This window comes from Triturus cristatus, chromosome 3_2 (assembly GCF_964204655.1).
Source record: "Triturus cristatus chromosome 3_2, aTriCri1.1, whole genome shotgun sequence".
Taxonomy (NCBI): Eukaryota; Metazoa; Chordata; class Amphibia; order Caudata; family Salamandridae; genus Triturus; species Triturus cristatus.
The window spans coordinates 707,579,676-707,651,764 of NC_140584.1; positions in this window are offsets into that span (position 1 = coordinate 707,579,676).

Here is a 72,089-nt window from a genome sequence, read left to right on the forward strand (position 1 = left end):
AAACAAATTACAGTTTGTGTTTTGTACATATGTAAAATTATTTTTGCAGTCTGAAATGGCTTGATACACCCTTTCTGATCGCAAAAATGCTTTGTACATGTGGCCCATAGTTCCTGGCTTCAGGAACAGACAATTGGAGAAGTCATTGGCCATGGGTGCATTTGGGAAACCCACAGTGGCATAATTTTTCCTTCATTGCATTCACTGTAGGCAAGTGCGTACAGAATACTTTTAGAGGGTCATCTTAATTGAGCAGTTCACTCGTGACCTGGCTCAGAATATTTTGAATAGGCGACCTTTCTCATTCCAGGCCGGTAAGAGCCAATAGCATAAAAATGCAAATATAGCAGCAGTGAGACAAGTCTTTGGCTCAAGTGGATCTTCAATTTGATGACTGGTGTATGGTGTCCATGTTGAATAGATGGGCTGTAAGGACTTTAGACTCTGACATGTTAAAGCAAATGAACATTGTTCTAGGAATCCTAAGTCTCCTCCTTGTCTCCTCTGCTCTACAGAAACGCACCTGCCAGGGACATCTGCTGCATTATGGTGTGGTCAAAAATTCATTTCTGTGAGTCATTGGATGAAAAGGGCTGGCAGACCCTGTTATGATGTCGAGTGAACACAGTTTTAGGTTTCAAGCCAATGTCGGTATTCAGTGTCAGGAAACTTCCGTTAAGTTCAAAGTCTATTTTGGCTTTGAAGCCAAGATCTATGTTGGTCTCCGCTCCCAAAATACATGTAGTATGCTCACCGGCTTGAATGGTGATTGAACAAACAGCAGGAAGCTGAGTTCAGCACACGCACTATTGCGATAAAAATGGGCACGGCTCTCTGTACTTGTCCACGCAAATGTGCCTTGGACGGGGAAATGTAAAAATAAATTACTCACAGTTGAGTTGAAGTTCAGGCGAAAGATATTTGATGCTTAGAACACTCACAGCAGGTTGTCGGGCCTAAAACATGTCCTAGAGGGCAAGATGGCAGCTGAGTGAGATCCTCCGATACTCACCCTCGCGGTGCTCCCTTTGATTCTGATGACTCCCCGAGAGCGAAGCTTCCTTTATTTTCCTGACGGTACTGGAGATGAGTGAGGGAAGCTTGGGTTGGCCCTTGTTGAATGGATGGTGAAGTGGCTGTCTTCGTTTGGTGTCTCAACGATCCCCGGCTAGAATTCTGAAAGACGCGGACCGGGTTAGACGCTGGGAATCCCTCGCACGGCTCCTGCTGACAGCGGCTGCCAGCTGTGGGATCTCTGAGGTAGGAGCGGTGCAGCTAGGCAACACAGACACCAGAGAGCTCGGCGTACAACCTCCAGGTCAGATGGCGGCTCGCGGTGCTCACAGCAAGACGTGATCTACGGCACAGGCAGTCTCCAGGTCAGCCCAAACAGAATCAAACAAGAAGACAGAAATGGACAAGAAAAAGAATGAGTTTGCCACCGGTAAGAGCGGGAAGCAAGAAATGAATAAACACTCCCTGATCAAAAGTGGTTTAACGGGGGATTCGAGTAAAAAACAGTTAGCTATCACAAGCCTGTTTTCAAATAAAGGCACATCTGAGTCTATAAAGGGTCAAATCCAAAAGATATAACCAGTGTAACTGAAACTCTAACCATAATTTCTGCTTCTGCCAATGTTGAAACGCTTGGTATAGACCCCTTAGGCTCCAACACTACTGTAGACATTATGACGGAGTCGAGCGATGGGCGGCTATCATGGGGGTCTAGTGGTGAGACAACTGTTGTGGATACGCCAGAAGTATACATAGATGAACGCTCAGGAGGATCAGAAACTCTAACCAAAGGCCTCACTCCAGAGATAGTTATTCAAAGTAAGACTCCGAGCGGAATCTTAGAATCCTCCATCTGTCTAAAAATAACTAACAATCAATACATAATTCTTTTTTTTTTTAAACTCTTTATTTAGTCTTTATTCAACAAGAAACAGTAAAATCACACACTTGGCCATATGCAGAATAGACTTAGTATCATCATTATCCTTGACATCTTACACTGGGTACTATTACACAGTCATATTAGCCCGTCCCCACGGTGGGCCCCCAGGGCGGCAGCCAATTTATTTGAAAGTCCCATCCGGCTAACCAAGCCCCCTCGATGATCCCATTCAGTAGTTGGAGGGTCTCCGGCCATGGTCAGCTGCACAATTCTCCAAAGTCCATTAGTGATTGAAGTCATCCCCCCTCCGTGCCCCCCCCAGAACCCCCAAACGAGGGAAGCCGCGACCCGCCCCTCCCCAAGAGTGACAGCACTGCAGTGCTATGTTAGTGCAAAGGAATGGGTCAGAAAGGGGACGCTATCAAGACATAATTATTCCGCCACAATCTATCGCAGAAGGAAAGTACATATCAGGGGAGAATTACCAGGAAACAGGTTCTCTTTCCCCAGACCCTTTAGAAATCTTTTACTCGCTAAATGAAGACCCTGCGGATTCAGATAATGCAGCCTCAAGCTCTATCAGTGATGGGGAACGGGATGACGACACTTCTACAAGCCATTGCAGTCAGCAAGAGGAAAAAAGGCTACCCAGGAAAACCAAGAGACTCTCAGATGGGAAAAAAGGCAATCGGAGACGGAAAGCAACAGAGGAGGAGGGAGACCTAGGTTGGGATTACTCAGATACGCAGGCACTGCTTTGTAGTGGTATGACATCACCGGAGAAACAACCAACGAGTGTGTCCGGACAGAAAGACCTGGGTATACATGGAGAGCCTGGAGAACCGTCCTTCTCCCTATTACTACAGTCCCTCAAGGCATTTCAAGATGAAGCCAAGCTTGAGAACCGGCAAGAACGACTGGCCTCTAAATAAATACAAGGCTCCATCAGGAAAGTCGGGAAAACATGCACAGAGATTGTGGAAAGATTAAGTCTACCGGAGAATCGGACTGAGTTGTTGGAAACTACGGTTGAAAACTTGAAAAAAACAACAATGTCTCAAGAGAGTACCCTAAACGATGTAATGTGGAAACTGGAGGAGGCAGAAAATCGGCAACGCAATAACAATTTGAGGCTTCTTGGAATACCAGAGAACAGTGAGGGAGGGACAAGGAAATTCAGCGGGTGCATAGATTCCCTCTAAATATATCCAAAAAGCGCCCAAATGACCAGCAATACCCTAGAGCGATTCTAATTTTTTTTGGGAACTTTCTTTTGCGGCAATCAGTGTTTGAAATAGCAAGACCGGACAAGAAAAAGGAACTGGGAGAAATTCTCGTACTTCGTCCGCCCAGATTTTGCTCATGCCACAGTAGAGAGGAGGTGGCGGCTCAGACAGATGATCGCGCCTTTTCAGAAAATGGGGGCTATTGTCTTTTTGCAAAATCCCGCGAAACTCAAACTTAATTTTCAAGGGCAGTACTTTTATTTCACTTTTGAAATTCAGGCGCAGAAAATGCTAGAGGAAATCACAACTGGCCAAAAAGATGCTAGTGAGAGTAAGCATTAGGGAATAGGATATGAAATAATGCTGGTATCCTCTATCTATATCATAGTCTGTAATCACTGTCAATTTTCACCACGTTATCTGGCGTTTCGGCCCTTTTAGTATGGTTAGCGGTGTTCTGCATTAGGCAGTAATGCTCACTACTCTTCTAGAACTGCTTTTTTTGGGGGGGGGGACAAAAAACAAAAAAAGAGGGTGGAGGACTCAATTACTCAGAGCTATGGTATAAGTACAGAGAGCACGGCGGGGGTGGGGTGAGGCTGAAACAGACGCCGTCAAAACAGGCTCAGAACTGAGCCTGATTGCCTATAAATCGTTGGGGGGTGGGGGTGGAGGGGAGGGCAAGCTCAGAAATGGATCATGTTTAAATTCTGAAGTTAAAGTAGAAATTGATATTAGCGAGAGAGAGTACAGGAGAAGAATTAATACAGAGAAGATAAGTAAATCCTTAGCAGGGAATGCCAAACTTCAATATGGATAAGGTAAAAATCTTGACCGTCAATATCTGTGGTCTTAATGATGAAAAGAAAAGACAAAGAGTAGCTATTGGGTTACAATCAACAGGGGCAAATATTTTTTGTATCCAAGAAACACATATTGAGGGGTCTCAGATACATTTGCTCAATAAACTAGGTTTTAAACTGATCATTGCTACAACACAAGGGGTTAGGACAAAGGGTGTGGCTATCTTAGGGAAATCGCCATCGGCCGGGAGGCAATTTACTCGCTCAGCAGCTGATAAATATGGACGATGGGCATTACAGAGTGTTTTTTGAACAGCAGGGCTAAAATAATTATTTGCTCAATATATAGCAGCATTAGTGATGACCCCAAACTCTTGGATCAAATATCTAATGAGCTCGTCCATTGGTCACTCCCTGTCATAATCTGTGGGGATTTTAATCTAAATTTACCTAGCGATTGGTCAGATGCTCCTTGCTTTAAGTATAAAGGGAGGAAGCCTAGAGTCTTCCAAGCTTTCAAAAACCTATGTTTAACCCATGGTCTCATTGACATTTGGCAAGCAAAACATCCAGATGATCCTGGTTTTACTCACTATTCCTAACCTCATGCAGGTCATGCAAGGCTGGATTACTTCCTGGTCTCTAACACCATAGCCTCTAGCTGTACTATCGAAAAATTACCAAGGGTATTATCCGACCATAATCCTCTTCTTTTAACTATGGAAATCGAGTCAACGAAACGCAATGCTAAAATATGGACGTTTGAAAGGGCATTATTAACAAACGAGAAGTATTGAGAGTAAGCCTGGGCAAAGCACTACGCTACGCTCGCGTAGTTTGCGAAGTCTGCGCTACTTCGCACTACGCGAATTGCACGTAGCACAGTGCAAACATGCGTAGCATAGCGTTGCGTAGTGCAGCGGTCATTTTTGCTTGCTCGCGGTCCTCAACATCAAGTTGTCGACCGCGAGCAAGCAAAATGACATCCCGGCGAGCCTTTTTCCTTGTTCGCGATCAGCAACATCAGGTTGCCGATCTCGAGCGTGGAAAATAAACATCCTGGCGAGATTCTCAACGCGGCGAGGTCAGGTTTCTCATTGCGAGTGGTCGCGTATGCTCGCGACCGCTCGCGATGAGAAACTACCAGTCTGCGTTGAGAAAGCTTTCGCTCGAGTAAATATCTACTCGAGTGGCAGAAAACTACAGCTCGCACTGTGCAAGATGCCGTTTTCAATTATTGCACAGTGCCGGATGCTTGTCCGCACTGTGCAATCATTGAAAATGGCATCTTGCACAGTGCGAACAGGGTACTACGCAGTTTGCGAAGTGCTACGCGTAGCTCGCGTAGTGCGAAGTGCACTTTGCGTAGCTTCGCGTAGTGCTACTTCGCGAACTACGCCCAGGGTTAATTGCGAGTCTATGCGACAATGGATTCCTAGATTCTTAGAAGAGAATTTAGGAAGTGATCCAATCGAGATTGTTTGGGATGCCCTAAAGGCTGGGATCAGAGGTGAATGCTAACAAAAAAATGAAACAAGAGATGGCATTTCTTCAGAATGATATTGCGATTGCAGAAGGAGGGTTAATAAAAACTATTCAGGAGGGAAGGGAAGCTGAAAAAGAGCTTATACAGATTGCAATTGCTAAAAATTGTGTCATTGAGGTATTAACAACAAGAGCTATCGAGCTAGCCGCAATATATAAGGAAAATGTCTACGAACTAAGTGAACAGGTTGGACATCAGTTCGCTGTACGAACCGGAGAGCAAAGCACTGCTAACCTTATTAAGGCTATTCGAGACCCAGAAGCCGGGCTAATGACAGACCCTGATACAATTAGGACTGCGTTTCAAAAATATTACCAGGTTTTATACAGAGAAACTGATACACATCACGATATACAACAGGAAGCAATTAATGAATATATAAGGCAAGACGATTATATGAGGCTAGAGAGTAGTGACACCGAAAGCATGGATGATAACCCGCAATGGGAGGAAATTCTTCTTCCATTGAACAGCCTTGCCACAGGTAAAGCGGTGGGCATGGACGGGATCCCCAGTGAATTTTATGGTAAATTGTCTCCTCAAATGAAAAATATATTGTCAGAGTTGGTGGCCATATATTTCAAGGGGGACGACCTCCAGGGTCTTGGTCTATGGCTAAAATTGTGGTCTTTTTAAAAAAGCATAAGGATGCTACAGAGCTAGGGTCTTACCGTCCCATAACGTTAATAACTAGTGATTCCAAAATTTATGCTAAGCTATTGGCCACATGATTAGTAGGGGTGGGCGGAATTTGCGTAATCGCGTTACGCAAATCTCCGCGAAATGGTAAAAAATCTCCGCGAACATGCAGAAATTCCGCAAACACGCGGAATTGCATGTTCGCGATGCTTTTTTCCTGTTCATTGTTGCTGTTTGCGTGCTCGTGGAATAATATCTCGCGAACACGCATTTTGAGAACGCGAACAAGAAAAAATTTCGCGAAGTGGCGGAAAGCAGAATTTTGGGCGATTTCGCGTTCTCCGCGGAACGCGAAATTACCGAAATTCCGCAAATTCCGCAAGCAGAACGGAATTTACCGCCCAGGCCTAATGATTAGCCCCTAACGTACATAAGATTGTGTCTGTAAGACAGCATGGGTTCATCCCTGTTAGGGGTACTACCGATCATATACAGAGAGTAATATCATTGTTTGATTGGTGTGAGGTTTCAGGAGACCCTATGGCACTGATATTACTAGATGCCGAAAAGGCTTTCGATAGGGTCTCCTGGCAATATCTCTGGACAGTCATGGCAAGAAGTGGTAGAGGGGAACCCTTCATCAAAGCAGTACAGATGTTGTATAAAGAGTCATCTGCTGTTGGTATGGTGAATCGGCCAATATCAGAATCGGTGTCCATTACCAGAGGGACAAGGCAGGGGTGTCCATGCTTGCCTCTCTTATTCGCTATATATATTGACCCATTTATACGGAGATTAGAGAACATTGCTATGATTCCACCTGTTTGGGTAAGAGACCAGGCTACAAAAACACTAGCATATGCGGACGATATTGCGGTGGTTACTAGCGACCCAGTGAATTCTATCAGGGTAATCGAAGAAGAAGCTAAGATCTTTTGTGAGGTATCTGGCTACAAATTAAATCAAGCCAAAACTCAGATCATCCCCAACAGTAAAATAGGGTTGATTGATACACGGGTGACTGAGAAAGCTATATATCTTGGCGTGAGTATAACCGCCAAAATAGAGAATTTAGTTGATGATAATATTGCCCCATTAATGCAACGTACAAAAAAGGATATGATTCATGGCAACAATCTGCACTTATCTATTGGAGGTCGATGTAATTTGTTTAAAATGCTGTTTTTGCCTAGATTTTTATATTTTTTTAGATCAATCAGTTTAGAATTCTCTCCGCAAATTTTCAAGAATATGGATAATATGTTTAGTAGGTTTCTATGGGGATATAGGAAATCACATTGGGCGTTACGAACTATTACCTTACCTAAAGATAGAGGGGGATTGGCATTGCCTGATTTTATGTTATACTATTGGGCTACTACCTTAAAATTTTGTGTTAGTTTAATATTTTCTACAAACAAGAACAATGAAGGGGATATTCCAACACCACAAGAGCTTTTATTAGGAAATGAGTCTAGAGGCTGCTTATGGCGTCATATGAATGATGGTTACTTCAAAAAAGTAAGATTCAAGTCGACATTTGGAATTTATAAGACTTGGAATTTGGTGCGGAAATTAGTTGGTATCGGACGATTATCTTATTACACCCCCATTCTTAAAAACAATAGTCTTCCTGGGATCTTTAATGACACATGTATGGAAAGGTGGGCAATGAAAGGAATTACACAACTTGGCTGTTTTTATACGATATTAGTAATTAAATCTATTGGGGAATTACAGATCAAATTCAATCTAGATCATCGGGACTTTTTCAAATTTCTGCAAATTCGAGATTTTCTTTTGAAGAGAGGGGTGGATGGATTAAAATTCCAAACGGTTCAATTGATGGAGAACTTGTTGAACAAGTCAAATGTTAAAATTGGAGAAATTTATGAATTATTGAATTCTTGCTGCCCAGATGATCTGGATAAATATGTAATCAAATGGCAGGATAAACTTGGGGTTTCGGCTGAAATTGTTCTACAATCATATATATTATATCGGTCTACTTTTATGTCTACCTAGTTGCAGGCTCAATACTATAAAACCTTTTTCTTTTTATATTATATTCCCTATAAAATTGCTAAATGGGGGTCAGGGAAAGGAACTACATGCCCTAGGTGTGCTTTACCCGAAGCTGACAGCATACATATCTTTGCTTCTTGTACGGTATTAACGAACGTAGGGAATGATATTTCAGCCTTTCTGTCGGAAGTGTTTGATACAAGAATAGAAATTTCTACTAAGGAGATTATGTTAGGTATAGCAAATGTTGAATGACCTAAATATATGCAAGGGCTAATATTCGTTGCAATGGCTGTCTTTAGAATGTGTATTGCTTCAGCATGGCTAGATACCAATGCACCGGTGTTTCAAAAATGGAGATCCCGACTACTAGCTACTTGCAGTTTAGAAGTAGCCATATATAAAAAAAAGGGCCATGTCAAGCGTAAAAAAGGGCTGGCAGTCTGAGATCCTCTTTTCCAGTGGCTACAAAGATAGCTAGGATATATATAAGCTATACAGGTTTAAATCTTTGTTTTTTCAAACTCATATTTTGATATGTTGTCTATTAACCGTAAAATATTTTCTTCTGTGATATCTAAGATACAATATCTGAAGAAAATTGCCTTATACATTTTTTTTTTTTTAAATCAACACTCACAGCAGGAAACAGGAAATGCAGGAAACTAAGATGGCCATGAATAGGCAGAGCAGTATCATATCTTCTGTCGCCACTGTTATGATGTCAAGTGAACACAGTTATAGGTTTCAAGAAGTAGGTTTATTTGTAAGGATACAGAGAGCCGTCCCAGCTGGTACAAGGCACAAGCAGCAACTGCCACTGACAGAACATTCAGGGCAGGATGTCTGCATACACTCCAGATGACATCCTAGAACCTTCACAAGCCTTTGCCAGCATCACATTACCACAGACCCCTCATTACTGTATGCTGTCATTTCAATTGATCACCTCTGTTCTTTTTCTGAAGAACTTCCCTAATAATTGGCTCATCACTTCTGTCCCAAAATTAATTACCTCAATAGAGGTTGTGGCACTACTAGCGATGGTAGCAATAATGGTGGCAGTGGGGTTAGTGGCAGCTGTGTTAGAGAACAGCTGGAATTTGGGCAGCTGTGGTATTGGCAAGTATGTTAATTGGAGTGGACATAATGACAGATATGATGGTGTTAGTTGTCGTGGCAGCCGTGGTTATAATAACAGCTACATTTGCAGCAGTTGCTGATGGTTAAGTTTAACAGCATTCAAGACAATTATTTTACTTACCTTCTGCTGGTCTTTGGCAAGGGACTTGCAATGGCTGCTTCATCTCTGCCTCTGATTCTGTGCTGCACTCACAGTAGAATTTTCTATGATTTGGCAAGCCCTTCACGTTGGTTGTAAAGTGATTGACAGTGCATGGATGTATGTGTGATCATTGAAGGGCTGCCTTGTCAAACAGAGTACTGCGCATCAGTGCTTTAATCACACAAATAGTGCATGTGTCGTGAGGATCATGTCTTCCAGTGCAGAGGCCCAGCGCAGAGGCCCCTTTTTCATTTCAATTTGAGCACGTGTTATTGAACATCTAACATGTGATAAAATGCTATTTCATTAAATGCACATTTCTGTCATGTGCCTTTATTCTGTAAATGTACAATGATTAGCAAGGTCAATCAAAAAACACATTTAGTGTTAATTTAGTGACTATTTAATTTAGAAATGTTAAAAGGAATGTCATAAATCTTATGACTATTTCACTCCAAAATTGTATTACTTTATGTTTTTTAATCACTTGCTTTTAGGATTTTTTATTTTAGTTTTAAGTTCTTGAACACGTAAATACAGACTCCATTTTGTGCATATTGAGACTCTATTTTGTCATTGGCCCGTCCATTAAATAATGGTCTTAATCTTCCTAGGTCTAAAACATGGTGCCCTTCATCATCCTGATGAACTGTAAATATGTCACACTCTAGTGACCTCTAAATATGTTATACCCTTCTGCTGATGTCATAGAGCCATATAACCTCCCCCCCACTGTGACATCAGTCTGGGACAAGTGGCCTTTTCAAGGTCATATAAGAACCATAACCCAAACAATGTAGTCTACATTTACATATTTTACCTTTTTAAAAGATTCACTGATGTGTATGATTATTTCAGAATATTACTAAGGTAATGTAGAACTTCAATCTTAGATAAGACATAGTATAAAACGGTTGGCACTTCATTTGTTGGGAGAGAACCTTCACCCAAGTCACAGATGTAGATCACAGATCCGGATGTGCACAGCACCAAATTCCATCTCGACCGAAGAAGCCTTCTGCAAGAGTCTCTGAGGCTCTGCAAAGCATTCCATTCAGCCTTCACACCTAGTGCCAGGATTGTGTTCTTGCACAGATGCAATCTCCTGGCTTTTGGCCTTGTCCTTGAGATAGCTGACAAGCTATTCCAAACAGATAACAAACCCTGTTGTCCAGTTATGTGCACCCCGTCCAAAACTCTGGCTGATTATTTTTTCATCTGCTTGAATGAGAATGCCACTTAGAGATAGCACAGAGATGGTGTTTTTTTCTTTTAATTATTTTTTTTTATTGATGCAATTAGATGTTACATAATACATTAGTCAAAAACAAATATTATCAACAATTTAAACAGATGCTAAATCTTCAAGAGGCACCAAGGCCCGGTAAGAACATATCAGAACATGGGACGGGGAGGCATTATTTACATACATTCAAAAAATACAATACAAAGTACATCAAACTCTTGAACTTCCAACAATCCAGTCAGAGATTGGAGACCATATCTTTTTACCCATGTCCTGTTTTTTCCTCCCTTTCTGAGCATATAAAGAAATTTCAATATTATATATAGCCAATAATCTAGATAACCATAGCTGGAAAGAAGGGGCATTTACATCTTTCCACCCTGAGGTGATTAATATCCGAAGTACTGCTACAGTTAAAAAGACCAAAGCTTCCTCAGATTTCCCAAGTTTTAACCTATTATCTAGACCCAATATCATCAACGAGGAAGACCATTCAACCCTTCGACCAAGCACCTCCACCCAAAATTTCGCTATCTCTCCCTGGATAGCTAATAACGAGCTACAGTTATAAAACATATGCGTCAGGTCTGCTTGAGCCAAATTGCATCTGGGGCACCTGTCATCACCTTTAACCCCCCACCTAAAAAGCTTTGCTGGAGTAAAATATAAATCAAACAGGGTTTTGTAGTGCTGGGCCCTCAAATTCGTAGAACGAAAGATGTTTTTATTTAAATAGAGTGCCTTATCGAGATCCACATCGGGGTTATCCAATTTCCGTACAAGAGTATTCTCCATTTTCTCAATATCGCTCTGTAAAGCATCCAGCAACGACAAGTAAACATTTTTAATTCTTATACCCCCTGTTACCAACATATCAATCAGAGGAACTTTAAACCCTGTTGGCCATCTGATTCTTAAAGCTTTAATGACACTGGCCAGCTGAACATAGGAGAGCCAGTGACTTGAAGGGATGGCAGCTCTACTCTGAAGTGCTTCAAAGCCGATCAACCCATCAGCCCCCACTATATCGCCTAATGTGCTAATTCCATGCTCCTGCCAGATCCGGATGTTCCTCTCAAAACCTCTACCCCGGAATAAGCTCGAATTACTAAGATGCAAATACGCATGAATTTTGGGAATTTTACAAAAACAAGATATAGCTCTCCAGAGTCCCCATACTCCTTCCAGTATCTTAAAACGTGGTCTTTTATAATACCTCCGTTCAACCTCACACATCAGGAGACCATATGCCTTGCTTCCAACTAATAGCTCATATATAGATGGTGGGGTCTGTAGATCATCTTGCCCAGAATCATTAGGCTGAGTAGGTTGAAAAAGAATATACATTTCTGCCAGCAGACAGGACCAGTGATACAATCTTAAATTAGGTAAGGTGAGCCCCCCCCTATCCCATGGGAGTGACAAAAGATTGGTGGAGCGTCTAAGTTTCCCATATTGCCAAACAAATCTAATAAATATTGACTCTAACCACTTAATAGTTTTTTTCCTCTACTAACAAAGGTATCGCTCGAAAAAGATATAAGATTTTTGGTAACATTGTCATCTTGAGAACATTGACCCTGCCTATCAATGAGAGATGTAAAACATCAATTCTTTTGAGATCCGCTTCTATCATTTTCCCAAGTGGGATAAAATTCTCAGCTGTGATCTTATTAACCGCGGCATTAATTCTAACTCCCAGATAAATTGCTGAATCCACATATCTAGAGTCGGCTTTAACTATATTTGCTGTACAGATAATTTGGGTTTTAGATTCGTTTAACAGATACCCCGACCTCATGCCAAATATGTAAGCCATCTGAACCAAAACCCCAAGTGTCTGTTGTGGGTTTGTTGTAATCACAGCCAGATCGTCGGCATATGCCATAATTTTATTTTCAAATCCATTATGTATCACTGGTTCTATCCGGGGGCTAGCTAAGATCTTCCGTATAAGAGGGTCAATATACAGAGCAAAGAGGATAGGGGAACAAGGACATCCTTGGCGCGTACCTCTCGTTATATAGATTTTCTCAGAACACTCACCCATGACCACAACCCGGGCAACTGGATCGCTATACATTGCCCGCAGAGCTGTAATACAATTCGTACCAAAGCCTCTACCAATTAAAATCCGCCATAAATAATTCCAACAGACACGGTCAAAGGCTTTCTCTGCATCGAGCAGGATCATGGCCATCTCTCCTCCCTCTGCAGACTGAATGTCAAATAAGGTTATTGCCCTCCTAATATGATCTGTGGTACCTCGCCCAGGTACAAATCCATGCTGCCAAGGGGAGACGAGATCACCAATGACCCTGCCCAGTCTTTTAGCCCAGATTTTAGAATATAACTTCGTGTCTGAGTTAATTAACGAAATTGGGCGATAGGAGCCCGGTTTATCCTTTGGCTTCCCTTTCTTATGGAACACCACTATGTTCGTTTCTTTCCATGATTCCGGAGCCACTCCTGTACCCATTACCCCATTGAAAAGATCACTGAGAAGCGTGGTAATCTCTGCCTCAAAGCACCGATAGACTTCTAAAGGTATTCCATCAGGGCCTGCTGCCTTGCCAACAGCTGACTCTTGCAGGGCTTCCGCTATATCCCCCCCGGAAATCTCCCTCTCTATCTCTACTATTGCGGCATCCCCTAAACGAGGGCCATTATCAGCAATCTCCTCTGTCCCAGGTTCATTTAATATTGTTTCTGTGTATAATTTTTGATAAAAATTCTTAAAAACCTGGAGAATATCTGGAGGGTCTGAATATTCTATACCATTTTCTTCCATCTGAGATATAATATTTTTAGACTTGCCCTGCCTTATTTGTAAGGCTAATATTCTGCCTGCCTGTTCCCCTGTTTCATACCGTTTAGCCCTAGACGATAGATACTCCAACATTGCTCTCTGAGTAATCTCCTTCTGTAGTTCGGCTCTGGCTACCAATAGTAGCCTATAGCTCTCATTACTAGCCCTGTTTTGAGCGATATCAAAGGTATGTTGTTCCTCTGCAGCTGATAAATCCTCCAGGCATTTTTCAACCTTTCTCCTGTCCTCTTTTCTCAACCTTGCTGCACAGCTTATTGTTTCCCCTCTAAAAGCGGCCTTAAACGCCTCCCAAACTCCATTTCGTGATGCACTATATCTATTGGCATCAAAAAAGTCAACCAACCATTTCCTAATATGACCAACATAGCGGGTATCCAATAACAGCTTCCTTTCAAACGTCCAACGTGTCCGAGTTTTAGGTACTCCTACCATTTGAAATGACAATACCAAAGGATTATGATCCGACAGGAATTTGGGAAGTTTAGAGATTTCTACCTTGTTGATTTCTGAGGAGGATGTAAAGAAATAATCCAATTTCGAATATTTTCGAAAAGGATTCGAAAAATAAGTGAAGCCAGATTTAGCAGGTTCTTTCACACCCCACACATCAATCATCCCATGTGAATCCATAAGAGCTTTAATAGCCCTGAAAACTCTAGGTTTCCGTCCAGTATACGTTATGTTATTGACCCAGTCAGCCGAGATATTCATATCCCCACACATAATTATAGGGGGTATCCAGTTTACCAACTCTACTTCTAGGAAATCAAAAATCTCCGGGTCGTCACAGTTTGAACCATAGACAACACACAATGTCAAGCCTATTACCATCTCCACCAAAAGCCATCTCCCACTACTGTCAGTTTTAATACGTCTAACACCCCCCATGGAGGTCCTGGCTAAAACAGCGACCCCTCTGATTGTTGATGTTTGGGTAGTACAAGCTAATAGCTCAAAGCCATTGATGTGCATTAGGCTTCTCCGACCCCAAGGGAGGTGAGTTTCTTGTAAGCACAAAATATCGAAATTATTAAGCCTCACAAACAATGCAAGTTTGTTACGCTTCCTCCAATCATTCATCCCCCCAATATTAACCGAACATATTTTAATACCTGACATCCCTAAAATATATACATATAACAAAAACCATCTGATCCTTTAGCGATTTAGCACTGTATTTAATCACTCTTACTTGTCCACAAAAATAACAAACTTCTATACACATCATATTGCATCTATATTTTCTATTTTCTGTTAACCCACCACCCTTGCCCTCCCTACCCCCCCTCCCCCTGAGCCACCCCCCTTCTAGTGAAGCGCTCAGACCTAGTCTGTGCTTGGATGGTGCGCGTGATTTGCAGTGACGGCTAGCTGTTGAGACCAAGAATTTAAACAGCAAAACAGCAAAAGAAATTGCTCTTAGTTCCCATCAAGACCCCGCTATTATTGTAACCTTCATAATAGCCGTGGGAGAACCCCCATCATCTTATTTTGAACAAGTCGAATAATAGAAGACAATCCGGATAATGATCCCTCCCCCGGCCTACTTAACATACTATTCCATTTTGTCAAGAGAGACCAGGTATTCTTTTGCCTTAATTTCTGAGGAGAAAAAGATCGTCTTCCCTGCATTAATTATTTTCAGCTGTGCCGGGTTTTTCAGATAGGCTTGTAACTTTCTATCCTGGAATAGGCTTATCATCCCTCTAAGTCTCCACCTGCGCTCTACTGTCGCATGGCAGAAATCGGGACGGACAAAGAAAGAGACCCCTTCACCACTTCTTTTGGAGTCTGGTCTGGCTTTTTCTGCGATGGCTTGCCTCAAAATAAAGTTACCAAAGAAAACCAGCACAGCTCTCGGCTTATCCCCTTCCTTGGGCTTTTTACGAACAGTAAAGGGAGTACGGTGTACCCGTTGGATTTCGCTCGCCCAATTCCATTCCGAAAGCTCTGGGAATGCTTGCGCAAAAAGTTTGACCATATATGCCTTAATATCCTGACCCTCAACTCCTTCCGGTATCCCCAAAACTCTCAGATTATTCCGTCGTAGCCTGTTCTCCATCTCCTCCATTTTCCACTGCATGTCAACCACTTGTGCAGATTGGGTCTTTACTTGGTTGATCGCCTCTGCTGACTCTGCCTCCGTTGACACAATTCTCTGCTCCAGGTTAGATACTCGATCCCCTATGGATCTAGCCGGTGGAGCAAGATGGCGACGTAATCATAGCCGTTCCGCGAGATGCAGTGACGGCTCGCTGATCTTCAATTCAATCGGGGGGAAAATTACGGACCCGCTGTCCCGTCTTGTCTAGCGCTAATCATCTCCTGACAAGGCGCTTGGGGATGCCGAGAGTCACGTTTTCTTTGTACCTGGTATTCTGCTGCGCTGGAAGAAGGATCGTTCAAGTGCCGGTGTCTGCAGTAGCGGTAGCGGCGGGAGCAGCGGTAGCGGCAGCGGCTCTCACACCCGGACGAGTAAGGGGGCGGAGCTTGCCTTCTGGTTGGCGTCCTAGGCGGAGTTCTGCGGAGGTTCACATCGAGTCGGAGGGTGCCTGCGGTGTAGTCCTGGCACCCTCGAAGTGGCTTCACAGGAGGAGAAGTGTAATGGCACCAAAGGCAGCAGCAGGTGGGAAAAAGGCCATACAAAGGGAAAAAAAAGTACAAGAAGGAGGAAATGTGGCAGGGAATGAGGAAGGGAGTGGAAAAGACGGCCGAGCAGGCGCATTAAAAAGCAGTCAACAAACCCTTGGGAGAACCAGACAAGCTACATCCTCTACAGCCTCAATAGCCGACATCTTTTCAAGAACTGGTAAGGAGCAGGGGGGACCAAAGCCCAAAGGTACGGCAGACAGTAGGGATAGTGCTCCCTCGGAGATTATTGACATTGTCAATCTAAATGATTTAAAGGATAGATCCATCATTCGCGAGCAGGCATCATCTTTGGAACCTTGTCAGCACACTGTGGGGGAACTTAGCGAGGGCGTGTTTATTGGAGATGAGATGAATAAAGATCTCAGGTTGCAAGAGGCTGCAAGCGATAATAGGGGCATTCCTGAGCAAGATCCTAAAAAATCCGAAGGGGAGCTGTGTCCGCAAGAGGCCGGGCAGCAATCTTTGTTGAGTGCGGCGGCTGACTTGGTTGTTGGCCCGGATGGCCCGGATATCGGCCTTGGTACTGGCCTTGGCACTGGCCTTGGCACTGGGGCTCATCAAGATGAAGGAGAGAAGGGTAGAGATAAAGATTCTAGTGAATGCTTTTTCTCTGTTTCAGAGGGGGCAGAGTGGTCCGACGACGATGATGATGTCGAATGCAGCTCTTTTTTGGACTCAGGAAGTGAATTAGAGCTAGACCCACCTGTAATTACATCTAGGCCCCCAGTGGGTCCTCCTGGGAAAAAGCAACCCCTAGCTCATGTTGGCCCTCAAGGTGAGCTTAGCTGGGATCACTCCTCTACTTTGGCATTACAGGGCTCCCCCAATCCGGACACTGCTCATATGACTATGTTGGAAGCCATTCATAAAGAGATAATCTCACATCGTGAGGAGACCCGTCAGGACAACCGTAAGGCCCAAGCCGCTATGAGGAAAATCCAGGGGGTTGTTAGGAAACTGCACAGAGATGGTGTTAAGTGCTATAAATTGTGATGTAGCAATTGTTCCCTGTTTTCCCTCCTAATTGAAAAGCTTAATTGCTTTTTATCTTTTGTGATGTTGCCTATACTATGTGTAACACATCCTAGCATTTTATAATAACTAATTTAAAATAAACACGTTGAAATACATTTTCAGTTTCTAGGGATCTTGAGAATGTAAATCATAAATGAATGATTGTTTGGATAACCTAAAAACATTGACACCACTTCAGTAATGCATTGTGTGGGGTCTGCAGGGCTACAATAACCTGTCTTTCACATTTAGCGCTGGTGCACTCAACTAAGTTCACTTGTGTCACCTGTGGGTGTGAAAACAAACCTTGTGGAGCTGAACGAAAGACTAAGCATTTTAATCCAACTGGGACCATGGTGAGAGGGCTGTAAGATGCGGGCAGCATTGACAGAACTGGAAACCTATTTATGAAAGGTTAAATCCCTTCTGCTTAGTAGTTAAACTGTGATTTGCCATGCTGAGCACTGGGAGGGAGTGCCACACAACGTCATGGTGATTGTATGGTTTTACCTGACAAAATTCTACAAAGGAACTATTTATTTGCTTAGCCTTTTTTAACGTTATTCATGAACTTGGAATATACAGTAAATTGGGGTCACTTTTTGTCATACCCTTAAAAAGAATGCCTCTAAATCAACATCAGTATTATTTCCTGAGCAAATGCTCAGTCTACTGGCTAAATATAAACCGTGCAAATATTTTTTTTAAATAATTTATCTTATATTTGTTTTATATATTGTGTCTGACATTTCATTATGTAGCGATTATAAGGAAGACAGGATAAAAAACGTAAACCTTTATTATATTTTTGTTTCAACAATACATCCATTCAGCATATATGAATAAAAGGATGTTAGCTCCAACTAGATTTCTTAAGGTAGTTATTAAATACATATAGTTGACATCCAGAAGGCCTTTAGACATTCAATTCAAGCAATCCATATTCATACACACACACGGCCACCACATTCATATTCCAATTCACTGTCCGGAGACTGAGAACGTAGGCATCCCTCTGCATAAAAACAGGCTAGTCTGCTTTTAGTTCTACTTAAGAGGATCTCTGGATCAATAACTGAAGAAAAACAGTCTCTACTAGCTGTCTCTTTTTGGCAAGGCAGGCACCACTTGTAAATGGCAGTCACACTTTGATTGTTTGGTTAATGGTTGTCTATCGGTTGGTACGCATAGCCAAGGACCCCAGTCTGCTTGTGAATGAGGTTAATTTTTACAAACGTTCATTCAGGCTTGCAGTTTCTGTCTGAATTACTGCAGAGTAGTTGAAGTGGGGTGTTTCTGGGTAAGGTGTGGGAGGAAGAAGGAGGATTATGTGAGACTGGGCTCTGATAGTTTGATGGGGTGCATGTGGGACAGGTAAAATAACCTTGCTCTCCTTGTTTTTGAAGCAGAAAGGGGGAAATAATGTAGTAACGCAGGCTTGCTGCTCACATATTTGGAACTGCTGCTGTTGCATACAACAAAAGCCCCTCTTACTGCTCATTAATAATTGTGGCTAAGCTTCTTTTTTCAAGAATCAGGTGCAGAACTGTTAGGCAGAGTAGTCATCCAAGCCTGACAAGGATACACACAGTGGTGCATCACAGCTCTCAAAATTCACAACAGTATACTCAAATCCGTATTATTTCACTATTAAGATAATGACTACATAACTCTGGTTGTTGTCTATACGAGTGGCAAGTGCTATATATTTTATTTTATCTTGTAAATGCCTACCACATGATGCTGTATGGTGAAAAAGAGCAGGTGTTTCAAGGCTAAATTGACTTGAGAAATTGCTAACGGTTACAAAATGTAATCAGTGCCTCCTATAAAATAAGCTGTTAAGTAGGATTAAGGAACTCCTACTGCACAGGAAATCGGTGAAATATGGAAAATATTTCAAGGTGCTAAGCCTGAAAATGATAGTCTCAAATTACTCGGCTGAACTCTATCACTGATCATTATGTACCCTTAATTAAACAAAAGGTACACAAAGCCTGAAATTCCAAACAATATCCACTATGTGTATGTATTTTTGTGGGTGTCAATGTACGTGAGTTTATCTGTGTGACTGTGCGTGTCTTTGTACGTGTGTCTGTGATACTGACAGAGCCTACCAGAGCACATTTTACTCAGTTATATACTTACACAATGCATGCTAATATAGTGATGACTGATGTCATGGGAACATAGAAGGCTATGACTTCAATAGAATGCTACTCTCTTGGCCCTCTCCTTGCAGTTGACTTGGTGCCCCTGCTGTACTGGATGTGTTTTACTCGTGGCAATAAGCATCCAGCTAATAATCTTTATTGTGTTTGCAATATTATTTTATAATTGGTGACAATCTGGGATCAAGACTCCTGTCCTGCTTAAGCTCTTTGGTTCTGTGAGTATTTACTTGTGGAAGCGTGTTTTGTTTCAATGACTAAAACACTTTATTTTATTTATCATATATCAGGGGGCAGAGGTTGGTACTTTTTTCTCTCTCCATATCTCATAGAGAATCCAGAATTGATTTGCTTCACTCTTTCCATCCCTCAGCATTATGTGGACAAAATGCCTGTTTAAGTCTTTGGACTCTGTTATCACGCACTGCCTAACTGCCGGTGTGAGCGTGCTCTGTCCCACTCACAACTGGATGCAGTTTATTTTATTAATTACTGCATGCAATGATTGATCCGTTATTTAAAGCCAATATTTACAACTTTGAAGTTTGAATGGATTTTAATTTAACAATAACATAGCAATTGACACGCTTTCTCAAAATTGAAACTAACAACCTATAATATTTTGTGCAAATTTTCAATGATGTGCACACTTTAGAAGTACCCTGTCTATTAAACTTAGTGTATGTTTCCAGCAAGTGCACAGTTTGGTTGTATGACGTTACAACAATGCCATTACCCTGCATGCCGTTGCAACTCAAATCTTCACCCCGACTTGCAATTGGGGGTGCGCTGGAAGTTGGAATAGTTTAATTTACTATTTCAACTCCAGTGTGTGCAACAGTAGGGAAGCTGTTGGAGTTAAATCCAACACCTTCTACCCCCTGCTACACACCTTTCGTGTCTCAACAGTATGCGGGGTAATAGCATGCATTGTAACGCTTGCGGTGTAATGGCTGTTCCCTGCACAGTTTAAAAGTATACTATTACTCATGGGTGATTACAGTAACATGAAGATTTACGTAGTAAAATCAGTTTGCATTTTTAGAATACATGCAAAATGTAAAATCTTATGAGTGATTTACACGCTTTTATTTTGCAACAGTGATTTGCATGCTTGATGTATCTGCAGAGCATGAGTATTCCATTACAACAATCTACACTTGGTAGTTATCCAGTTCTACTTTCGCACAGCATAATCTGTTGTTATCAACATGCAAAACGTAACACCACCAGCACATTTTCTCCAAGAACCTGGTGATCCACCACTGAAACAGAAGCTATGGCTTAAATATTTCAAGGCTTATTTGGGTGCTATTGATACCCAAAGGTCCAGACCAGAAAGGAAGAAAAGCTTAATGTATTACTCTTTAGGAGTAAAGAGTCATAACATTTTTTAACATTTACCAGAATTTGTGCCTCCTGAAGGTGAGGTTCCAAATGAGTTTGAATTTGCTGTTACTCAGTTGAACAAATAAATTAAAAAATGAACAATGTGGTTGTACATAGATTCAAATTTTGAACCAGAACACAAAAACCTAGTGAAAGTATTGACACATATATCACAACCTTCAATATGTTAGCAGCTAAATGTGAATTTGAGAATTGTATGTCACAATTAATTAGGGGCCAATTGCAAAGATGAGGTGACGAATAAATCTATCAAGAATGCCAGCATTGAGGATCAAAAGGGGGTGCACCATATTTCATTTGACAGAACTCACAATGTAGAAAGATGCAAGACCTTGTTTGTTACAGATGTGGTACGCCTTCTCATGTCTCTTCTTTTAAAAATTGTCCAGCTTTAGGACAACAATGTAGGTATTGTGGTATTGTGGGACATTTCTTTAGAGGATTTAAAGGAGGGAAATTAAGTAGTGTATGCTGTGTAGTTACTGGTAAATATGATAGTGAGGAGGTCAACAGTCAGCAGAATACTGAACTTATCTTGGTAGTGGAAGGTGAAAATGTGAAAAAGTATGAAATATACCTGACCTTGATGTTGCCGTCTTCATTGAAAAAAAGTAAATTAAATTGTTAGTAGAAACTAGAGTATTTATCACAATTGTAGCTCAGGAAAAATGCAATTTGTTATGGAATGATACATCTTTGTTACCACTCGATGTTCTAACTGTTGCTTTGGAAGGTAGCAAAATAGATTTGCTAGGTTATTTCTGAGCTAATACTGAAGTCTTAGGTGAAAGTATTAAAGAAAAAGTATTTGTGGCAAAGAAAGGCATTAATGTGCTGGGCTGGTTGCACCAAGCAGAATGTAACATGACAATATGAGCTGGACATAACAGATCTATTGTTATTGAGAACCACAGGATAGAACATGTTATAGATGAGTTTCCATAGGACGAGAAATTTAGTTAGATGTTTCAAAACAAGTTTTGGAAATTTACAGATTTCATACACACCATAATGGTTAAATACTAACAGAAATAGGACTATCCACCACACTGTAAGAAAAGAAAAAAAAACGCAAAGAGACACAGGACTGTGCCTCACAACGCTTCTCCGAAAGGAAGAAAGGACCATTCTAACACAGCACATACAGAGAGGAACATAGGACTTCACCCCAAAGCTGTCCCATTCACAGAAAGAGTGATAGGACTAATCACTTCACTTTATAAAAAATAAAAAATAAAATGGAAAGAGACAGAGGACTGTGCCTCACAACGCTTCTCCGAAAGGAAGAAAGGACCATTCTAACACAGCACATACAGAGCAGGACATAGGACTTTGCCCCAAATCTGTCCCACTCACTGAAAGAGTGATAGAACTACATCGCAGAGCTCAAGATATCCTCTGCAAATCAGGCAGCCAGCTTGGACTGGCCTCAGTGTCCACAGGAATGGGTTACTCCCGAGCCGATATTGAAATAAAAACAAAAAAAACAACAACAAAAAACTATCCAGTCCTACACCGTCATTGCACCTACACTGTCCTGGCTGGTCAGTCTCTCTCCCTACCACAGCACTTTATATAATCGCATCCTTGCTTACACAGGATTGTCCCCTTTACTGGCCAATAGGCACAATCACCCCTAACTCCTCCCACCTGTTCCCCCCTCCCGTTACCTCTCTCCCTACCATAGCACCAAGCATATTGCACCCCTCATTACACAGGACCGGCCTCTTTACCGGCCACTATTCATGACCGCTCACAACCCCTCCCTCCTCACACCTGACATCACCCCTCTAGCATTAGCTCACTCCTCCTACCTGTCTACTCCTTCATATAAGCATCAATTTTCACGATGGAGTGTTCAGGTCAACATACATATACCATTAAGTACCCCCCTAACCTCTCAAATTAAGCAGCCAAACGTTTTAAACATTCTCGTCTATAAACACACCCCAAGGCCCCAATATCAGACCCCTACTTCTCTACAAACAAGGGCTCTATAAACAATTACATCATTTTTTACACAAAGAGAAGAGCCCAATGGAGGAAAGCTTTTTTCGCCCTCTTCCTAGTTTCCTCATCAAGGAAAATAGCACTTGGTCTCAAGATCTCTATGATCCCCTCATTACTCTACACAGCCAGTGCAACTATCACAATTTATCATAATGGGATCTTACTCAACAACATCTTTCCTCTCATCAAGGATAAACTCCTTAGACTCTATCCACCCTCCACAGGAGCCCCTAATTCCATAACGCCCCCCATGTCCACCCCTGAATCCCCCTCAAAGCATTCACCTCGCACAAGCCAATCTTTTCACACTCCCATCCCAGCGCCGGTACACATTCTAGGTTTGGAGAACCCCCCCAACTCCAACATCACCCATCCCACACCTACTATCCAATCAAGTAACATCTCCAACAATAGTCCCCTGAACACCAGGAACACCCCATACCTCTAACCTCGACACACACACACCCGTTACATACTTCTCCGCCTTTAGGTATTTCTCCCCCCTCTGGATAGCCGTATTGGTAGACGCCACTACACATACTCAGAACATTCTTACCCTCCAAGCCCCATCCAAAACCCACCGACCCCTCCTATCCCCAGACCAAACAATTAGAACATCTCCCACACCAGACCCTAGACTTGATGCAATCTTACGTTCACTACAACAGGTCAAGGACGACCTCCAAACGCTACGAGTCCTGATCGTGCGGCAACCCAAGATCAGACGACATGCTGAAGATGCGAATGGGCAGCCTCACAGCAATAGCCCCGCATATCAGTACCTGTTGCAATTACGATCCCCTAGTCATCCACCCTCAAGATGGAGATCTGTTCCTTACCTCAACACCACAACCCGTCCAGTCTGTAGGAAGAACACTCTTTCCTCCAAGGATATACACTCCCTTCTCCTTTCCTACAATCCCTCTTATCCCAGCCAGAACAAAGAGTTCTCCAATAATCTGAATAAACTCTCCTCAATTAAAACCATCCACTCCAATACACACAGAGCCACTAATCACAAAACTAGAGGTATAACCCCAGAGAATCTTATGCAAGTTCCGTTAACACAGGATCCTACAACCACCTCCAAGCCGCGTCTCAAATGTATACTACTAAATTGTAGATCAGCTTCAAAACACACAGCTGACATAGCTGATCTAATACTTACTCACGAACCTGCCCTCCTAATCCTAACCAAAACATGGTTAAATGAGTCGTCCACACCTATCGGCCACATACTGGTTCCCCCCAATCATGATATCACCAGACTGGACAGACCCGATAGACTAGGAGGTGGTATTGCCTGCATTAACCGGAACAGTCTTTCTGTGAACCGCTCACTTTCACCGGTTCTATCCTCATATGAATACCTCTGTTTAGATATCACAAGTAACAACAAACCAATCTGTTTACTGCACACATTCTACCACCCACCAGGTGATATCCTCACCTTCATTGAACAATTCATGGATATCGGGACTTCAATTACTGGTCAACAAAATAACCAAATATTCCTTCGGAGATCCTAATCTCCATTGGAACGACCTTAACGACCCGGCGGTAAATAGCCTCAAATCATTCCTCTCGGATCTTGACCGTATCCAAATCTGCAATAGCCCTACACATGACAAAGGCTCAATTCTTTATCTGGTTATTGCCAATCCAGAGGTCATTCAGCTTAACACTATGCTCCCATGTGAGTGGTCTGATCATCATTCCATAACTTTCTTCATCAAGGAATCAGTTAAACTACGTTCAGCACAAGCTACGAGACCTAAAATATGGACGAGGAACCTAAAAAATTCCATCACAGACCTACCCACATCCGCTAATGTCAACCTCCTGCTCCCCCCGGTGTTGTGTTTCGATTTAGATGCCCGTACATAGGTTTCCCTGAATCATGTCCTTATAAAGGCACATTTCACATTGCCCTTATTTAGGCATAGAATCACAGTCCTTATTTAGGCATTAGCCATGCTATCCAAATACAGGCATGGTGACCTACATCTGTCCATCCCACGTCACAACGAGTTCTTAGAAACCAGACCCTTAAGCCCTCGGGACTTTCCCTAGCTAGGATTATTGATTTCTCCAAGAACTCATCTATTATGCATGAACTACTATTCCTTAGGGGTTCATTCATGACGTCTTAATCTGCCCGACTTTACGTCAATACTGGCATTCCTAAGCACCTTCCAGGTATAAATACATCTTCCCTTACCATGGCACGCATGGCTCGGCTCGACTAGCCTACACAGCTCGAAACAGCTCGCCACAGCAAGTTCGGAAGAATTTGAGTTCCCGTCTGATGCACTGACCAGACGCTGTCATCCCTGCTCGCAGAGAATCCAGCTTCCAGTGCTCTGACTCCCTTTGCGGGGTGTTGGAGTTTGAGATTCGGAAAGAGATTCCCACCTCTCTCATTCTAAGGTATGGAGCTGACTAGAACCTAGAGGGACTCTTGGAATATACATATAAACTTAGTATATACCATACTATAGAAAACAGCACCTACTTCTTACCTTGTATTACACTTAGGTTAGGTAAACTGAAGTAGAACTATTTAGAAGCATCAGACGAGTATTCACTTTTTAGCCTGTTTTATTTGTGTATGTATATATGACTATATTTCACAGCTAAAGACAAGGCTATTACAGTATTATTTCTTCTTACTGCTTACGCTGTGCATATTATATCTTTCATACTGGCTAATGATTGTACCAGCTCATATCTCTTACACGAGAAACAAGACTGTTCAATAAATTCTTGTATTGAAACGCCTGTCTATCTATTTCTGTGTAACTCTGGAGAAACTAAGCATGCACGATTGACTGAGTGAAACTGTTATCTATTGTTTCCACGATTCTGAGACATGTTCCGATTCTAAGGGAAACAAATTTGTCATGTTTATGCGGTTGTCAGAAACTACTCCCTTCTTGTTTATTCAAGAAGTTTCTAGTGACCTCTGAATTAGCTGGCACACAAAGTACTTAAAGTTTAATGTGTACTCGATAGAGGCATACTGACCTTAGTCCTATGCAAAAATTATAGTGTATATTATTCCAATACGCAGAGCCTATAAGGGAAATAAGAACTACACTACACCGGAAGACCTATCTGATGTTCATGCTATGACAAACCACTACTTTAATTCTATGACGACGATACTAGACATAACTGCTCCTTTAGAACTGAAGAGGCTTTCCACAAAAGACTCTAAACCCTGGTATGACAGTAGACTCAATGAGGACAGGCGAGCCCTAAGACTAGTTGAATGGCGATGGAGGTCATCACCATCCCCTGAACACCTCAAACTGCTTCGAGTCACCAGAAACTCCTACTATGGAAACATCCGACATTCAGAAGCAAACTTCTTCAAAAATCAATTGGACCAAGCCGAGAGTGGACCCAAAAAACTATTTGAACTAGTCAAAACCCAATCTATGGGCTTATCTTCCCCCCCCCCCAAACCGGTCAATGCACACCACCCAGCTGCGAAGAATTTGCCTCATTCTTTACGATGGAGACAGAACACTTGAAAATGGACCTACTTAATGCCTTAGCAGCTCAGACTGACACTCAAAAGGACACGTCATTTCCCACTCTAGCAACCCCAATCACTTGCACATCTAAGCTCGCCCCCAAAAAGTACGCCACATGGTCCTCCTTCACAAAGTACAGTGAAGAAGCAATTCTAAATGCGCTCATGTCCTTGAACCCCTCCAACCACTTCTCTGACCCTCTTCCCCCAAACTACCTAAAAGACTTCATACCGCTACTTCTGCCACTTTGGTCAAAGATTATCAATGCCTCTCTACTCAAAAGAATCATTCCTGAAATTCTCACATCTGGGCAAGTATCCCCCATCTTAAAAAAGCAACGGCGGACCCCACGGACCTAAATAATTACCACCCAATTTCCAACATCCCAACTCCGGCTAAACTCCTAGAAAAATGTGTACTGATCCAGCTGGACAACCACATTGCCAATTTCAACCTGCTCAATAATTACCAATCGGGCTTCCATGCAGGCCACAGCACATAGTTGATGACGCACTAAAAATCCTAGACCAGAACGAAGCCTACCTGCTAATCCTGCTTGATTTATCCTCGGCCTTTGACACTGTCAAACATGAGAATCTCCTAGACCTCTTGAAATATAGAATGGGCCTTTCAGGGTCAGTGCTAAATTGGTTCACCTCTTTCCTCCATAATAGATCCCAAAGTTTCACGGTCAACCATTCCTTGTCCATGGCCGTCCCAGTCACATTAGGAGTACCGCAGGGCTCTTCCCTGTCAGCTACACAGTTCAATCTATTCATGGAGCCACTCACTGATATCCTCAGCTCATCAAATATGCACTATCACATGTACGCCAATGACACACAACTATACTTAAAGATAAACTCTCTGGAAGACTTCAAATCTCTCAATCTAACGATACAAAAAACTCAGTCTTGGCTGACAGAAAGCCACCTCAAGCTAAACACCCTCAAGACTGAATTCCTACTAATCGCTCCACCTAACCAATCACCCATCATACAAGAATGACTTAAACAACTAACAGCACTCAACTGCCAACCTCCTATAATTGATTCAGCAAAATTGCTGGGAGTAACTCTGTACAAAAATCAAAACATGCAGAAACACATCAGTGCCGCAGCAAAAGGAGCAAACTTTCAGATGAACACCTTGAGAAAATTAAAACCCTTCTTTCCAGCAAATGACTTCAAACTGGCAGTCCAAGCACTAGTAATCCCTAGACTAGAATATGGTAGTGCAACTCTCTGTGGTCTCCCCAGATCCACAACTGCCCCTCTAAGAGTATCAATCAACTCGGCGGCCAGGCTCATCACAGGTTTCAAAATAAATTGCCACATTTCCCCCGACTTCAAAGCTCTCAACTGGCTACCTTTCGAAGCAAGAATTCAACTAAAAATCGCCTGCATGATCCACAAAGCCCTATATCACAACACCCCGAGGTACTTGGCCCAGTAACTGGTGCTCTCATGTGGCTACAGATCCTCCAGGAGCACCAGCAACCTTCTTCTGAAGCCACAAAGATTTGCCAAAAAGAAAACATATAACCGTGCCTTCTCTGGAATTTCTCTAAGGATTTGGAATGCACTACCCCTAGAAACCAGACTAAATCCCCCTACTGCTTCTTTCAAGAGAGAAGTTAAATCTCTTCTCATGACGAAATTAACATGATCACTTTATCTAACTCTCAGAACTACCAGCTGTATTGCAGGACATTATTTTGAAATACATTGTTTATTCTGTCCAACTACCTTACTTGTAAAACGCTCTGATACCCGCAAGGGTCATGTTCGCGCTATATAAAACCTTCAAATAATAATAAATAATAATAACAAAGCCATTTGGGTTGACACATGTCCTTTATAGAGAATTGAATACTTAATAAAAAGATTGGTCAGTTGTATTGATTCACAAAGTTAGATTTAAGAGCAGCTTACCATCAGGATGAGCTTGATGTACAATCTCACTATTTGACTGCTTTTGCGACTCTGAATAGTGTCTTTCAATTTTTCTGCATGCCGTTTGCCCTAGCATCTGCAATGGCTATGTTCCAAAGATTAATGTCAGATACGTATTATTGAATGTCTCAAGTAGTGGTGCTTCAAGACGACATGTTCATTTTCACCAAAAGTGAATGCAAACTTGACAAGATTTTGATTGAAGTGTATTTTATATTAGAGAGAAGAAGAGTAACTCACAGGGAAAAGAATTGTGTTTTTAGGAAAAGGGAGATTGAATATCTGGCTCACATTTTGTCATAAAAGAGATTGAACCCCAAACCTAGTTTAGTTAAAAGCATAGTGAATGTTCCAGCACCAAAGAACAAGGAGCAATTGCATTCTTTTCTAGGTCTTTGAAAATTTTGCACAAAGTTTATGAAAAGCCATGCTAATATGATGACTGACTGTTTCAGAATGCTTTTAAAGAAAGGCATGAAATTCAATTGGTCCCATGAATGTGAAAATATGTTTCAAAAGATCAAACAAGAAATAACACAAGCTCCTGCTTTGCAATCCTTTTTGGAAGGAAAAAACTGTTGTTACTGTCGCTGCATGTGAATATGGGTTAGGGACTCTGCTTTCTCACTGTGACAACTATTCTAAGAGTACTGTTGGTTTTTCTTCCAGAACATTATGTCAAATTGAACAAAAATGTTATGTAACAGAAAAAGGACTTCTTGTAAGTGTGTGGAGGATCAAGAACATTATTGCTTGTGGGTAAGATCTTTCACTTTAAAAACAGATCATCGTTTTCAACTGGTGAGAAAATCAAGCATTCTACAGCATGTATTGACAGGCTTTCAGCTACGTTGTTGGAATTCACATTTAACATTGAATATATTCCTGGTGGGAAGAACTGTAGGCTGAGTGTCTGTCAAGGTTACCCATGGAGGACACTGAGGAGCAAAACTGGCAAGCAGAAATAATAGAATGTTTTATAGCATATATTAGAGACGTTAGTATATGTGGGGCAGAAGACGAAGGGTCAGATGAAGCATGCAAGGATGAAACGTTGAGCAAGGTCATGGATTTAGGCAACTTTGGATGACCTAAAGAAAAAGAAAACTTTGAAAGCTAATTTTCAGATGTTTTGGAAAACAGCTAAAGATTTGTTCATTAAGGGTAAATTGGTACTCCCTGAGTGTTTTAGTGACAAAATTATCCAATCTTCTCACTCAGGAAATTCAGGTTCAACCATTGTGAAAAGGAAAATACCACATTATTTTGGTCGCTACAAATGGATGTTATGTGAATTTGTAGAGTGCGACTAATAACCCATGAGGAATTGATAATTTTGTCAAATTGTGTGGTAAATGCAACAGAAATGATAAAATACTCATCACTGAGGGTACTTTAGATTCAGTTACTCCTTGTCCTGGAAGGGCATGGCAAAGATTAGGGTTTGATGTTTAGGACCTTATCATATTTTGTAATCTCAATGAGGTAGTTTATTGTTTGATGGACCATTTCTCCAGATGGGTTGAAGTATATCCAATCAGTATTTCTACATCTAACATATTAGAACTTTCCTGTACCATGCACAAATTAATTCAAAAGTAGAACATTTCAACAAAGTCTTGGCAGAGTGTATTCAATCTTCCTATAGAGATATAATGGATACGTATAAAGCTAGCCAAGACCTTGTTTCATCTTATTGTTCTACACTACACATTGCTATAGAAAAAACTCCCTTTGAGTTAATGAGAGGGAGAAAAGCTTCCACAGAACTGTGCCCATTTTGGATGGTACAGTTAAATTCCAAAGACAAGACAATGTTTGATTTATGGGAAAAAGCTGTAAATAGGTGTAATGAAATGAGTGCTAAAAGAACGCAAACTGGAAGGAGTACAAACCAGTGCTGAGTAAAAGTCGGTGATTGAGTACAAATAAAAATCATATTCTTGTGAAAAAGGGATTATCAAAATTCAAAGAACCTCTTCAGGTGTGTGAGGTATGAAGAAATTATATGAAACTGTCACAAGGAAGTTGGTGGAGCATAACTCGAGTGGCTCTTGATCCCAATCTGAAGTCCAAAATGTTGATGAAGTGCAAACAAATATCTAAGAAGAGCAATGAAGACTGTACTATTGAGAATTGTAAATAGTAATGCTTGTGGGAAAGGCTTTCATGCCACATGTAAACCAATGATGTTTTGAGATTGTGTTCCTTCATTAGTTTATTTTCTTTCCTCTTCTCCTTCCTCTGTAATTTCCTTGGAAAAAGTAGGAACATGGGTGTTATGAGAAAGGAAAATTATTTTTGTTAAGGGGGAAGAGATGTAGTGTTGACTGATGTCATGGGAACATGGAATGTCATGCCTTCAATAGAATGCTATGATATCATGACTCTCCTGGATCTCTCCTCAGCAGTTTACTCTGTGCCACTGCTATACTGGATGCATTTTGGGTGGCAATAAACATGCAGCTATTAATCTTAATTGTGTGTGAAATATTATTTCATACCAGATGTACTGATGGAGTTACAAATAAGTGTGCCCTCCCAATACCATTCTAAGCAGCCACCTGGATCATGTGAAAGAAAAGGATAAAAAGTGTGGCCTAGATATTGAGGAGCCCATCCTCAGTGAATAGTTAGCACAATCAAAAAGTGATGTAGTTTTTGCAGTCAAGGGGAGTTGCTAAACTCATCATCACCACCAGGTTTCATGGTGAAAAAGTGCCACAAGAGGAGTCACTAAACCTGCTCATTGAAATAGTCCCAAAGCAGTGCGGTTCCATCCTGGACCATATCCAATGATTCAAGTATTGATAGGTGCTGTAGTAGACCTCAGATGCTGCTCAAGCACCAAGCACCAGGGAGGCAGCATTACTGTCTTTAGCTGTACACAACACCTTCCATGTTCTTCGAGATTTGGTGTAACGTTCGATGATGGTGACAAGAGATGGGCTTCTTTGGTGAAAAAATGACTCATTTGCCTCTCCCCTAACCTATGTAAATTCAGACATACAATGGAAAATGTTTGTCAATAACAATAAATTATACAAAATAGCTGTCTGGGTTGATCTAACATGCCAGTGGCACTGCAATAAAGCAATGCCTAAAGGGAGTTGAACCATAGACCACTTTATATATGTTGTTTTGAGGGCTGATGACACATTTGAATGATTCTCCAGCAGAGCAGTGTCTGAGAGAGACTGCCATAAAGCTCTTCTATGTATTATTGCATGTGTTTTCATATCTTTATGTATCTAGTAGTCATCTAAAGCGTCTTCTATGCAAGACATAAAATACTCATTCTATGCAAAACATAAAAAAGCATGTTAGTTTTGACTCTCTAATAGGATAAAACAGCACTACATAATTCTTTAAAATATACAGAGAATTAACTAAAACATAACCACCATGTGCTATTATCTTCAATCTTAATAACTGGAATTCAAGCCTTCTTCTGAGACAAACCTAGGATCATCAAGCTTAATACGGATCCATCATAATTGCTCCAATTTTCCCAAGTCAAAAATTGACCACAAGCACTTTAATTACTGCACTACTACAACTATACTTAGTCACAATTTTCAACAGAATCCTCACAGTCACTCTATTTGTGATGAAGTTCACCTGCTGTTGAAAAAAGTCATATCCAGCCAATATCCAGCCTACACATTCTACCAATTATGAGAATACAGGTTAGGCTACAACTTTAAAATGAAATTGTAAGACATTGAAGTATTAAGTGAAAGGGGTGAGAACCCACCTTCCCTAATATTCACAGTTATTGTCAGGGTGAACTACCAAAGTCACGAAATAATCCTGTGCTTATACCTCTGGTAGCTTGGTACAAATGAGTCAGGATTAACTTAGAGGCAATGTGTAAAGTATTCATGCAGTACTCAACCAGTAATAAAGTGACTACACCACACAAGAAAAATCCCAAACCAATTTAGAAAAATAGAGAATCTTTTCATGAGTAAAATTACATCAAAACAACCAAAATCCAATCAGTTAAAATAAGAGATATGAGTTTTTAAAGTTTTAAGCAAAAATGGCGCCAAAAGCACAAAGCTCCATAAACAGATATGTAGTTGCTCTAGACGGGGTAATAGTATACCTTTAATGCTGACGTTCGGATTAAGGGAACGGGTTCATCCTGGTTAAAAGTGATCTTCAGGCTTGGAAAGTATTATAGAGGTCAAAAGTCTTCAGTAGGGCAAGGCAGAAGCCTGGATCTGATAAGAGGCTTAACGAAACCGGGATCTGTGGCGCAAGGACTTGGAATTGATCAAAGGTTGCTTGGCTTTGGACCCCATAACACTGTTGCCAAGGGTTGTTTGCATTGATCGGATGCAACTCAGCACCGAGTCCGGCAAAGAAGCTGATCAAGTGCAGCCCAGCATTCACTCCAGTAAGGCATTTGATCAGGTGCTGTTGGCATTGATCCTCTGTATCAAGTCCAGTGAAATTTTCAGTTAGGAAGGGAAGAGTACACCTTGACCACAGCCTAGAGTCCAGGAGTTCGAAGACATTATTTAGGGGTCAGGACTCACTCCCGCAGAGGGAACCAGGTCAAATCCAGTTGAGACAGTAATATATGTTGTGTTTGACTCAAAAACATATGTGGGTAATGTGGTATGCCCCTTTTTTGTTACATATTGCAAGCCATACAGAAAACATACACTCACCATTGAATGCACACCCACAATAACACACCGAAGCAACACCACAGCAATATTTTTATTAAGTGTCAATACAGGTGTGATAATTTTACCTTGATAAGTTGTAAAATGAACACTACTGCATTACACATAGGAAGACATAATATAGAAGAACAATGCAAAAATTCATGAGGCTACAGCAATTTTGAACACATGATTCATAGTAAGACAATTGTAAAAGTTGCTTACCTTAGATCCCGGCGACAACTAAGTCATTTGGCGTTGTGGTGGAGTCGGAGCAGCAAAGAAGGGACATGGATGATGAGGTTTAAGATGGAAATGAAAGTGGAAAACAGTAAAAGAGATAGGTTCTTACCACATTTCATTAGATTCCGCCAACTCAAAGTAGGAGGTATGCCCATCACAGTTGCCTCGATGTAGAGCCAAACCCTGATTAGCTTGACAGTCATCTTGGCTACACTCCTGCTGTCGGCTGCTTCTGCCTCTGGGCTGTCGATGCCAGTGAGAATTCCTGGCGGAGACAGAGGAACCCTGGTGGTCTTTTGTCCCTGGGCCCACCAACATCCAAATAGAGCAGGCAAACTGCCAAGTAGGCAGGCAAGGAATCCATTGAAAAAGTGACAGCTGGACCATTACTGCCAAGATCAAAATCAGGCCCTAATTCCATTTCCAAAGGTAAGCTAACAATTCTCAAATTCACATGGATCCAAACAGTGGCCTAGGCATTCAGGCTAAGATCACTGAATCCAAAAAACCAAAACAGTTCAAAGCAAGGGGGTCCTAGGGAATTTTTACAGACCACAGCAAGATTTATTCCCCGTACAATATGTCAAAAAACAGTACGAAATCTTGGGGTCTATGTACAAAACGTTACGATGGTGTGACAAAGCACTACTAAGGCTTGATAAACCTACCAGCACCAAACCAATGGCTATACCTCACAGCAAAAAAAACGTGGGCATATCCCTTTAAAGGACGAAATCCCTCACTCACCAGAGGTGACATGCTTCATCATTTGGGATTCTCCTTCCAAAGGAAACACCTAGTTCCTTTGGGGGCTACAACTTCCTCTCTACGAGGGAGGAGCTCAGGGATGTTTTCAAATGTAGGTGGAGTTTACTAAGTCCACAAGTGATGAGTAACAATAATGTGAGTGAGGGCGCAGCATAAAGTATAAATGAATGTGAAGAAAGTGCGATTAAAACTGGCTAGGGGGCGTAAGTAATATATTTTATTCTAATACACTCTCTGCCAGAGTTAAAAAACAGTGCACCAGCAGTATAGATTTAAACCGCTTGGGTAGAGTGAAAAGTAATGGTCAACATGTTTCAGCCTATAGCCCAATCGTGGGCATAGCTTTCGTCAGGACCTCTAATGGTGCTGCTGCGTGAATATGTGCGTGATGTGAATACAAAAAGGATACATCAACAGGATCTTGAATCAGTCCATCTGTTCTTCTAGGGAACATTACCTAAAGAAGAAATTAACAAAACACAGCATAGTATATAATTCATCTGTGATTTTATTATGTAATGCCAGAGGTACCGTGCTGTAGATATAGATCAAAGTACAAGGCTTACCCACAGTCGGCTGGGTAAGAAACCCACCTCAAGCTGGCGACAGCTCAGGAGGGGGGCACCGCTCTAGAAAAAAACAATGTACAAACCATTACTGGGTCAACCTATACATAGGTCCCATAGATGTTTTTTAACATCACTGAATGCCTTGACTTTACTTTTCATTACATGAAAAAGAAATGTCTGTGTCTCAATGACTCAAAAATAAAGATCCTATTTGTGGGAGGCAATAAACAACAAAGGCTTCTCTTTGAATGGTTCAGAAACGTTAGCACTGCCTCAGACCATGCATAAAATACTGGAAACCTGGGAGTCATCTTTAACACAGATGTTCTTTTCATCACTAGTAAATGCAGTAGTAAACCGGTGACCCTATAAGTCTCTTTTTTCCGAACATATATTCTCATTACCGATATCCAATCACAATCTAGAGTTTGCAAGATCTTCAGTAAGGAGTCATCTAAATGACTGCAACATTATTTACATGGGGTTCCATGGACAGCTCAAAAATGGACTTCAAATGGCACCAGGTAGCACAACTATGCCTCTACTTGCGTAAAAAAAACCATGGGGAATATTTTCAAAGAAATGGTGTGGCGGTGTAAGCAATTTAGCAGCCCTGCGCTGCATCATTTAAAAACATAGGGATGTGTTGTATTTTCAAGAAATCGTCGCACCCCTTTGTTTTCCCTTGGGCTGGCGTTAAAAAAACTGCCCAGCGCCAACACAGACACATTGCACCATGGTCTGTGTTTCAGAAATGTGAGGAGCCAGGACCTGTTTTCAGTGTCCCCCCATTTGTTGCCCCATTTGAGACCCCTGGGTGATGGTTTTCTGACTCTAAGAGTTCCCTGGGCTCTGCTAGGCAGGCCCAATGGCAGTGTTATGTTTAAACACATACATGTATAGGTACACTATGTATTCGGGTACACTTACAATTGGCATGCCCTAACCTATAAGTCTCTTGTAGATAATAGGGTAGGGAGATCGAAACGACCTAAAAGACCTTAGTATATAATTGGGCATGGACGTTTAGAGGCAAGCAGCCTTTCTTTGCACTTCCATGCGCGCACTGCTGAGTGCCTGATATAATTTTAAAAGCAGCCCTGCCATGTAGCACTGTTTTTAAAAAGTAAATTTACTGAACACTCAGCTTTGGTTCTATGGGACTTTAAAAGCATTAATCTACATTATTGTTACATACTATTTGGCCCAAGGTCTCCCCTACATGTCCCTGGGATGGGGATTCATGTAACTATGAGCAGGGTTCTTTTAAAATATGTTTTATAAACCCTGGTGAGGCAAATCTGCCCATTGTAGAAATTCCAACCATAGGCTAAAATTTAAATATGTTATGCTCTGCATGTTTATTGCTAAGAAGATAATAAAATATTATTCAAAGACTTAGAAGAATGGTATGGATGAATGTAACATATTGCCATTGTTAAATTTATCATAACTTGTACAGAAAAGTATTTATAAGACTTGCTTTTCTGTAAGCCAAAATTCAACCTTTTCTGCAGCCTTCTCTGAGTGGTCAGCTCTAACAGGATTAGCCAGGCTGTTTTGATAAGGTGATATGTGACTTTGATGATCAGAGATTATCTGATGGAGGTGGTTCTGCAGCTGTAAATGAATTCCTGAGCAGGGGGATGGGCCTTAAAGCATGAGCTTCAAACAAGAGCAGGACAGGCTAGAATGCTATCCAGGCTCACCCTCCTGAGCTTATGGAAATGAACCACACAGTGAATTTGTTTAACTAGCTCTTACTGCTCTGCTGAAATTTCAGCCATTATGAATTCTGTAGGAATAGTGCTTTCTAGAACAGGAAGATGCCACACTTTGGAGAAAATGGTCATGCTCCTTGGAGACACCCTGCATCCAATTGGTATGGGGTGCCCCCCTCTTGATGCCCAGAAGCTGAGAATAAATATGAGGTGCATAGCCTCTCAGTTCAGCTGCCTGAAACTACAAGGAAAAGAAGGACTGCCCTGATGGAATCTGAATTTTCACCCAAAGGCCTGCACTTTGAATGACTGCTCCTGCTGCACAATTTGGTACTTCAGCCCTGGGGACAATGCCTTGCTTCAATAAGGCTTAGTGAGTGGACTCCCTGAAGCTACAGGTTTACAGATCCCACCTGTAACATCTCCAACAAGAGTCCCAATCCTGGAGTGTGTCCAGTGGACTCTTAAGTGTTTGGCCAGCTGCATTGTGGAAAATGTGGTCCCAACCTTTCAGAGACCATCCAGGAGATTCCAGACATTTAGAATTGTGTTTTGGACACTTTAAACCTACAAGGAAACTGTCAGGATGGAGAAGCTTGGAGAATTTGAGGAGCAAGCTTCATAGAAACCGGTGCAAGGTCACATGAAGCCTTGGAACACCTTGCAAAGCCTGGCAAAGCCTCGCCACCCAACTCACAGCTTTTCAGTTCTGATGCAGGATAACATGTGGCCTCATTAAGCTGTGCTGCACAACCTCTAAGATGCCAAACTGTAGAACAGGAAGCGTTGCAAAGCAACGCCGTGCTGGATTTGAGGTATTTGTTCAGGGGACCTGTGTGGTTCCTGTAGCTGGCCTGCACCCCTTCATGAATGTGACCTCAAACTTTAACTTTGTCCCAGTCAAGCGCGACCAGATGTCCGAATTTGGCGCTATTGGTTTCTAAGCTCTAGGACGTGTTTATTCTCTAAAAAATCATATCTCTGGTTCTCTACATTGGACTTTTGAAGTTTTGGTGTAATTTTAAAGATACAAATATGATCTATTTTTATAATTTGGTGTGGGATTTTTATTGTGTGTTGTGTCTTACCTATTTAATGTATTAGTGTTTCTAAATGTTCTACATACCTGTGTCCTAAGTTAGGCCAGAGTGCTCGGTGACAGCTATCAGGGGTTGAGCACGAGTATTATTTATTGAAACCTTTACTGAACCCTATATCGTGTTAGTGGGCTTAGTACTAGTGGTAGGAACATACTTTCCCCTACCAATAACCCACTTTCCAACAAGGGATGATTGTTTATGTGCAGGAAGGACACCTTCCTGCACATAAGCAATCATTAAAGGCGATTTGCCCCTTCTATGTGTGCTTCAGGATACAGCACACATAGAAAGAGCAAAAAGGAGGAGAAATTAAAGAATTTTTTCTCATTGCGCCACTCTAACGCCTGCTTTTCAGTGGCAGTGTCAAAAAGAAATGGGTGTTGGATTGGAACACCCACAGCAATGCCCATTGCATGCCTGTTTCATGCAGATACCTGTGTGAAAGGGCATGATATTTACAAAGCAGTGCTATGCCATGCAAAGCAGCTTAACGCCACTTTATAAATATGGAGCAGGGCATTGTGCCACCTGAGCATCATAAAAAGCATCGTAAAAAGTGACACTCCGATGGCGCAATCCCCTTGTAAATATGGCTCCATGTCTAACGGACTCTAAAAACCCTTGTCTGCCCTGGTGGAATTGAAGATAAAAATCAAGACACTTTGCCTTTGACAAGGCTCACTTAACCCTTTTCATGCGCAGGACGGCCAGGAGCCGTCCTGCGCCACGGTGCTCGTGTGCGTAGTACGGCTTCTTGCCATCCTCGCACATGGCATTTGAAATCCCTCTGTTGTGGACACCAGAGGGATTTATTTTACCCCCCAACAGCCTTGGGAGCTGGGGACGACCTTCCCTAGCTCCCGAGGCGGTATGTGTGGTTTCCCTGAAATGAAGATCAGCGTGCATGTCACGCTGACGTCATTTTAGTTTCACTTGCTACATGCTGAGGGGGCTAGCTCAGCCCCCTGAGCATGTATAAGGTCAGGAGAGGTATCAGTAGAAAGGGGAGAATATCCCCTTTCCAATGGTACCCCTCTGTAGTGGATCCCTGCTTGGGGAATGCCCCAGGAGGGCGATCCCCAAGCAGTGATTGACCTACAAGCCACCAGGGAGGGGGGCTGCCAAGAATGGCTATGATAATGCCGCCACCACCAAAAAAGGCTTTCTGCCCCCTGTAAGGCAGATTGGAGCAACAGCCACTTATCTGCCCCCCTGCAGGGGCAGAAGGCCCACTAGGCACCAGGGATTTATAATTGCAAATGTCCAGAGCACCACAAAAACAATGAGTAAATAGTCCGTCAAATAGACAGGTCCATATTGGTAAAATAGACTCCAAGCGTTGAGACTGATGGTTCCATTTACTTTAATGAATTGTTCCATTTCTTTTACGGTGTAATTTACACAACAGCCGACACGTGTTTCATCATACAAGATGACTTTTTCAAGGCTGTAAATTGAGCAGAATATGAAATTCACTGAGACTTAAAATTCACCAAGTAAAAATAGGATGCTAGTACAAAAACATGTAACTGGTTAAAACTAATTAAGAAAAATCAAAAAAGTATAGGATACAGCCCAAAAACTTAAAGTATGGCCTGTAAGTACAAAGAAACAAAGATAGCATACCATACCCAAGCATGCCAGATGGCCTGTGCAATACCAGAGAAAAAAGAGAGAGCAAGACTCGAAGCCAATTCCTGATATGATCGGCCTGCCTGGTGGAAAAGGGCCTGGGTTATGGATCTTGGGCAAGTCAGCTTTTGGATATGGTACGAAAAGGTATCTAAATTTCAGGTCATTTGTAAGACATTGATCAAGCCAGTTTTTAAGTTTTTTCTCTATCAAAGAATGTGATCTGTGATAATGGGTTAGAAGTCAGATGTAAATATGCTGTGGTATCAGCCAATTGTCTATCCAGTTCCTGGATATAATCTTGCGTGTCCACAAGAACCACATTACCCCCTTTATCCACTTCTTTGATAGTAACTTTTGCTAATGTGGATAGCTTGAGCAATGCTCGTCTCTGAGGTTTGGATAGATTGTACCTATAAACCTTCCTCTGTTCAACACCCCTTTCTTCCCAATCATAAAGTTCTTTCGTTACCAAACAATAGAACATTTCAATTGCACTATCGTTTTGGGAGACAGGCAAAAAAGTAGATCTTAGTCTTAGGCCACAGTCAACTGGCAAATGAGTAGAAAATCCCAACTCAAAAAGAATATGTGGGATGGAAGTTATATTAGGTTCATCATTGTCAAGGGAAAACAAAAGTTGAAGGTCCCGCATAACCGATATAGCTACCACGACATTTATGCCACCTCCACAGTAGAGGCAGTTTTTTTAGGATTTAAAGTAAAAAACTTTTTTAGTTTTAATTTCCATATGAATCTAAAAAGATCAACATACATCTCATTGAAGTCAGGTTTAAAACCAGGACAAAAGCCCAAACCATTGGATAGCCGATTTATATGTGCATAGTCCAGTACAATACTAGATCAATTGACATTGAAAAGGCATTAGACTTAACACTTGTATTGCAGTTGCAGTTAGTCATTTCACGACCAATGGCCAGATTATCAGATAATGCTAGTTCCTCTGTGCCCTTGAGTTTGACCTGGTTACAACACCTTCTTTTCTTATGCCCAGTAGGTCTGTTCCTACCACTCCTTGTTTTTTTGCGTTTAAGCAGTTGTTGAAGTTGGCCTTTATACCCTTGCGGTACCTTTCCACCTCCTCTAAAAAAGCCACACAAGTCACCCCATCCTGGTTTTCCCTGGGTGTCTAATTTTCAAAAATGTATAGGTTGTCTAGGCTTCCCTAGGTGCTGGTAGAGCTAGGGTTCAAAATCTACATCTAGGCACTTTAAAAAAAAAAGTTAGTTTTCACAGTAAAAATGTGGTGTGCATTTTGGGCCGTTTCCTGTCACAGGCACTAGGCCTAACCACACATGTGAAGTACCATTGTTATCAGAAGTCTTTGGGTAATGTGGGGTGTGTGGAATTTTTGGGATCCACACAGGTTCCAGAACTTTCCATCACAGAAATGTGAGGAAAATGTGCTTTTTTTGACAAAGTTTGAGGTTTGCAAGGAATTCTGGGTAATAGAACCTAGTGAGAGCCACACAAGTCACCCCATCCTAGATTCCCCTGAGTGTCCAGTTTTAAAAAATGTATAGTTTTGCTAGGGTTCCTGTTGGACTTGGCCCTTCTGGCAGGTTCACCCCTGAAACTTTTTGCTTTTACTGGTGACTTGTGTTAGTGATTTTTGGTTTCTGCGCACTTAACCACTGTGTCCTAGGGTAAAGTGCGTGCGTGTAGTGAGGTTGGCCTGCCCTCCCATTGGAATGCATGGGAAATGTATGTGTCCTTGGTAGTTCCTGATGCTTGGGGTGTGCAGGCTCGAGTTTGGTATGTGCGGACTCATGTGATTGAATGCTGCGCGATGATGTGTGCGGCGTGCATGTACCTAGTGTGGAAGTGCCACTTCTAGAAGTGGGCACTTCTGTGTGCAGTATGAAATGTGTACCTTGTCTGGCGATTGGCTCGTTGAGGTCATGTGACGGGTTAGGGAATCCCCAGAGTCAGGATAAGTCACCCAGTGGTGAATGGGGAGATCAGCAGCTAGATGGGTGGGAGGAGTACACCTGGGTCCTGAATAGGGCTGGGTTTCCCCACACAATGCTGGCTCCGCCCCCTGTGGTGCGACTGATGACCCTGGCCTGCACTCTGAATAGGGAGAGGGGCTGAGCAAAACAAAGTGCTCAGGAACCAGTTGTAACTGGTTCGCCCCTTCCCTGCACCCTGAGACAAAGGGTTTTACTGTATAAAAATGGGGCTGTGTCCCCACAGAATCTGTTCTCTTCCAGGATCCTGAGGGGGGCTGCTGCTGCTGGAGGCCAGGAGGAACCGCCACTTTGGACTGCCTTCCTGCCTGGAGGGCCCAGTGAGCTGGCCCCTGGCCCAGCCTTGCCCCCTGCCCACCCTTCCTAAGAACTTGGCTGGACTTTTGTGCTTACTGGCACCCCAAAGCGCCTGGAAGCGCTTTTATTTTACCTATAGCACTAGGAGCGCTTTAAGTGTGGCCAGCAACGCGCGCTGCACTTATTAGCGAGGGAACCCCGACGTAGGGATTCCCTGCTATTTTGCAATATTCCGAGCGGGTGCCCACCCCGCATTGTTGCACTGGTTGGCGGGTGCCTACCCCGCTTATTTGTGCATTTCCGGCGGGTGCCCACCCCGCCGTACATCAACGAGGGAGCCTACCCCTCTTATGGCCGAAATTTAGAATCACCGCTGCAGCCCGGTCCGGGGGAAGCCCAGGAAGTCAGGCAACGCTGACTGGGACGTGCTGCAGGAGGAGGCACCCGAGCGAGGAGACGCCGCCTCTCAGGCCAAGGTGAGTGCGGGCGTCCCCGTGGGTCTCTCCCCTGCGGCACTCATAGTTCCTTGCAGCCCGCTTCCTGAGCCCGAGTGAAGCTCCAACGAAGGGGGCCTCCCTAGCTTACTGAGTCCCCCGAGGGGGACTCCAACATATGCGGGGGCAGATCGTTGAGCGCAGAGGTCGCTCCAACGACGGGGGTGATTTGAGCTGCGAGGGCCCCAGAGAGGGGGCCCCCACCTATCCCTGCCTGGTTAAGAGCCGGTTGAGGCTCCAACGTGAACGGGGCATAACATTGTTTAGAGCCTGCGAGGCTCAAGGGGCACATTATTGTTTTAAGAGCCTGTGAGGCTCACGAGTTCCCCGGAGTGTAACTCCAACACATGGGTACATTGGTTGTCAGAGCCTGCGAGGCTCACGAGTCCCCCGAGTGGGACTCCATCATTGTTTTAGAGCGCTCGTGCGCTCCACCGAACGGGGCCAGCCATATTTGTTTAGAGCGCTGGTGCGCTCCAACACTTGGGGGCATTCTCTTTGGCAGAGCCCAGGGAGGCTCCGAGGCATGCCCGATTGGTTTTGAGAAGGCACAGTGGTGCCCCAGCATTCTTCCACAGCTGCCCAGCACTTAGTGGGCAGCTGCAACGTTTAGGTTGTGGCTTCTGCGTTTTGGTTTACGCTTTGTCCTGACTGCGTGCGCAGTCTTGCCCTGACTCTGCTGGACACAGGGTGTCCTAGCCCCGACAAGGCCAGTTGGCCTAGGGACTGCCACAGGTGGTGGCTAATGGGAGTTTTGCACTATTGTTCCTAACCTGCACCTCTGAATGTGTGTTTATGCGTCATGTGCCTTGTTTTACACCGCTGAATGTATTTTATGCATCATGTGTTTTCCTTCCCTACACCTCTGAATGTGTTGCGATGCATCATGTGTAATGTGCGTTTACCCCTACAGGTATTGTGATACTTAGGTGGTTGTTTGTTTTCTCCTAGTACAGGTGGTGCTAGTGAGGTCCTAGTTCCCTGCGTGATATTTTCCTAAGGTGGTTAGGGTTGCGTAGGTGGTACTTACCTGTTACCAGTGGTTCCTGGTTGTGTGCTACATTTTCTACTTTGTGCTACAGTATCCTATGTTCTAAGTGCTGATTTCTACAAAGTGCTAATTCCTGACAGTGGTCCATGTGGCCCTGTCCCCTGTACATATAATCCCTTGTAAATTCTGCCCGTGCCTGTTGGCACATTGTAGAGTGTGTGTTTTGATCTAATGTGTTTTGGTATAATACAAAGGTTATTTTGATATAATACCTTGTGTGGAGTTTCCTTTGTGGTGGGCCTTGGGTGTTGTTGCTGGGTGCGTGCGCAAACGCTTTACACATCGCCTCCGGGATAAGCCTGACTGCTCGTGCCAAGCTACCAAGGGGGTGAGCAGGGGTTATCTTTGGCGTGTAACTCCCCAGCCCTGACTAGAGTGGTGGTTTCTGCCTGGCTTTGGCGCAAGCCCTAGCCAACCAGAAATCCCATTTCTAACAGTTCCCTAGGTGCCGGCTGAGCTAGAGTTCAAAATCCCCAGCTAGGCACTTTGCATAAAAAAGGGTCTGTTTTCTCTGTAAAAATGTGGTGTGACCACGTTGCGTTTTGGGCCACTTCCTGTTGCGGGCACTAGGCCTACCCATATAAGGGAGGTACCATTTTAGTGGGAGACTTAGGGGAATACAGAATTGTTACCTATCAACTTTCTATGCATTTCTGCCTTCCAAATGTAAGGCAATGTGTAAAAAAGAAGTCACTTTGAAAAATTTCCAACAATTCACATGCTAGTATGGCTACTAACAATTGTGGAGATGTACAAATAGCTACTGTTTCTAAACTCTATAGTTTGTTCCAATTTCGGAACTACATAGGTGTCTTTGATACCTAGTTTTCACTCTTTATATTGTACCAAATTAATTGCTATACACCCAGTACACAATGAAAAATCATTGCAAGATGCTGCTCGGTCATTGGCTCTGGGTTTCTCGGATTCATGGTGAACCTACAAGTCCTATATATTCCCACAACCAGAAGGGTCCAGCGGATGTAACGGTATATTGCTTTCAAACATCTGTCATATTTCAAAGAAGTTACAGGTGAAAGCTTTGGCACAAATGGCTGTTTTTTTAACTCATTTTCAATTTTTTTTAATTCAACTGTTAGTTTCTATAAAAAAACCTTGATGGATCTACACAAATCACTCCTTTCTGGATTCTGAATTGTGTCTACTTTTCAGAAATGTATAGCATTCCGGGATCCATTATTGCTTTTACACCTATTTCTACCGCTAAGTGGAAGGAGGTTGAAAGCACAAAAAGTAGCAAAAATAGGCTATGTCCCAGTAAAATGCCAAAACTGTGTACAAAAATGGACGGGTTTCTGACACAAGTCTGCATGTCCCTGAAAGCTGGGAAGATGGTGATTTCAGTACCATAAACCCTTTGTTGATACCAGTTGCAGGGAAAAAGCAGAGGCTTTCTTCTGCGGCACTTTTTCCCCATTCAAAAAATAAATAAATAATACAATTATGTATTTTGGCTAATTTCAGGGGCACCTCTTGAGGATTCCACAAACCCTGGGTACCTTTAAAATCCCCATGATTTTGGAAGAAAAGGACACAAATTTGGCGTGAATTCCTTATGTGGACAAAAAGTTACAGGGACCTCAGCGCGAACTTCTCCAAATAGCCAAAAGAAGTCTTAGCGGGGAGGGGAAAGGCCTAGCAGCAAAGGAGTTAACAAGCGCCCCCTTTAACATCATCATCAGGTTCCTCTCTATATTCCTGCCAAAAGGCCAGCTTGCACATTAATCAACCTCGCATGTTCAGATGACAGAAACATGAGGCCAGTTTATTGGGAACCCAGGCTCTGGAATTTGTTTATACCCACACTGTGAGAAGAACTCAGACACTTCTAGTTCTGTAAATCTTTGAAGAGAGAACTTATTCAAATATAATTTATCTAAATACATGACTTTTAGTGGTGCTTACATGGGACCATCCTATGAAACTGGAGAAGCGTGTGAGGTCACACCTGCATCTGGTTGTGCTACTCCTGGGCCAATACAATGATGCTCCTATGTTCATATTACGCAGTTCGGTGAAGTAGGCGTTGGGCAACGTTTTACTGATTGAAACTCTCTAATAAATTATGTGATCAGACAGCGGTTATAAAATAGGATAGTTTCATATCAAAACAAGCAACCTGTGCTAGATCACACTTGGAAAAGTATGTGGAAAATAACCACTAAAGAGGAATACAAGTAGGTTACAGGGTAAATAGCAGGGTTATTTGTGGTACATTACGGTACCCAGATAATCATAATACGTTTTCTGTACATAAATTAAAATTTGATGTAGCACGCACGCTGTACAAAGGATGCGCGATGCATCCATGTGTAAAGCACAGCAGTGGGGTTAATTAAACAATTATTTTTCAAAATGCAAGAGAACTGATTTCTTCCAAGTATCTCAGAGTTTCTCGACATTTCCGTAGCCTATCTGGTTGTGTAATCACCTAACTACTTATAATAAAGTTTCAATCTCCTGTTTATATTCTTGTTATATAACGTGTGCAATCAATGCATCACGTGCATAGTAGTACATGTGAATTATTCTAAAAAACGAATTTTAGAATGATGACACCATTCTTATACTTTCCCAACATTCATATAGCTACTCATTGGAATTTTAACATTTGAGATCTTAAGAATTAAAAACTTTATGAAATATGACACAATTTGAACACATTGCATGTATTGTACCTCTGATTTACCCTCATTTAGCAGATGGCGCCAGTTATCTCAAATCCCTCTCCAACGTTCACACTACAGGAGAGGTTACACTATGAGAAAATGCATCTACCTGGAAACTCTTTCTTTCTGTGCAACTGCGAAAAAACAGCAGTTTGTGCAGAGATATGTTTTCTTCGTCTTACTTTTATGAGATTATAACCTTGGCTTTACCCCACACTGTGCATGCTGCTGTTTGAAAGGCACTTGTGGTGCAGTAAATTTACATCTGTATTTCCAGATGCTTGATAACAGCAGGCCTGCAGAGCCTTCTCCGTTTGGGAACTAATACTTCCCCATGCAGTTGTTTGTGCAGTTCTATATTTAAATGCACATTCTCCTGAAAATGACACATTCTCACCACTGGTCTCAGCATCTCATTTCATGCTGCAGATATCCCTCATTTCCTGCGGTCACACTCCTCAGACGGTTGGAATCATGTGTATTTACCCATAATGGAGTAAATTGCCAGTTTCTTCTTCCATGCACGGTCCTCCAACTACATAATGGCGAAGATGCTGTGAAAATGACAGGGGCATCTTATATATATATATATATATATATATATATTCAATGAAAAAACCAAAGGTTTCACACATGTTATAGTTAGCTGGACATTTCACTCGTAAAAAACCATTGAAATTCCCCCGTTATAGTTAGTTCAGCTAACTATAACTCGCGCGCCCGCAATGCACTACTGATGACGTCACATATTACATCACTCATGACATGGTCACTGACATCACTCATGACATCACTGATGACATCTCAAATGACATCACTGATGACATCACTGATGACATCATCCAGTGATTGTGTGTTTTTATGAAAATTATATATTTTTTATATTTATGTATATCTCAAGGTCAAAGGAAGAATAAATGGGTATATAAGTGTCTAAATGGATACTTTTTTTTGGAATTTATTTTGTGTAACTGACTGTTTAAGTGTATCATAGTGAATACATGGCTTACTGAGTAATCTTTAAATATTTAAATATCTGTATCAGTTTCTTACTTTGTGTATAAGTGGCTGCATGGGTTGGTGAGTAGCTACATGAGTGTCTATATAGGTTATTAGTTGGTTTTTTATCACTATGAGTGTCTGAGTTTCTGTATGGTTCGGTGGGGGGTATTACTTAGTGCATAGGTGCATGAATGAGTGACTCACTGTTTGTATGTGTTGAATACAGCATGTGTGCAAGACTGTATGGGTGGATGAGTGTGTGCATGGGTGTGTTAGTGAGTGAATGACTGTCTCAATAGTGTCTTTATGAGTAACTACATATGTTTTAAACTAGTATATGTGACTATTGGTGTATATAAGTGAGTATATGTGAGAGTGAGAGATTGGAAGAGTTCCTGTATGAATAAGTATGTGTTTCTATAAGTGATTGTTTAAAAGAGTAAGTATATGTAAGTTTCTGTAGAAGTAAGTGTGGTGGTGTGTGTATAACTGTATATGCAAGTAAATGGATGATTGATTCTTTATTAGCATGAGTGACTATGTGTGTGAGTTACTCTATGGATGAGTGGCATTGTGTAACGGGATGTACAGGTGTATGAGTACATATGATGAGTGAGTACATGTATGAGTGACTGTAGAGGACTGTTGGTGAATTACTGTATGTGTATGTGGTTCTTAGAATTACTGAATAGGTTGTTGTAACTGATATTGATATGTTCATTATTTTGAACATTTTACTTTCTATTTTTGAATGTGTGTTTCAATGGTTATATTAGGGGGAGAGGAGGTCTGCCACTCTATCACAAGGATGATGTCATCAGTGATGTCATCAGTGATGTCATTTGAGATGTCATCAGTGATGTCATGAGTGATGTCAGTGACCATGTCATGAGTGATGTAATATGTGACGTCATCAGTAGTGCATTGCGGGCGCGCGAGTTATAGTTAGCTGAACTAACTATAACGGGGGAATTTCAATGGTTTTTTACGAGTGAAATGTCCAGCTAACTATAACATGTGTGAAACCTTTGGTTTTTTCATTGAATTTCTAAGGTTTTTTAAATGCTAATTCCTAACTATAACGTGTGTGAAACCCATGGTTTTTTCAGTGAATTTCAAAGGTTTTTTAAATGCTAATTTCTAACTATGCCTACAGAGATAGGACATGTGAAGAAAGAAGAAAAAATGCACAGAAAGAAACAAAAGAAGTGCAGAAAGAAGCAACAGAAGTCCTCAAATACGAAGATAAGTGCAGGAAGAAGGATAACGTGCAGAAAGAACAAAAAGAAGAGCAGAAAGAAGCCTTGTTGCAAAATCATCCTGTACCCTCAACTTTTTCAGACGGATACTGGTGGTAACTGAGTCTGACTAACCAGTCCTAGAGCCAGTGCTATGTTAAAAGACACTTAGAATACAGTGAAAACACCTACATACACTAGGGAACATTATGCACCTCTCCATGTCCCTCCTGTCCTCTGTTATCCAAGTCCATGTCCCTATCCCATTTCCTTCCATGATCCAATGTACCATACTTGCGAACATTTTGAACTTGGTAAGAGGGAGATTTTGAAAAAAAACTGGGGTATTGATTTTCCCCTTTGAGTTACATTGAAAAAGAGGATATTGTAGACAGGAGACAGATCAAATAAAGCCCATTTGAGCTTAAAAACATTGGACGTTTCCTGGCTGAATCTGGTCTGTTGGCATGTATGGTTGTACTACCATTGCCTCTTCCTTCTGCCCACAATGGTCTATTACATTGCCACAGCCTTGAAGGAGGGTAGATTTTGTATCACAGGGGGCCCCTGGCCCGTTCTGTCCACACCTGAAGTATGAGACCCTTGTCCTTGCCCTGCCAGCTGCATTTGTAGGCCGTATTAAATTGACCAGCGGGTCCTGTATTGCTATATAATTATCCTGAGACATCCTTACCACTCAGCCAGCATAAAACCCCTGTGTAGGCCCTTCTGTTCAATATGTAGGCCTCTTTGTTAAATTGACCATAGCTCTGCAATTTTAGTGTATAGCAGTCTGAAGGCAGGTCTGCGAGGCCTTCTGATCCAAACTAGTAGCCCCCACCCTACCCGAGTGCTCCGTGCTCGGTATCAAAGTTCAACATCCCCCTGAAGCTGTCGACATACAGTAGGCTGCATCCTGGACTGGTACTTGCTTCCTGGGCAGGTTTCCCGCTTTTAAGGAAGTGGCAACCGCAGAGCGTCAAGTTAGGAGAACTGAGGAGATTTTATACATGAATATATTGAATTCCCGTACGATACCCATTATTTTCTGCTTGCTCTATGGAACTTACGATAAGCGATTGGCCTGAGAGACTGACCTTTTCACCCAGTCCATTGTCAGCATTAAGTGGGTAAATGACGAAATGTCTGGTAAAATCTGCAGTCGAAGCTTTTGGGTAGCATACGTAGGTAGATGTAGCGTGCAAAGGAGCCCACAAAATGATATAAAAAGGGAGCACCCACAGATATCGACGGACTACCTCGCCGTCTGTATGTAGGTTAACAGGCAGTGCAGGTTTTCCCCAAGAGCTGGGAGCTCTTGTCTTCCTTTGCTTAAAATGTCTTGCTCTGCTTTGCTTGAAGTATCTTATTCTATTTTACCTATATGAAATGTCATGTTATGTTTAACCATTGTTCTCTTTACTTTTGCATTTAAAAGATTTTGTATTGTAATTGCAGGAATGCTTGCTCTAAGAGTAAACGTGAGTGCTCCTAGGTAACATTTTCCTTGGTGTAACTTGTTTCTCATGATGCATTTATAGATGTGTTTTCTCTCTCTCTCTGTCAGTACATTAATTGAGATACAGAGAATATTATGACAGCTGTATGATTATCTGGATTCTGTTTTTTGTACTTTATGTCTCTATTCTGCGGTTTCTTTGAAGTTGCATCTTCTCATTAAACTGCCATTGTATTCTGCCTCCAATTCCATGTCTCATATGTCTGTTTTCTTCATTTTTGGAGCAAGCGTTCCTAGGCACCCCGGCTCAAATTAAGGTGCCCCTTTTGTCCCTGACTCACTCTCCTGCTCAGTTCTGTGGTGGCTCCCGGGGATCTGGGGACCGCCCCTAGCTTCCTTGACCCGTAATATATCTTCCCTCCAACAGCCTCTCTTGCAAGTCCTGTATTGTTGGTTTGTTGCCCCTGCCCCCCTATCCACTGCCCTCCATAGTCTGTTGTGCTTCCACGGCCCTTCCTGCCTGCTCAGTGTGGTTAAATTGTTGCCTTTGCACCCTCCTACCTGCCTTCAATTTTCAGAGTCCGTGCCCCTGGCCTCTGCCTCTCAACAGTATCCTAATGAACAACTAGATTGCTAACATTCTATATTTATTACAAAAGTGTGGAACGCCTGACATCATCTTGATGTAATCAAAACTGTAATAACTAGAGCATTTCCTTTAGAAATTACATATATGAGAGGGTCTTATTGGCATCAAAATTATGGTTAGTGCTCTAAAAGACTAAAATAAGGACATATTTTCTGAGTTTTCAAATAGCGACAAAGCACTTTTAAATTATTTGTTATCTTTATGTTTTTTTATCCAGTTGACCACTTGATTAAATGTTGCACTTAGGGGAGAGGATGTGGTGTTACTTCCAGAACTGCAGACTTTGCAACTGGGGAACCAGGTTGAAGTTTCTGCTTCAGCTCGACATACTGTGATTCTGGTCAAATCACTTAGTCTCCCCATGTCTACAACCAAAATGAATTTGTTCTTGTGTGATGTAACCAATGCTCATGTAAAGCACTCCAATACCTGACAAGTCTGCACTATATAACACTGCAAAAACACAAAATAATAAGTGTTTTGCACACTTCTGTCATTGGGCTATATTTGGGCTACATCTGGTTGATTTTAGGCTACATTTGGGCTCTTTTGTCTCCGGTGGCCATCTTGGGAGATTTATTTGTTATGAAGTTTCCTAATTTCCTCATGTACTGCAGTCTCCTCAGTAGGAAATGCTTTCAGTTTTTTACTTTGATTCCATCATGAAGGTATTCAGATATGTCACACATTTGCCATAAATTCTGAATGTTAGCACTCTAGTTGCTCATTAGATCACTGTAGTAAAACTACTCCACCATGGAAGTCTGCTCCTGGTATTAAAAGTGCATGTTTCAGTCTGCATGTCAGAATTTTTTAATGAAATAGAAGAGGATTTGAGAAGTCACTCAAAATGTGCCCTCATTTTCTTTCTTCAGTATTAATCATAATTTCTATGGCAAAATGAACCTCCTCATTGTGTTCCTTTTTAAATTAAATGTTTTAAGTGTTACCAGTTTATTCCAATCAAGATGGCTTCAGGTGTGCCATACTTTTGTCATAATGAAGACAGTAAGTGCTCTAGTTGTTTTTAAGAACATTCTGGGACATTCTGTCATTGGGCTATACTTGGGCTACATCTGGGTGATATTTGGGCTACATTTGGGCTCTTTTGTCTCTGGTGGCCATCTTGGGAGACTTATTTGTTATGAAGTTTCCTAATTTCCTCATTTACTGCAGTCTCCTCAGTAGGAAATACTTTCAGTTTTTTACTTTGATTCCATCAAGAAGGCATTCAGATGTGTCACACATTTGCCATAAATTCAGAATGTTAGCACTCTTTTTGCTCATTAGATCACTGTAGTAAAGCTACTGCTCACCAGGGAAAACTGCTGCTGGTATTGAAAGGGCATGTTTCAGTCTGCATGTCAGAATTTTTTAATGAAATAGAAGAGGATTTGAGAAGTCACTCAAAATGTGCCCTAATTTTTCTTTCTGCAGCACTAATCATACTTTTTATGGAAAAATGAACCCCCTAATTGTGTTCCTTTTTAAATTAAATGTTTTAAGAGTTACCACTTTAATCCAAGCAAGATGGCTTCAGGTGTGCCATACGTTTATCATAAGTAGGACTGTTAGCGCTCTAGTAGTTCTTTGGAACACTCTGGGAAGCTGCAGTAGAACACAAAGGAATCAACTGACAGTCTCTGCCCTTGTTGGATGTACATGTTTTACTGAGAATATCAGACTTCATTCTCACATGACTGAGAAAGATAATGTGAATTTACAGAAAATAAGCTCTCAGTTTAGCCTATAGATCACCTTCCAAACCTCTGTGGTAAAAGCATGAGAAAATATTTTTCTCTCAATCATGATATCCCAGCAGAAGGCTTTTTCACATGGTGAAATCACCTTAGAACATACCACAATTCCTAAAATGAGTATGGTACCATCAACAAATGATTTATAATGTAACTAAAGTCTTAAAACCTTCTATTAACTGCAATGCTTTTTAATGAGGTGCTATCATGTATATTTGTCCCAAGATGGCTGCCAACACTTCTTGGATGAAGTGCTGACAGCCAATCAGATCTCAGGATGAGATGTGTGGTTAGGCTCCGCCCACATATATATATGCTTTTAAATGCTATTTACTCAGGAAATACTGAACAGATTTACACCAGACCTGCAAAAGGCACTTCCTTGACCTTATGGCTACCTCTCTGCCAAATTTCTAGTAATTCTGTTCAGCCGTTCGGGCTGTAGCTCGTTCTAAAGGTCCTATGGAAAAATGCATGGGAAAAACGCGTTTTGGGACCCCCCTTTTATCTCAGCCCCCGCTTGACGAATCCCCCCGAGACTTTCAGGGTAGGAGCGGAGCGTAGCGCCCCACCTATTTTGAGAAATTCGCGAGGATTCATCGACCGGCGCCAAAGTTATTCAAAATAGAATGTTGCGGATTTCCTATGGAAAAGGGGTCCTAACTATAACTACCTACTGGCGACCGCCAGTAGGTAATATATATATATATATATATATATATATATATATATATATATATATATATATATATATACTGGCGGTCGCCAGTAGATAGTTATAGTTAGGATCGTGTTTCCATAGGAAATCCGCAACATTCTTTTTGGAATACCTTTGGCGCCGATTGACGAATCCTCGCGAAATTTTCAAAATAGGTGGGGCGCTCCGCTCCGCTCCTTCCCTGAAAGTCTCGGGGGGATTCGTCAAGCGGGGGCTGAGAAAAAGGGGGGGGCCCAAAACGCGTTTTCCCCATGCATTTTTCCATAGGACCTTTAGTCCAAGCTACAGCCCGAACGGCTGAACAGAATTACTTGAAATTTGGCAGAGAGGTAGTCCTCAGGTCAGGGATGGGCCTTTTGCAGGTCTGGTGTAAAACTGTTCAGTATTTCCTGAGAAAATAGCATTTAAAAGCATATATATATCTATAGGCGTGCACCGTGCGCGTAAGGTAAAAGCGCGATTGTGATTGGTTGTTACTTCTTAGTAAACATTCGAATCGATCAAAACCAGGAAGTGTCGGCCGCCATTTTGTCTCTCGCAGTCTGAGGGGGTGAAAAACAAAGGTGGAGAATGTTAAAAGGGGGCAGGGTGGACAGTTCCTGACCCCCATAGCATTTGTCAGGGGGTCCCATAAGGACCCCCAAGGGCCAAAATTTCCTTTAATTTTTTTGCGTATGGTACGCGCACGGTGAAAAACCTTAAAAACAAAAAAAAAATACATAACTTAGCATTTAAAAAACCGTACAAATTCACTGCAAAAACCATAGGTTTCACACACGTTATAGTTAGGAATTAGCATTTAAAAAACCTTGCAAATTCACTTAATAAACACATGTTATAGTTAGCTGGACATTTCACTCGTGAAAAACCATTGAAATTCCCCCGTTATAGTTAGTGCATGCAACTATAACTGACGCGACCGCAATCCTCTGCTGATGACGTCAGATATTACATCACTGATGACATATGTGTCTTTCTGAAAAAAAAATATTTGTAATATATGTATAGCTAAAAATTAATGGAAGAAGACATGGGTAAATAAGTGTCTAAATACAGTGATGTAATATCTGACGTCATCAGCAGAGGATTGCGGTCGCGTGAGTTATAGTTGCCTGCACTAACTATAACGGGGGAATTTCAATGGTTTTTCACGAGTGAAATGTCCAGCTAACTATAACATGTGTGAAACCTAGGGTTTTTTAAGTGAAAATATATATATATATATATATATATATATATATCTTTAAATGGGACTCTGACATTGAAAAAGGTCGTGAAGACCGAAACCGGTTTGTCAGTATGGTGGAATAAAGCTCTTCAAAATTACTGGCTCGGAGTGCATTACCTGCTTTAGAAGGCTAAGGGGTTTTGGTTTGAGTATTTTCACGGATCGTCACCGTGTGGTATTTGCACCCGGAAGAAAGTGAGCGGCGGCGTGTGGCGAAAACTGGTGAAAATATATATATATATATATATATATATATATATATGTATATAGATATACATTTATTTATTTAAACCATATGATGCAGCCAGTATACACTTGATGCTGTTATTTTGAGGGGAATTTTCACTGCAGCAAATTTGTTTTCCACGCACCTCAAATACAATTTTGGTTGTAGCATTTTTTCCAAATTAGATCTATTGGAATTCTTGCAATGTGTCAGCAAATGTGTGAGAGTTAAACGAGGATTGCATGTCCTAATACTAGATATATTTGAAGAAGCCCGAAAACACTAATGGCCTTATAACGAGTTTGGTGGTCCTCAAACGGTGGTGGCACTATGACATTTGCTGGAGGACTTCCAAAGCTGTGGTGCACCCGCCCTCTGGAGTAGGAGTGCAATTTTGGTCGGGTAGGTGGTGCAGGGGCGGTCTGAGGGCGGCGGTCTACTAGACTCTTAGGAGAGCTTAACATGCAGACTGCCACCATGACAGCATGGACTGCACGTTCCTGCACGGTATGGTATTCATGCCAGACCATGCAGGAACTGGGGGAACAATACTATGGGGGCACAACATGTGCCCCCTGGCCCCCCTGCATGCACCCCCAGGCCAAAGAGCGGCAGGGGTCCCTGTTAGGACCCCGTAGTTGCCTCTCACCACCCTTTTGATGGCAGGCTCACTGCCAGGAAGGGGGTGGGTCGAAAGACAACTCAGAATAGGCTTGGCAGTGCTGCAGTAGCGCCACCAGCATAAAGTGGCTCCTGAATGCAGCACAAACATTGCAGGATCCTGGATCCCTGGCAGTCGCAGGTGTCCTGTGGCAATCTGACCGCCACACTCGTATGTCTGTGGTTGGGCCCACAGTACGGAGCATCCTCCTCATAATAAGCCCCTTAATGTCTTACATTGATTCTCTATCCCACAAACATATATCCAAAATGCTTCATCAGTTTAAACATTATAATTTATTATTTAGTTTCCACATGTTTTGGACAATAGGTTCTCAATGACAAGTAATATTTTTTACACTGACTTGGATAATCACTGGGACTGTCTGGAAAGCAAGAAATTGTAATCTTTCAGTTAAGGAAATGTGTTTTGCATATTTTGTTTCATGTTCTAGGGCTAGCACATGAGAAAACATTGGGCCTGATTCTGAGGAGGGCATTAAAAGTAGATTTGCAAAAAAGACGGCGGATGTACTGTTACTTCGTGACTGAAAGATAGCTGCCGATTTTGAATTTGCCAATGACCACATACTCTCACAACAGTAAATTGTCAAGCTATCTGCTAATTGATCTGCAAAAGTTCAGTGGTAACTCCACCAGAATCAGTCGTAGATCAAACTGTTAATAATCGAGAATTAAGGAGTGTATTTCACTTTAAAAAAATGTTTTATTTTACACCGCATCTTCACAACACAGTCTTTACCATGCAAGTAAGTACCATGCAGCCCATTTTAAAGGTACTTTTATAACACAGCCCAATGCAGTATTTTACCGTTCCCAGGCCAATTTTGGCCCCGGGTAACCCATCACCCGGGGCATGGCTTCTCATTAGGGACCACTGGGGAGCCTGAAGGCCCCAATGGTCCCGGCCAGCTCCCACCTCCTGCGGGAGCCAGCATTGCTTTTTACACCCAGGGAGCTGTCACATGGATGTAAAAAGCAAATGAGCAAAATGCTGGAGTAAGCAAAATGCTGGAGCCCCCCATGCATCCTATTGAAATATAGCCTCAGGGAGGTGGTGATCCCCGGGGCTGCAGGGAGGCTGTGTGTCCCGCCTGCACTCCAAGATCTTACCCTAAGGGAGTTGGCGGTCCTAGGGGCTGCTTTGAGGGCTAGAGCCCCTCCAAATATTTTAATTTACAAATAGCCCCAGGGAGGTGGCGGTCCCTAGGGCTGTGGGAAATGCATGGGGGCCCCCATTATTAATATTTAATGCATGCTACCTCACCCACCCAGTGGCTTAATTAAATGAAGCGCAGCTACCTGCGCTTCACTAAAAAAAGAGAGAATTGTCAGGATTCGCAGATCCAGCGAGACTCTGGATGAAAATATTTAAAAAAAAATGTTTTTATTGGTTCTGGGGGTACCCGTGGAACCCCCTGAACAGGCCTAGGGGGTCAAGGTGGTTCTACCCTGACCCATTTTTTTTTTTACATTTTTGTTTGTGACTCAGTTTAACCGATTCAGAAGATGACTGCCTCACGCACCAGATCAGGAGGGATCCACCGAGGCCACAGTTGTATGTCTGAAAAATCTTTAAATTTCTTCCCAAGAGCTACCTTTTTGCCCAACTTGGTGTAATTCTGTTCAGCAGTTCGGGCTGTAGCCATGTCTAGAGTTTCCTATAGAAATTACCAAGGAGAAAAAGCGTTTTTTGGGTCCCTCCTATTTTCTCATCCCCCGCTTGACGGATCACCCTGAAATGTTCATGACAGCAGCTGATGAGACTGACCCATTAGTTTTGAAAATTTCGCCAAGATTCATCAAACAGCGCCAAAGTTATTTCCAAATCAATAAACACTTTTACTATGGAAACTACGTCCTAACTATAACTACCTATATATATATATATATATTCACTGAAAAAAACATAGGTTTCACGGGCGTTATAGTTAGTTGGACATTTCACTCGTACAAAACCATAGAAATTCCCACGTTATAGTTAGTTCAGCTAACTATAACTCGCGCGCCCGCAATGCACTGCTGATGACGTCACATATTACATCACTCATGACTGGTCAGTGACATCATTCATGACATCACTGATGACATCTCAAATGACATCACTGATGACATCACTGATGACATCATCCAGTGAATGTCTGTTTTTAATAAAATTAAATATTAGTTATATATGTATATCTCAAGGTCGATGGAAGAATAAATGGGTATATAAGTGTCTAAATGGATGATTTTTTTTGGTAAAATTGATTGTATAACTGACTGAATAAGTGTATCTTAGTGAATACATGGGTTAGTGAGTAATGTTTAAATATGTAAATATCTGTATCAGTCTCTCACTTTGTGTATCAGTGGCTGCATGGGTTGTTGAGTAGCTACATGAGGGTCTATGTGGCTTATTAGTTGTTTTGTTGAGTATCAGTATGAGTGTCTGAGTGTCTGTATGGTTCAGTGGGGGTATTAATTAATTATTGCATAGATGCATGAATGAGTGACTCACTGTTTGTGTGTGTTGAAGACAGCATGTGTGCTGGACTGTATAGGTAGATGAGTGTGTGTATGGGTGTGTTAGTGAATGAATGACTGTCTCAATAGTGTCTTTATGAGTAACTACATATGTTTTAAACTAGTATATGTGAGTATTGGTGTATGTAAGTGAGTATATGTGAGAGTGAAAGATTGGAAGAGTTCCTGTACAAAGAAGTATGTGTTTCTATAAGTGTTTGTTTAAGAGAGTAAGTATGTGTAAGTTTATGTAGAAGTAAATGTGATAGAGTGTGTATAACTGTATATGCAAGTAAATGGATGTTTAATACTTTGTTTGCATGTGTGATTATGTTTGTGAGTAACTCTATGGATAAGTGGCGGTGTATAACGGGATGTATAGGTGTATGAGTACATATGATGAGTGAGTACACCTCTCTGCAACGCAGCCCTCTGGCACATACTGGAGGTTCCTGGTGGGCTAGTTGGCCCCCAGGGACCCTCAGTATTCAAGGGGAATTTGTTCCCCATCCACAAATGCACCAGGAGGTGTGTTTGCAGAGTGCTGAAACGAGGGGGCTAGGCCTCAGGCGCGATGCCGGTATTTCTTTTTGGTTTTTTTAAGAAGGGGGGCTGCGTAGCCCCCCTTCTTTTTCTTATTATTTAGCCCTGATGTAATCAGCCCAAGGACCTCATCCCCTGGGGCATGGCCTTTTTTAAATAATTTTTTTTTTGGAGGGGGGCTGCGTTGCCCCCCTCCTCTGGTCACTAAAGGCCCCGGGGACCCCATCCTCTGGGGCCATCCTTTCTAATTTATTTATTTTATAATTATTTTTTGGGGGGAGGGGTGCCACGTGGCCCCCCTCCCGGGCCGCTAATAGCCCCGGGGGCCCCATCCCCCGGGGCTGGCCCTCTCCTTTGGGGGCTGTGGGGGGTCCCCAATACCCCCGTGGTCCTGCCTGTTCCCCGCCTCCTGTGGGAGCCGGCATTGCTTTTCCACATGGGGAGCTTCTAATATGCAGCTCCCCGTGTGGAAAAGCAATTTCGTTTGAATTTTGAAAGAGAGAGCAGGTTTCCTGCTCTCTCTTTCAAAATTCAAACCAAGTTTGCTATGGCAGGGTGGGAGCCGCGAGGCTCCCGCCCTGAACAGCAGTGTCCCGAGGGTGAGCACCCTGGGACACTGCAGGAGCCAGCCCTGGAGGGTGGCGGTCCCCAGGGCCATCATGGGCTGCGGGGGGCTGCTAGGCTCCCCTCCCAGCAATTTCCAAAGCTGTCACGGACCCCCCAATTTACATATTTAGAGCCCCGGGAGGTGGCAGTCCCCGGGGCATGTGGGGGCTTGAGCCCCCCACACAGGGTATTTATTTATTTATTTCTAAATACACAAGCCGCCTCTGGCCCCTGGGGCTGTGGGGGGGCATTAGCCCCCCGCAAATGTTTTCACAAAGCCCCTGGGGTGGTGGTCCCCGGGGCTTGGGGGGCCTTTGAGCCCCCCATCCATTCTTTTTTGAAGCCTCAGGGCTGGCAGTGCTGTGAGCCCCCCCACATATTTCCATTATGCCCTGGGGGTTGGTGGTTCCCAGGGCTGGGGGGACTCTAGCATCGCCGGGATTTGGCCCCCCGGGGGCAAATTAGCAACGAAGCGCGGGAGACCACCCTTCGGTTTTTTTTTTATCGGCAGGATCCGCGCACCCAGCGTGGATTTTGCCGATTCAAAAAATAAAACAATTTTGGGCCCTGGGGGTCCTTGTGGGACCCCCAAAGCAGGCCTAGGGGGTCAGGGTATTTCTACCCTGCCCCCTTTTTGCGTTCTGCGCATTTGTTTTTGTGCTTTCTTGTGCCTCGGTTCGACAGAGGCACAAGATGGCTGCCAACACTTCCTAGTTTGGAGTGTTGACAACCAATTAGCATCAAGCTCGTGCTCGGCAGGGTGCGCAGATCCACCGTGCCCATAGACATATCTATGACTTTACTTTTGATTTTCTCAGGAACTACTGAATGGATTTACACCATTTAAGCAAAAGGCATGAGTGTGAACCACGGGCTAAGGTTTTGCTAAATTTGGTGTAATTCCGGTTCCTATGGAAAATTGGATGGGGAAAACACGTTTTGGGACCCCCTTTTTGCTCAGCCCCCGCTTGACGAATCACCCTGAGACTTTCAGGATAGGAGCGGACCGGAGCGCCCCACCAGTTTGAAAAATTTCGCGAAGATTCGTCAACCGGCGCCAAAGTTATTCCAAGTAGAATGTTGCGGATTTCCTATGGATAATAGGTCCTAACTACAACTACCTACTGGTGACCACCAGTAGGTTATATATATATATATTCACTGAAAAAACCATAGGTTTCACACATGTTATAGTTAGCGGAAATTTTACTGATAAAAAACCAATGAAATTCCCCCGTTATAGTTAGTGCAGGAAACTATAACTCACGCGACCGCAATCCTCTGCTGATGCTAATACTGTATTTAGACACTTATTTGCCCATGTCTTCTTCCATAAATTTTTAGCTATACATATATTACAAATATTTTTTTTTCATAAAGACACATATGTCATCAGCAGAAGATTGCGGTCGCGTGAGTTATAGTTTCCTGCACTAACTATAACGGGGGAATTTCATTGATTTTTTATCAGTAAAATTTCCGCTAACTATAACATGTGTGAAACCTATGGTTTTTTCAGTGAATTTGCAAGGTTTTTTAAATGCTAATTCCTAACTATAACGTGTGTGAAACCTATGGTTTTTTCAGTGAATTTGTACGTTTTTTTAAATGCTAAGTTACTTTACGCCATTCGTGGCGTGCGCGCCCACTTAACGCAGTTCGTTCCGTGCGCGCACAGTGAGCACGCGGTGCGCTTCGCGTGCCCACGTTACGCTAGATGGGCCATGTACGCACGATGCGCTTCGCGCACCGTGCGCACATGGAGGACATATTATGCGCTTCCTTGTGATAGGTAATCTGTTGAAATTTTTTTGGGAAATGCTGTGCTCTTATATGCCATGCACAAATGGTGGCCTTCGGAGACCTTTTGCACACGGGGTGGAGAGAGTGGTTTTTTTTTTTTTTTAATAATTTTTTACCGTACACGTACGGTAAGCGTACGGTAAGCGTAATCGGCGAAATTTTTGAAAAATAAAAAATTACCGTTTTTTGCCTTGGGGGATCTTTGAAGACTCAACTAACATGGTTATGTGCATGGGCGCTGTCTAAACAGCCCCTTTATATGTTTTTGGCATTTGTTTATCAGCTCCCCCCTCAGAGTGCGAGAGAGAAAATGGCGGCCGCCGCTTCCTGGTTTCGACCGATTCAAATGTTTACTAAGATCTAAGGGCCAATCAGAATCGCGCTCGCGCACGCCACCGTACGCGTACGGTAAGCGTACCGTAAGCGCACCGTAAGCTGGCTCAGATATATATATTGATTTAAAGGCTATTTTGTCAGAATCTACTGAACAGATTTACACCAAACCTACAAAAGGCACTTCCTTGACCTGAGGACTACCTCTCTGCCAAATTTCAAGTAATTCTGTTCAGCCGTTCGGGCTGTAGCTGTGTCTAAAGGTCCTATGGAAAAATGCATGTGAAAAACGCGTTTTGGGACCCCCCTTTTATCTCAGCCCCCGCTTGACGAATCCCCCCGAGACTTTCAGGGTAGGAGCGGAGCGTAGCGCCCCACCTATTTTGAAAAATTTGCGAGGATTCGTCAACCGGCGCCAAAGTTATTCAAAATAGAATGTTGCGGATTTCCTATGGAAACGTGGTCCTAACTATAACTACCTACTGGCGACCGCCAGTAGGTAATATATATATATATATATATTTTACTTCCAATGATGCGGCACACAGGGATTCAGTAAAGTTTAGTTGATTTATTCAGCAAACACTCAACCAACGCGTTTCAGCCTCCTGGCTTTGTTCACTAGTACCAAGCCATTTTAAGGAAAGTGACCAAATTAATTGGCTGGAACACCAACAAAAAGGTTTCAAGAAGTGTAACACATGCAAAGCATGCAAGATCGGAAGAAACATGAAATCATTTACAGAACCTGATGGCAAAACATTCAAAATAGACCAAAGAATCACATGCACATCAACACATGTGGTATACATAATTGAATGTAACTGTGGGATGCGATATATCGGCAGTACAATCTGTACGTTGAAGAAACGCATCCTTGAACATGTGAGAGCAGTAAAGAATAAAGATTTAACCTACGCCACTGCCAAACATATGGCGTCATGTCAAGGAAGTAACTGGAGAGCGATGAGTTTCTTTGGAATTCATATGATATCACAAGATGAACGAGGAGGAAATCGTATAAAGAAACTACGCCAAATTGAATCTAAGTGCATCATCCGACTGAGAACAAAGACCCCTAAAGGGATGAACAATGATGAGGAACTTTATGTACATTTAGACTGAGAATTAATTGGAAGGGACTAGTATAATGATCAAGGAAGACATGTTAAAACTGCTGTAACTATAAGTTGGGGTACTATACCAAATCACACTGAGGGTTACAGTCTCAAAAACCTTTTGATACTTTACCAAGATCCAATCACATTACTTATATAGTGATTTTTTGGCACTTAACATGTCTTAATAAACATCTACTGCTTAGCGCGAATTGTATGGTACTATACCAATATATATTAATTTTCACGGAATGATTCAGAGTACTATACACATGACCCCAAGTGATTTGCTGCTTAGCGCGAACCATATGAATTGCAATGTGAATTAACAGCTTTGATTTAAATAACTTTATTGCCTAATTGTCCCTCATACAATGGTTGTTGATTGTGTAAATTGCAATGTTAAACTACAGATCCCATAATGCTTCATAGTGGCTATATGGTATAAATGTAGAAAGAGAAGAGGGCTCACTGACCGTGAACAAAGCCAGGAGGCTGAAACGCGTTGGTTGAGTGTTTGCTGAATAAATCAACTAAACTTTACTGAATCCCTGTGTGCCGCATCATTGGAAGTAAAATTGATGAATTGGGTCTGGATCCGACCCCTATGCAGAGCACCCGCACTTGAGCGCGCAGGATCGATTGGATCCCATTGTGGCAAACGTGACAGAGATCCGGCAGCGCCCATTCCGCTACGAGCAGAACTGCAAAACAATCACCGCAGGTTGAGCGTCGATAGACGGGGTCGGAAGACGCCGCCGATTCGGGAGTCTCCCAGCAGGTGAGTGGGAAACAATTTTATTACGAAGTAGCGGACTGCAGCGACTTGGTTGCTATCCAAAGACAGGACCGCTCCGTAAACAGTACGGCGGTCGTGGAAGCGACGAGTAGGGATTCCGGTTGATGAAAAGAACAGCAGTTATATCGTAATAACACTCAGTGTGAAAAACAGGCTAAAATAATTATCACCATTGCAAGATGGAAGCACGGGCAGCAAAACGAGCTAACAAAGCGGCAACGATGTTTAAAAGCTCAATGGGGACACAAATTGATATAGCGACCACAAGCGAGCAGAACAAAACACCAAATACTACAAAACAATTATTTAATGAAGTGGAAAGAATGTACAAAAAGGAAATCAACAAAAGTTGGGAGATTATTGCCCTGGAAAACTACATAGAAGTTAACAGAATACCAAGGGGCTTGCGGATTTTTACCTTACCGACGCATCCAGAAACAAAGGCAGAACTACTAAATGAATGGGTAGAAAATAATCAACAATGCTCATTGAATATGATGCGTATACTAATAAAACATGCCAAAATAGATGTCGTGGAGATTACCAAAAAATTGAAGAAATGGAGGATCTTATCAAGCAACAAACTAACAAAGAGGACACGGCAAAATCACGCAAGGAGATGGATGATAGATTGGAAAAATACGAAACGGAAATTGAAGAACGTAAACAACGTAAATTTAAAAGGGATGAACAGGACTATGCCCAGGGCAGAATATTGACCTTTGCCAGACGATTTGATGCACTTAAGAAGAATCTTTCAACACAACAATTAAGCACCCCCTGTAGTAGCATCGAATCAGATGTAAGCGATGGAGAACTAGCAAATGCAACGAGTGGAGCGACACCGATGAATTTTTTAGAGGAAATGCGACTGATGAACTTGGACAAAACATTAGCGCGGGGAAGAGGTCGCGGAAGACCCCCAGGTCGAGGACGGGGAAGAGCAATGTCGAACAGGGAACAAGAACAGGAACAAGAAAAACAAGAAAAACAAGACGAGCGAAAAGGAAAAAGGTTCTATTCGCTAAGAAATCGCAAGTAGAGAATTTAATCATTAATCTTTCACATTACGAATTAACACAAGAAGAAACATCGTTATTAAACAAAGGCCTATCCTTTTGTCCCGAGAATCATTTCAACTACACTCAAGTAAGAATTGATTTATATAAATACATCCGAAAGCTAAAACTAGCGAAAGTTCATGCACGAAAACCAGAAAAATCTACAGATTTAACAACAATACAATTACAGAATATTGACACATGGGCAATAAATGAAATACCGGAACTTCAGGACATGTTTGACCTCATGTATAACCAAGATGAGGGAGAAATATCAGAAACACAATTGGCTACTCACTTGAATATACCAACTGACAAAAGAATTGACAGCGGCCTAAAAAGAAAATCTAGATTCTGCCCCACCCTCTCTCCAGGAAACAGGTTTGATTTATTCTCAGACGCAATCATCGAAGAACTGGAAAAAATGCCGAAAAAGAGAAATGAAAAAACAAAAAGAGAAAACCTAACAAAAAAGAGAGAGAAGCTATTATCAAATTAGTGGCAAACCCAAAATTGACTATTAAACCGGCCGATAAAGGGGGAAATATCGTCATCATGAATACACAAGAGTACGTGAAAGAAGCTCTGCGCCAGTTGAACGATGCAATCAACTATTGCAAAATAAAAGAGAATCCAATTAACAAAATGACAATGGAATTGAACAAGTTTTTGCAAACATGTCATGAGAGAAATCTCTTGAGCGCAGAAGAACTTAAATTTCTCACTAATGATTTTCCAGTTATTCCCACGATATACTTTTTGCCCAAAATACATAAGACTCTCATAAACCCACCGGGAAGACCAATTGTTGCATCCTGTGAATCATTGTATGAGAACATGTCCCAATATGTGGATACTTTTTTGGCACCAATCGCGAAATCAATGAGCTCATACATTCAAGATACGGGTGACTTCCTTCGGATTTTAGAGGGAATAAATTGGTGCGAACAATATCTTTTAATTACAATTGACGTGGTATCCCTATATACATCCATAAGGCATGAAGTAGGACTAAGAGCTTGTAAATATTTTTTGAGCCAAAGAAATATCTCAGAACTTCAGCACACAAACATGCTACTTCAAATGATTGAAATTTGCCTGACGAACAATGTTTTTCTTTTCAACAAACAGTTGTACAGACAACAGTGTGGTACAGCCATGGGCATATCATTTTCTCCAAACTATGCCAATATCACCATGGGCTGGTGGGAGAAGGTGACAGCATGGGGCTCTGAAAATCAAGTAGAATTGGACAACATAATACTTTGGGTCCGATACATTGATGATCTATTCATAATTTGGAACGGATCACAACAGAGCTTCGAACAATACTACTCAAAACTGAAAAATAATGACATTGGCTTATCTTTCACATGTATGTCAAGCAGCAAAGAAATTGATTTTTTGGACACCAAAATTTACATTGAAGACAATAAAATCCATTCCACACTGTTTCGCAAAAAAACGGCTACAAACAGCATTCTTCATGGCACCAGCTTCCATCCGACGAGTCTGATTAAGAGTATACCCTATGGAGAGTTCACCCGATTAAAACGGAATTGCTCTGAACCAAAAGACACAGACAATCAGATTGCAGCATCAATGGATAGACTAAGAGCAAGAGGCTACAATGAAAGAGACCTACAAAAAGCCAAGAGAAAGATTGATATGAAATCAAGAACAGAAATTCTTAAACCCAGAAGCAATATACAGAAAAAGGACCAAATACCGAGATTTGTGACAACCTACAGTAAGGAAAGTGGCCAAATAATAAATAAAATCAAGAAATATTGGCATCTGATTTCGGGTGATCCTGACATAGGGAAAACATTAGGTAACGGACCAATGGTATCGTACAGAAAGACCAAATCTCTGAAAGATGCACTAGTACCAAGCCATTTTAAGGAAAGTGACCAAATTAATTGGCTGGAACACCAACAAAAAGGTTTCAAGAAGTGTAACACATGCAAAGCATGCAAGATCGGAAGAAACATGAAATCATTTACAGAACCTGATGGCAAAACATTCAAAATAGACCAAAGAATCACATGCACATCAACACATGTGGTATACATAATTGAATGTAACTGTGGGATGCGATATATCGGCAGTACAATCTGTACGTTGAAGAAACGCATCCTTGAACATGTGAGAGCAGTAAAGAATAAAGATTTAACCTACGCCACTGCCAAACATATGGCGTCATGTCAAGGAAGTAACTGGAGAGCGATGAGTTTCTTTGGAATTCATATGATATCACAAGATGAACGAGGAGGAAATCGTATAAAGAAACTACGCCAAATTGAATCTAAGTGCATCATCCGACTGAGAACAAAGACCCCTAAAGGGATGAACAATGATGAGGAACTTTATGTACATTTAGACTGAGAATTAATTGGAAGGGACTAGTATAATGATCAAGGAAGACATGTTAAAACTGCTGTAACTATAAGTTGGGGTACTATACCAAATCACACTGAGGGTTACAGTCTCAAAAACCTTTTGATACTTTACCAAGATCCAATCACATTACTTATATAGTGATTTTTTGGCACTTAACATGTCTTAATAAACATCTACTGCTTAGCGCGAATTGTATGGTACTATACCAATATATATTAATTTTCACGGAATGATTCAGAGTACTATACACATGACCCCAAGTGATTTGCTGCTTAGCGCGAACCATATGAATTGCAATGTGAATTAACAGCTTTGATTTAAATAACTTTATTGCCTAATTGTCCCTCATACAATGGTTGTTGATTGTGTAAATTGCAATGTTAAACTACAGATCCCATAATGCTTCATAGTGGCTATATGGTATAAATGTAGAAAGAGAAGAGGGCTCACTGACCGTGAACAAAGCCAGGAGGCTGAAACGCGTTGGTTGAGTGTTTGCTGAATAAATCAACTAAACTTTACTGAATCCCTGTGTGCCGCATCATTGGAAGTAAAATTGATGAATTGGGTCTGGATCCGACCCCTATGCAGAGCACCCGCACTTGAGCGCGCAGGATCGATTGGATCCCATTGTGGCAAATATATATATATATATATATAACAGTCATTCAGAAGTCAATGACAATTTGAATAATATTCCCAGACTTATCACGGCGTTCAACAGACAGGAAAGACAGATTAAGGCAATTGTCAAGCGCAATTGGCCTATCATTATGACAGATGGTGTATTAGCTCCCATGTTGCCGACACAACCCACGATTACCCATAGGAAGGGCCCTTCCATGAGAACACAGATCGTGAAACCTTTCCCTGAACTAGCTGCTGCGAGACCTTGGCTACAACCTAAATTGGGGTTCAGTAAATGTTCCTCTTGTAGAGCCTGTAAATTCGGAGTGAACACAGATACATATTCCACCCCTTTTAGCCCTAACTTGGTAAAAATTCAGGGTAGATTCCCTTGTAAAACAGGATTTGCAGTGTATGTTCTGACGTGTACCTGTGGGCTCAGATATGTAGGCAGCACTAAGCTACAGGTGCACGTCAGAATTCTACAACATTTGCGAGCCATAGTTAACAATGATTCCTCCTACCCAGTGGCTAGGCACTTCAAAATGGTGCACAACAACGATCTGAAATGTTTGACGTACTATGTAATAGCAAATGTACCCAAATTGCGACGTGGGGGAAACAGGGAAAAAATCTTAAGGCAACTGGAATCTAAAATGATTGTTGATCTAGATAGTAAGACCCCTAATGGTTTAAATAACACAGATGAGATGTATCATTTTTTGTAAGTATTACAGTGGTATATATTTGGGCCTACTCAGGATAGAAAACATCTTTACATTTTTACATTTTTACAATTTTGGATTATGAATAATAATAATAATTTTTAATTAATCTTTGGGAACTCCCGGTAATGTGTTATTGATTGTCTGGTCTCTGATCAATCAGTTAAAATGACTATGATTCCTCTTCCCTTTTCAATTTGCACATGAAAACATCAAAAGGTTTAAGTTAGGTTTTAGCCCGAATTTTAACTTTGTTAAGTGTGGGTTTTAGCCTTCTTTTACCTTTTTTCTTGATGTTTTTATATATTTAGTATTTTATTGCACTTGCACTTTGTGGTGATCCATGGATGGATCAGATAGTTAGCACTGTTAACTCAGGTGTGTAATACTGCATTGATCGGTCTGTCAATATAAGATTTAGTTGAATAACATGGCATTTAGGCTGACATTTTGCACTTGTTGGGACATATATACGATCTAGAGACTGATACTGTTCTATCCTCTTAAATTGTTGCATTTTGGTTTTATATTTATTCACCAAAGGCTTTGAAGATTTTAACATACGTTGAGGATTAAATGTGTTTTTTAATATATAAATAATTTTTTTATATAAAAAACTTTATTTATTAACATATTTATTAGCTTTTTTTTAAATTGGCTTTTAGAACTATCTTGAGTATTTATGTCTCTTTTTGGTCGTTAAACATAACACAACTGTGAATTTTTATGCATTTAAGCTGAAATGATTCAACAAATGTGCAAAAAACAGACTTTTCGCAACACCAATGTTGTGCAGTACTCTACCCACTTTCTATGTCTATGCACCACGTGGGTTGGACACTCCAATCACTGTTTAGCATTTAAAAATAATGACAAAAATGTTTCTCGCTGACTTGTGAGCAAGGGCTTCTGAAGCCCGAAACGCGTCAGGTTCGAGGTTGTGGAAAAAATAAACGTCATCTAACCTCATTCGTTTGGGTTTGCTTCTCTGTTCGCCATTGCTGTGGAGGTGCAGGGAAATCTTCGTTGTTTCTATATATATATATGTATATATATATATATACATATATATATTACCTACTGGCGGTCGCCAGTAGGTAGTTATAGTTAGGACCGTGTTTCCATAGGAAATCTCAAAATTCTATTTTGAATAACTTTGGCGCCGGTTGACGAATCCTCGCGAAATTTTCAAAACTAATGGGGCGCTCCGCTCAGGTCCTACCCTGAAAGTCTCGGGGTGATTCGTCAAGCGGGGTCGAGAAAAAAGGGGGTCCCAAAACGCGTTTTCCCCATGCATTTTTCCATAGGGACTTTAGTCGCAGCTACAGCCCGAACAGCTGAACAGAATTATGTGAAATTTGGCACAGAGGTAGCCATAAGGTCCATGAAGTGCCCTTTGCAGGTTTGGTGTAAATCTGTTCAGTATTTCCTGAGAAATTAGCATTTAAATCAATACATATATCTGTAAGCGCGCAGCGTGCGCGCACTGAGCAAGTACTGTGCGCGCACCTTGCCGTGCGCGAGCGCACTTCTGATTGGTTGTTAGATGTCAGTAAACATTCGAATCGGTGGAAATCAGGAAGCGGCGGCCGCCATTTTGTCTATCGCATAAAGAGGGGGTGATAAACAAAGGGGGAGAACTTGAAAAGGGGGCAGAGTGGGGAGATATTGACCCACTAGGTATTGTAAGGGGGTCACAGTAGGACCTTGTAGGGCAAAAAAAAGATTTATATTTTGAAAAAAAATATCGCCGAGTGCGCACACCCAGCGCGCACCCACAATTTTTTTTTAAAAAAGATAATAAAAAATCGCATTTAAGTGTTAAGATATAAGGTGGCTCTAAAAAGAGCCATTGTGTTTATTGTTTGTTTTTGGAACCTACAAGTAAGTACCGATGCAGAGTCTAAAGTTCAAGAGGAAGACTCTGTTGCCTTCATCAGTGAAGTGTACACCGTCTCCTCTATAAATGTCTTGCATGTTATAAGGCAAGTTGTTGTGGTATATAGAACCCATACCATAGTCTCTGAGGAAAGCAGAAATAGATTTTTTGATGTGCTTCCTTGCTTTGTCAATCTGCGGACAAAATTGGTTGGACCAGTTCCACTTTTGCCTTTGGCATATGTTAGAATATACGAAGGCAGTTTGTGGAAAAAGTGACATCAATTGCACAAAGGTGTCCTTAATAAGTATTTCCAGACCTACCCCAGTTAAAGTGCCTAGGTCATTTCCACCACAGTGCACAATAAAAAGGTTAGGCTGTGGGAGATGTAGAAAGGTTTTCACCAAGGGCATTAATTGGTGCCACTTTAACCCTCTCTGACCAATCCATTTGATGTCTACATTTGGCAAAGCAAGGTCTCTCACCATACCTCTTTTTTCTGCAAATGTTTCACTCCAGAAGACATAGCTGTGACCTACAATCCACACTGTGAACATCTTCAAAGGAGATCTGGATGCACTCAGGAGGTGTGTTTCAGTAGAAAGGCAAAAAGAAATGAAAAACAGTTGAAAAAAGGGGGCACACATACTTTTTTTTAAAAAAAGAACTCATTGGCTGTTTCAAAGCATTCTACACTAAAAACTAGGCTGTATGTTTAAATTTTAAAAAGCATGTATTGTATTGGTTCAGAAAAATGTGTGAAAAAAGAACATTAGTTTGGATTTGCTGTTAGGTTTGAAAAGTCAAGCACTCTTGCTCTTTGGAAATGAAACATTGTCTGTTGAGCTTCTGACCTCTCTGCTCACACCTGTGTTCCATGACCTGTTGCTATGGTAGCAGGCAGAAGTCAAGTTGGGGGAAGGGTACATTTGGAAAGGGGTTGAAGTTTTCAACCAATAGAAATGTGTGATTTCATTTGAAAAAAAGTGGGAAGCACTGAGATTTGTAATTAACATGTATATGTGTGAAAAAAGAGAGGGAAACTGTGCCATTAACTGGTTCTGCTGAGAGGAGAGAGGTGTTGAGCTCAGTGATTCTGGTCTGATAAACTGCTGTGTGACTGCCACATTTCTTTCACAACTAACTAATTTTAAAGGTGAGTTATGAGTTTGAGAGGGGGTGTTTGTGGTTAATTTTGATATATAAAAAAAAATTATGATTATTTGTTTAAAGTTGTGATTTACATTTTCTGTTTTGCGAGATATTTAACTGTTTTGAATATGTAAAATATTATGGAGTATGTTTTCACCATAAGTTAATGTGTACTGGTAACAATGAGGAATACTGTTTTGTGCCTACCATCAAACCATGAGTCTGTGTGCAGAGAAGAATTGTGGGCAGAGATTTAATTTGTGTTGCTGTTGAAAAGTAAGACTTGCAGTTGAAAGAAAAGGACAGCTTCTTTTTAATTGTGATGGTTAGCATTTAGCAGAAAGCACTTTGAAAAAAAGAGAGGAAAATGGCAGCACATTTGAAAAAAGCATTAGTTCTGTTAGAATTGATAACCCAGGAAAGGGGCAGCCTGTGTTTTGTGCCTACCAACACAGCATGAGTCTGTGTGTATATAGGAATTGTTGTCTGAGATTTAATTTGTGAAGTTGTTGTTCAGTAAGAAATGTAGTCCTAGGAAAGGGGCAGCCTGTGTTATGTGCTTAAAATGATGACATGAGTCTGTGTGCACACAGGAATTGTGGGCAGAGATTTAATTTGTGAAGATGTTGTTCAGTAAGAAATGCAGTCCCATGAAAGGGGTAGCCTGTGTTATGTGCCTAAAATGATGGCATGAGTCTGTGTGCACACAGGAATTGTGGGCAGAGATTTAATTTGTGAAGATGTTGTTCAGTAAGAAATGCAGTTCCTGGAAAGGGGCAGCCTGTTGTGTTTACACAGATTATCCCTTAGCACACATGCACTGTTACATACATCCCTGCAGTCTTCATGCAGTTCTGGAAGTCTCTTTGCTCATCTGTCAAGCACCAGATAATCCACAGTGTTCAGAAACACACTCTTGGCACACACGCAGCAGCTTCTCCAACACTCTCATGTGTAGTACTCAGCTCTGTGTGCTGTTTCAGACAGCACTGTGTAATGCAAACACATTCAACGTCAACAAGGCCTTATTTAAATTGATCTAGTTTAATCACTCACTCTGTAACATATGGACATGGTCTTAAGGAGCTGTTAGGACATGTGCTGTTTTGTGCTTCTGTAAATGATAAGGGAAATGTATCAGGCTGTAACAGTAATTTGGTACTATTCAGGGACACTGTTTTGTTCCAAAAAACATAGCATGAGTTTGTGTGCGCACAGGAATTGTGGGCAGAGATTTAATTTGTGAAGATGTTGTTCAGTAAGAAATGTAGTCCCATGAAAGGGGCAGCCTGTGTTATGTGCCTAAAATGATGGCATGACTCTGTGTGCACACAGGAATTGTGGGCAGAGATGTAATAAGTGAAGATGTTGTTCAGTAAGAAATGCAGTCCCTGGAAAGGGGCAGCCTGTTGTGTTTACACAAATTACCCCTTAGCACACATGCACTGTTACATACATCCCTGCAGTCTTCATGCAGTTCTGGAAGTCTCTTTGTTCATCTGTCTTGCACCAGACAATACACAGTGTTCAGAAACACACTCTTGGCACACACACAGCAGCTTCTCCAACACTCTCATGTGTAGTACTCAGCTCTGTGTGCTGTTTCAGATAGCAGTGTGTAATGCAAACACATTCAACGTCACCAAGGCCTCATTTACATTGATCTAGTCTAATCACTCACTCTGTAACATATGGACATGGTCTTAAGGAGCTGTTAGGACATGTGCTGTTTTCTGCTTCTGTAAATGATAAGGGAAATGTATCAGGCTGTAACAGTAATTTGGTACTATTCAGGGACACTGTTTTGTTCCAAAAAACATAGCATGAGTCTGTGTGCGCACAGGAATTGTGGGCAGAGATTTAATTTGTGAAGAAGTTGTTCAGTAAGAAATGCAGTCCCAGGAAAGGGGCAGCCTGTGTTATGTGCGTAAAAAGATGGCATGAGTCTGTGTGCACACAGGAATTGTGGGCAGAGATTTAATTTGTGAGGATGTTGTTCAGTAAGAAATGCAGTCACAGGAAAGGGGCAGCCTGTTGTGTTTACACAAATTTTCCCTTAGCACACATGTACTGTTACATACATCCCTGCAG